The sequence below is a fragment of the Zalophus californianus genome, chromosome 4, assembly GCF_009762305.2.
Source record: "Zalophus californianus isolate mZalCal1 chromosome 4, mZalCal1.pri.v2, whole genome shotgun sequence".
NCBI lineage: Eukaryota > Metazoa > Chordata > Mammalia > Carnivora > Otariidae > Zalophus > Zalophus californianus.
Genome location: NC_045598.1, coordinates 244,790 through 312,688, shown reverse-complemented (window position 1 = coordinate 312,688; position 67,899 = coordinate 244,790). Strand labels below are relative to the sequence as shown.

General features: G+C 58.9%; 2 protein-coding genes and 1 long non-coding RNA gene across 6 annotated transcripts; 2 read left to right on the top strand and 1 right to left on the bottom strand.

Moving 5' to 3' along the window:
* The first annotated feature begins 935 nt into the window (after positions 1-935).
* Positions 936-4,151, top strand: TNFRSF18 (TNF receptor superfamily member 18). Its single transcript, XM_027622008.1, has 5 exons — positions 936-1,167; positions 2,024-2,143; positions 3,148-3,235; positions 3,403-3,602; positions 3,672-4,151. Exons 1-5 carry the CDS (start codon positions 951-953, stop codon positions 3,794-3,796), a joined length of 750 nt encoding a protein of 249 aa, XP_027477809.1. The 5' UTR covers positions 936-950; the 3' UTR covers positions 3,797-4,151.
* A 5,679-nt stretch (positions 4,152-9,830) lies between these two features.
* TTLL10 (tubulin tyrosine ligase like 10) lies at positions 9,831-67,189 on the bottom strand. Of its 4 annotated transcripts, XM_027583697.2 has the most exons (13): positions 24,839-26,057; positions 23,228-23,629; positions 22,460-22,540; positions 22,248-22,383; positions 22,002-22,120; positions 21,687-21,816; positions 20,238-20,323; positions 19,744-19,915; positions 18,672-18,843; positions 17,849-17,989; positions 11,140-11,256; positions 10,719-10,812; positions 9,831-10,337 (listed from the first exon to the last, which is right to left on the bottom strand). In XM_027583697.2, the coding sequence occupies exons 2-13, from the start codon at positions 23,550-23,552 to the stop codon at positions 9,889-9,891; spliced, it is 2,022 nt and encodes a 673-aa protein (XP_027439498.1). In that variant the 5' UTR covers positions 23,553-23,629; positions 24,839-26,057; the 3' UTR covers positions 9,831-9,888. The 4 variants fall into 4 exon arrangements, with proteins under 4 accessions (XP_027439498.1, XP_027439517.1, XP_027439507.1 ...); XM_027583716.1 differs by lacking the exons at positions 23,228-23,629; positions 24,839-26,057 and adding an exon at positions 67,171-67,189 and having other exon boundaries at positions 9,889-10,337; XM_027583706.1 differs by lacking the exons at positions 23,228-23,629; positions 24,839-26,057 and adding an exon at positions 22,763-22,839 and having other exon boundaries at positions 9,889-10,337.
* Positions 20,153-27,479, top strand: LOC113916780. The gene is made up of 3 exons (XR_003518027.1): positions 20,153-20,286; positions 26,113-26,261; positions 27,120-27,479. It is a non-coding gene; the product is annotated as an uncharacterized LOC113916780 (long non-coding RNA).
* Positions 67,190-67,899: the final 710 nt, after the last annotated feature.

The following is a 67,899-nucleotide window of genomic DNA, read 5'->3' as shown; positions in this document are numbered from 1 at the left end:
GGGCCCTGGGGTCTGTAGGTCTCATAGAGGACGAGGGAGCTGGAGGAGATCTTTAAAAGCCCATGGGGCCCTCCTGAGGAAGCTGGAGCAGGGGTAGGGGACCCAGCCAGACACTGAGGGGGCACAGCGAGGGAGCAGCCCTCGGCCAGACTGTCCTTGTGGGGGTCCCTGCAGCAGCCCCCCTGTGGGCACTACCCACCTCAGGGTGCTGTCTGCCACTTAGCATCCAGCACCCCCCGCAGGCAACCCTCCCTCAGACCTGACAGGTTACAGATTCCTCTTCCCTTCCCAGTCCTGCCTGAGTAGTTGGGAATGTAGGCTGTGTTCAGTGTCCCTCTCCCCTCCATACACACACATTTGGGGGCATATTTAGTTTCTGGGTAGGAATCCCCGGAGCAAAGTTCAGGAACACTTAGGCACCCCCGAGGCCGCCTCCCCCCACCCCCCGCCCCCGCACACCAGTCTCCTGGAGGCCCCCGCCCCCACCCTGTGTGGTTGCACTCTGCAGCCTGCTAAGAGACCACCTCCGTGAGATACAGCGGGGCTCAGTTGACTTAAAAAAAAAAAAATTATTATTTAGAGCAGCCTTGGGTTCACATCAAACCTGAGGGGCAGCTGCAGAGATTTCCCACGTACCCCTGCCCCCAGGGGCCATTTGTGACGTCCGACACGCGGCGCGGACAAGTCGCGGTGTCGCGGGCTGCCTCGTCTACAAGAGGGTCGCGCGCGGCCGTGCATTCTGCGGTTTGGACAAAGTTCTAACGACCCGTCCTCACCACTGCAGTCACTCGCGGTAGTTTCGCTGCCCCCAGAGCCCCGGCGCTCCGCCTGCGGCGGGGCATTGTGGGCTGCCAGGTGCCACAGGGGGCCCGGCTGGGAACAACCTCTCCGGCCGCCCTGCACCTGGGCAGAGGCCCGCAGCCCGCGGGGCGGGGTCTGGGCGTGCCCGGATGGGGGCGGGGCGGGGCCCATCCCCTCAAATCTCGCGGCTGCGGCCCGCCGTGGGTGCCATGGAGGCGAGGGGCGCGCGCGTGGCCCTGTGCGGCGTCACGCTGCTCTGCGCCATGGGCCTGGGCCAGCGCCCCGCCGGGGGTCTGAGCTGCGGCCCCGACCGCCTTCTGCGGGGAACCGGGACGGACACGCGCTGCTGTCGCCTGTGCACCCCGGGTAAGGCGCGTGCGGGGAGCCTGTCTCGTGGGGCAGCAGCGCCGCGCCCTCTCCCTGTGCTCAGACTGACTCGACGGGGCGGCGGGCAGAACTTCTGGGTCCAGAGCCCACTGTCCCAGGGGAATGGGTGCGGGGGCGTGTGGCAGCGAGGAGCTCAGCTCAGGCCAGTGGCCCAAAGCGGGGTCAGGGGCTCGGGGAGTGCAGGATTTCCCCAAGGCGAGTGTTGGGTCCCAAGGTCGAGGAAGGCCGTCCAAGCTCTTACAGGAGTGGCTCGTGAGCCCTTGGCCCTCACTCAGACCAGCACAGGTTCGGCCCCAGCCCCTGCCTCCGACTTGCCTCTGTGGGTGAGGGCCAAGCGGCATGTGCCAGCTTGGGGACAAATACTGCAGGGAAAGCAGCTCAGAGCGTCACCCTGCTGGAGCCTGGGGGTTGAGAAGGGCGGTGTCTGAGGGTCCCAAGTCTCAGTGTGGCAGGCAGGGACAGAGGCAGGAGGAAAAGGGGAGAGGGAGTAGGTCCCCCAGGTGGCCCCCTTGTCCAGCAGGGACGTGTTCTGGTGACATGCCAAGTCACCACCACCCTGGTGGGAGCAGCTTCAGGGCAGTGGGGGACACAGCCAGGCCACATCGTGGAGGAGCTAGGTGCCTAGGAGGGAGGGAGACAGCTGGACCCCACCGGGGTCCTGGCTCCCAGACAGGCGCCCTCGGCCCCCTGGGGCTGCCTGAGGGTGGATGTATGGACTGCCCTTCCCTATATCACCCCATTCCCTCTGGAGGGCCACCGGGGCGGGGTGGGGGGAGTCCTGAGGAGGGAGGGGCTTGGCCCAGCTGCTGAGAGGGCTGGCTTTTCTCTTGCTCAGCTGAGGCTTGTCCTGAGGGGGACTGCACGTGTGTTGAGCCAGGGTACCACTGTGGAGACCCCCAGTGCAAGACCTGCAAGCACCACACTTGCCCGCCGGGCCAGGAGGTGCGGCCTCATGGTAAGTCACCGGCAACTGTGGCCTGAGCGGGTCCATGGGTTTGACCAGGGCTGAGCCAGAGCTCATGGGAGCGGATGCGTAGCCAGTGCCATGAGGGTGGAGGGAAGTGCTTGTGTGTGGAGGGTACATGTATGTTCTCTGGGCAGGCAGGCACTGGCGTCTCGGGTCCTGCAAGGCCCAGGTGGGTGGGGCCGTTTGCTGCTTATTGCCGTAGCTCAGACGTGGGTCTTAGCACCCGGGCAGCTTTGGGGAGTCCTTCCCTCTCTTAGCTTGGGTTCCTCTTTCCAGCTCGAGGGTGCTCCTCAGGGCTGGTTGTGGGGAGTAGTGGGGGTGTCCAGGGGCTGTCTAGCTCTCAGCTCCTGGCTCTGACGATGCCCCCAGTCTTCCACGTACCCTGAGCATCGGCATGGGGACAGTCCTGTCAAAGCTAGGCCTGCCCCCTGTTGCCCTGTCTGGGGGTCAACCTTTTCCTGGAGGGAGCAGCTCAAATCCTCTTGGGGCCTGTTTACCTGATGGGAGGGACACAGGGTAGCCAGAGGGGCGTTGGGAGGTTGGGTAGGACAGGGTCCAGGGTCAGCTGGGGTGCAAGCCTCACCTCCTCTCTCTGGGACCCTCACTGACCTGTTGCCCTCCAGGCCACTGGACCAAGCGTAAGGGCTGCCCTGATTCTTGCCTGGTTTCTACTTCCACCCCGTATGGGCTCCCTTACCCTCCAGCCTCCAGTGGACGGGCCCCTGCATTCCCCTCTGGCCATGTGCCACACAGCTCTCCTCTCCCAGATTCCCCAGGAACCTCCACTCAGCTCAGCATCCCTCCCCCACAGATGCCTGCCCTGGAATGGGGCACGCCTGGGCACTGATTCTGGCCAGACCCCAGTCTTGCAGGCATCAGAGACCTCTGTCCAATGGATAAGGTGTGTGGGAGTCATTCTGCTGTGGACCCAGGCTCCAGATGGATTCCTTCTCATCTACCCCAGCAAACCCCGGCTGTCTGTCTGTCTCCAGGGAATTTCAATTTCGGCTTTGAATGTGTCGACTGTGCCACAGGGACCTTCTCTGGAGGCCAGGAGGGTCGCTGCAAACCCTGGTCAGAGTGAGTCCTGGTGGGACCCTCAGGTGGCCGGCCAGTTCCTGAGGGAGGGGCCTCTCCTGTCCTTCCTGGTGCGGTGACCCCCACACAACTCAGAGGACAGCAGCCCTGCGCAGCGGGTGCTCGGGTGGCCGAGGGCTGACCGAAGGCTCTGTGTCTGTGTGTCTCAGCTGCTCCCAGTTTGGGTATACCATGTTCCCGGGGAACAAGACACACAATGCCGTATGTAGCCTGGGGCTGCCGCCCGCCGAGCCACACGGCCTGCTGACCATCGTCCTCCTCACCGTGGCCGCCTGCATCCTGGTCCTGAGCGCAGCCCAGCTTGGCCTACACATCTGGCAGCTGAGGAGGCAACCCGTGTGGCCCCCAGGTCAGTTGTGCCCCCCGGGGTGGGAGAGGTGAGCCCTCGGCCCGCCCACTGACTGAAGCCCCTCTGCAGAGACCCAGCTGCCCCTGGAGGCACGGCCGCCAGCCGAGGATGCCTGCAGCTGCCAGTTCCCCGAGGAGGAGCGGGGCGAGCAGCTGCTGGAGGACAAGGGCCAGCTGAGGGACCTGTGGGTGTGAGGCCTGGCTGTCCTCTGCCGCAGACCCAGAGCCAGACCCTCCAGGAAGCGTCCCAGGGCTGACCCTCAGGAGCAAGGGCTCTGCACCCTGCCGGGGGGACCCCAGCTCTGGGCCCGGCCCTGCTCCCCTCGATGGTGGAAGTGGGTGGGGGACGGTGACAGTGGCCAGTCCCCCAGACCATCCAGAAGAGGCAGCGGCTGTGGCCAGACCCCATGAGAGATAGAGCCACAGCTATGGCTGCTTCCCTCCCTCGCTGGCCCTGTTTGGGGGGGTGTCTGTGGGCCCCTGGCTCCCAGGACAGGAGGCTGTGCCCAGTGCGGGACTCAGCTGCAGGCAGTGTGCAATAAACACTTGTCCAGTGACCTGAGTGCACGTGTTCTGGGGTGGGAGAACAGGGAGACAAGCCCCCCCCCCCCCCCGCCAGTACCCCCAGTCTCCTTCCAGCCTAGGTGGGGCTGGGGGTGGGGCAGAAATCAGGGCCATTCCAGTCCTGGGCACAAGCGCTTAGCAGGGACCATGGGACTTGGAAGGCTTCCTGGAGGAAGGGCACCGTGATGGACACTTGTCCTGTGTGCCCTTTTGCAGCCCTGTCCGAACCCCCTGCCCTGGCAATCTGCTTGGCACTCTGGGACAGTTGCATTCTGTGTCCAGTCTCTGGACCCCTGCTGCTCTGGACTCAGGGTTCTGTGCTGGTCACACAGCCTGCTGGCTCCTGGGGGTGCCTGTCCTTGTGTCATTCTGGCCCCAAGTCCAGGGCGAGTCAGTTTCTACATGCAACTCTTCCTGGTCAGGAGGGCAGCCTCTGAGGGGCCTGCCTTTGGCCCCCACCCTCTCAGCAAGCCCTGCTGCTTGCCTCCGGCACCTCCCAAGTTCCCTCTCCCTCGGGGCATGGTTCTAGACTCCCGCCCGTTGGGGGTGAGCAGTATTCTCCCAGCCTCCTGGCAGGACTGGCACCTGGAGGCTTTGATGAGGACTCCTTGGCACAGCTGTCCAGGGTGTGGCAGGCAGGCCGGTGGAGGCTGGTCTCGACAGCAGGCCCGTCAGGTGCCAGCACATCTGGGCACGTGCCCACAGTTCCCGTGCTCCAGGTCCCCCACGGCCCCCTTCCTACCTGCATGCCGCCCTGGAGAGCCCCTTGGCTCATTGGCCCTCACCCCCACTCAGTCCCGATGGGCCGCAAGGAGGTGGTGGAGAGATTTGCTTGTGTGGCAAACAGGGGCATCACCCCCACCCCCTCCCCACCTCGGCTTGGTGCAGCCACTTCACCCCTAGAAGGAGGGGTGTTGACAGCTCCTTCATGATTTTCCTCGCGTGGGGAGGAAATCATTTTCCTCCTCCGTGCCTGCTGGACCCTAGGCTCCGGGCACTCCCACGGAGCCCAGATTCCGGGTGAGGATCCCGGTGAATTAGCTAATAAGTGAGAAAATACAGGTGGACTGGATGGATGTCAGGGGACAGTGGGAGATACCGTGCTGTGTTCCGGGAGAGCCCCCGGCCGACTTCTCTGGGACTTGCCACACCCCCGGCCCCTCTTCTGTCTCCAGGCCAGGTCTCCTGCCTGTCAACCCCTTGTCCCCCCTGCTTCAGGAAGCCAGCTCTCCTCCGGTCTTGCTCTTGTCACCTGGGTCACTTGACGGCCCCACGCCCATGGGATGCTCAGGGCTGTACTGGACCCTCCACAGGTGCTTCCTCAGGCTGCCCTGGGGCAAAGGGCTCCCCAACCCTCGCTCAGCTGTCCCGGGGGTGGTGGTGGGGGGTGGGGAAGTCAGGGTGTCTGCAGTCATGGATTTTCCTGAGAAACCACTCTGGCCTGCATACACCCAAGTCCTGAGGGACCTCTCTGTCGGCTGACTCAGCATGGAAACTCCCCATGGGGGGGCCCCCTGTGGGGTGACAGCGCCCCGACGTCAGCACGAGGGCGGCACAGAGCAGGGTGGGAGATTCCAAGGCCCAGGTGGAGGATGGGGTGGAGGCTGGATTCAGGCAGCAGCAAAAGAGGCTGGAGAGTGAGGCCTCGCTTGGTGGGCGGGGCAGGAGGGGTCTGGCCCTGAAGATCTCAGGGTTTGGGGAGGGCTCAGGGGAACCCTTGTTGATGCTGGATCGGCCCCCTTCTGTCTACCCCTCCCCCACTGCCCCTCGCAGAGATGCCCCCTGTCCTTCAGCCCAGCTCCCTGCTCCCCTCCCGCCTTGGAGCCCCCAGGACCCCATGGTTTGCAAGCTTGGCCTGGCCCTGAGGCACCCCAGCTCCCAAGACATAGAACAGGGAGGGAGCACGTGGAGGGCCTGGGCCTCTGTGATTTATAGGACAACTCTTCGGTGAAAAGAGTCTGTGCAGGGCCCTGGGGGCACAGGGGCTGGAGAGTCGGGTGGAGACCCCAGGGCATGGGCAGGCAGGGGCTACCACCAGGGGTTTTAGGGAGGTGAGGCCTGAGCAAATCCAAGTTCTGGGGGACAGAACTGTGGATGGGCAATGGAGGGGGGCAGTGTGGGGAAAGGTTAGGGGGCTAGTGCTGAGGTAAGGGGCTGTTGAGAGGCTCCTGTCCCCCTCCTACTCAGCCCAGCTTCCTGGGGTGGGGGCAGGCATGTGCCCACCGGCAGAGCCTGGCACACCACCTGTCCTCCTGGGTCACTGAGCCCTGAGAGAGACCCCATCGTGGGACTCTGCCCAGGCCAGCTCCAGACCCTGCACGGCTTCCCCTGAAAACCCCACCCCATAGGACTGGCTCGTCAGCTGTTCCGGAAAACCACAGCTCCTCCCGCCGAGGTACGAGTCCGTGGTGTCTGTTCAACCTCAGATAAGGGCCTGAAGGCCGCCCTTGGTTCCCAGAAGAGCTTCCGGCCACAGCAGCTCACCACCCAGGCCCCTCCCTTCCCCTTGCTGGAAAAGGTCCCTTTGACTGAGATCTGGACTCAGCCGGTGTGGGACTCCCTCGGGAGGGCAGAGGTGGGGACCCACCGGAGCTAGAACTGGACACTGGCCCCTCTCAGCCCCAGGCCTGGGGCACTGCAGGGAGCTGTCCTGAGGCGGGTGGTCTCCCGCTACCCCCAGGTGCTGGGATGTGCACCATGGATAGAACAGGTCCATGATGCCAGGCCCGGCCACGCAGGGGCTTTGACCAGGACGTGGGGCCATCACTCTCGGCCACCCTGCCCCCCACCTCGTGGTTTCCTGAGCATTCAGGAGCAAACCACTCTTCCTGCAGTGGGGCTCGACTCTGAGGTCAGAAAAGGACTGGCTCCTGGGGGCGCTCCCCTGTGTTTCAGTAAGAGGCTGTGCTGGGGTGGAGAGACAGCTGCCTCCGCCCCAACCTGGCTCATGTTTCCAGTAAGCTTCGGGAGCTGAGGCGCTTTCCAGAGATGCTGATTCTGGCCAGGGCTACTCCAGACCCCTTTCTCAGACACACACTCTCCACAGGAGACAGGCTTCAGGATGTATGTTGGGGGGGGGCATGTCCTTGGAGTCCTTAGGGCTCCGTGGGATCTTTGGCTGAAGCAGACCCATGGCTGCTGGGGGGGTGGTCAGCAGACCCTGCACTGTGTCTGCCAGGGGCGGAAGGAAGTCCCAGTGGGTGCCAGGGGGGAGGGCCTGTGCTGGGCGGTCCTCTAGGTGGAGGCTACAGGGATGGTGGGGGTCCCTGGGTGAGAGCAGAAGGCACTGCTTGAGTCCCCCACCCACCAGCAGGACCCCAGGACTCACCCCTGGAGGGGAGTGAGGGAGAGGGAGGGAGGGAAGGTGTGGGGGGGAGGTAGGGGTGTGAGGGAGGATGCGGTAGGGGAGAGAGAGACACCCAGCTTCCAGGAGCCCACATTCCCGTCCAGTTACAAGCTCTAGCCATAGTGCTGCCAGGCCGGTCCCAGGCACTCGGGAAGCCGTCCCTCCCCTGCTGCTGAGGCAGGCTCCCCGACCCCCTCTCCGGTGCCTGCTGCCCATCCTGCCATCTGAATACTGGGATCCACCTCGTACCTCCAGATGCTCAGGTGCCCCACAGCACCCCAAACTCCACCTCTGGCCTTCCTTTCCCTGGGGGTCCTTACAGTTCTGGCTGGCAAGGGCAGTGCAGGGCCAAATGCGAGGTGGGTGGGGCCGGGGGAGGTTCCAGATGGGGGGCAGGGGTGTGGCCATCACCTCTGGGGGTTTGGACGAACAGCAGTGGTTCTTGGGAAACTTCATTTGTTGACATATGGGCTCTCAAGGGAGTGCCAGGGACCCAAGAGCAGCAGACAGGCTTTGGGGGAGCCCCAGGAGGGCAGGGCAGCCCGTTCCACCAATGTACACTCCTCTTTACATTTTGCACTCACTCAGCAGGGAAAGCAAGCCTGTCACTGAGGCCTCAGGTCACTCTGTGAGCGCCATGTTGACACTGGCAGGGAAGGAGAGCTGGAATGCGCCAGCACCATCGGGTCACAAGAACCCCGACACTGTGTAGGGCAGTGGCCCAGTGGCCAGGGCTTGCAGGACGGATGGGATATCAGGAAGGGCGTGGGAGAAGCCTGTGAGCTGGGACGTGGGGTACAGACGCCCCAGGGGGGTATCAGGAAATGTGGGGTGGCCTGGATGCTTGCAGGGAACATAGCGCTGACCCCAAAGATGCAGTGTATTTTACAAAGACCTGGGGGCACTCAGCTTGCCCAGGAGGCCACTGCACTCCACCCCCATGGAGGCTGGTCTTTTCCCCTCCCTGGCCTTTTGAGCACAGAGCCAACAGACCCAGCTGCACAGCAGGCAATGGCTGAGCTTGGCCAGTCTCAAGGGTTGACCACCAGACATGCCGGGGAGGGGACTGAGGGTTCTTGGACCCCAGGCCTATGGTGATAAGCGTGTGCTTCTTGACTTTGGTCTAAGGACCCCGTATCCTTGGCCACAGCAGCAAGATGAGGGTGTGCAACAAAGTGCATTGGGGTGGCAGGGGTCGGGCGGCTGGTCTGTGGGTGACTGGTTGGGTCAGTCCCTGGCCCCAGGGGGCTTTTCTTGGCACCCCCGCCTGAGACACAGTGGTGCACAGTGCCCTCTAGTGGTATTGTGGCTTTTGCTTCCCTGGGAACAGAGCTGCATTCCCAGCACAGCGGTGGCTGGACAGCAGACCCCGGTGGACCCCAGGTCCCGCCTGCACTCCAATGTAGAACAGAGAGTGGGTTCCCGCCGGTCAGGAGGAGAGCATTTGTGACTTGGTGGTAACTATTTGCTGAGGTGAGGGCAGGGGGCGTGAGAGGGAACAAATGAGGTGTGCAAGCTGGCGGGGGGTGGGGTGGGTGGGATGGGGCGGTAGCTGGGGGGACATGGGAGAGGGGATTATGGCTGGCTCTGGACACTTAGTGGTAGCAGGGGGCCTGGACACATCAGAGGCCCTGAATCTCCCCGCGTCCTTAGGGCTGGGCCCACGAGCAATGGGAACACCTGAAACCATGCACGGGCTGGCCAGGGTAGGTCCAGTGCTGACTCAGCACCTCCTTTGGGGCTGTCCTGCCATGGCCATGTGCCCCTCACCCACGGCCTAGGTCCTCTGGGCTTCTGCAGTGCCGGGCCTGTGGGATCGTTAGGTGCCCCAGGGAAGCAGAGGGGAGTGCAGAGCCCAGGTGTTCTGAAGGCCCAGAAAGGGGCTGTGCCAGGGTTGAGTGTGAGCGAGTCCTCCTTTCTTTCCATGGGGATCCAGGCCCTTTCCTGGGGATCAGAGAGTCAGGCAGTAGGGGTCGAGTGGGTTGTGGGGCTGCAGGAGGGTCCTGGTCAATGAGAGACACAAGGTGATATGCAGGAGCCCAGGAACTGGTGGGCTTCCCCATGACAGAGGCAGCCCTATGAAGGCAGAGTAGGAGGCTGTGGGGAGCTCATCCCTTTCTAGTAGGACAGACTCCCCAGCTCCCTCCCCCAGCCCCCCCACCCCGGCCGCCAAGGACTGGTCCAGGCAATGGAGTAGGGGCTTGTGGGGCAGAGGGAAGGGCGTTGGGCCCAGGGAAGCCCGCATGGGAGCGTCTTGGGGAGCGAGCGTGGGGAAGCCTGGGACATCCAGGGGCTGCGGGCCACCTGATCCGCAGCAGAGACCGTTTGTAACAAAGTAGCCTTTATAGGTCCCGAGAGGGCGCTGGTGGCCCGCCCGCTAGGAGCCGCGATGACCCGCGTTCTTGCGCTCCTCGCGCTCCTCCTCTCCCAGCCCCGGGGAGGACTCTCGCGCCGGCTCCCCAGCGCCCGCTCGCGGCCGCTCGGCCCCGGGCTCCCGGCTCTGGGCGCCGTCGGGGCCAGGGCCGGGCGGTCGGGGCCGCCTCTGCGCCGAGGGTGGCCGCCCGTGCGCGCCCCCGGGGCTCCGGGGTAGCGCGGGCCTGCGCGCGCCCGGACCGTCGGCCGCGCTGAGCGGAGGTGGCGCGGAGCAGTCGGCCTCGCACGCAGGCCGGGGCGGGGGCAGCGGCGGGCGGAGGGCGCCGCGGGAGCCCCCAAAGCGCGGCCACAGGTCCGTCTCGCCGTTGTGCAGGAGCACAAAGCGGCGCTGTGACCGCAGAGGCAGCATCTTCTGGTTGCGCAAGCTCTTCTGAAAGGTCTCGATTGCCAGGTCTGGGGAGGCGTGGGAGGGGATGAATGGGGGCATTGGTTGGGGGGACATGGGAGGGGCAGGGACTCAGCCTCCCCAGCATCGTGGTTGCAGGGCTGGGGTGGAGGTTCTGAGGACAGAGGAGGAGGTGAGGGAGTGCTGAGGGGCGGGACTCAGTGAGGATGAGGTGTGGCCCGCACCAAGTCAGTGGGGAGGTTGAGCAGGGACACCTTTCTTCTGCAGGGCCTGAGCAGAGGGTGGGGTTTCCACGTAGGCCGTCTGGATGTTGGAGAACTAAGTTTGTGGGCGTCTGAATTTGGGGAGAGGGTGGGGTGGCACATCCCAGGCTGGGCAAGCAGTGGGGGGCCGGTCTGAGGGTTCTGGGGGCTGCACAAGGGCCTCACCCAGGGTCTCCATGACCACGCCTGGAATCACCTCCTTCAGGACTTCACAGTTGGTGTGCAGGGCAGGGTTGGAGTTCATCTCCAGCAGCCACACCTGGGCCCAACACTGGTTAGCACGGTCCCCACACATCACCCGGCCAACAGGAGGCTGAGGCCCTGGTCTCCATTAAGGCGAGTGATCCTGGGCAGTCCCTTCTTTTCTGTGGTCTCACTCCTCATATTCGCCCAATGGACTAAAGCTCTGAGGGTCTGGCCTTGGGGGGCGCTGCTCCAGCTGCAGGAGCTTGGCAGGGGGTGGGGGAGCCTGACGGTAGACTGCACCCCATGGGCTTGCCTGAGTGGTCAGGATATGCACACATGGCCCCTGTCTCCTTGCACCTGCCTACCAAACCCCACCTGCCCCAGGAAACCTCAACAGTACCTTGAAGTTCTCATCAATCAAGAAGTCACAGCCAATGAGGTCGAAGTAGCCCAGCTTGCAGTGGAGCTTGGACTTGACAGCCTGGAAGCAGTGGGCCATGATTTGCTGCATCTGCTTCTGTGAGTGGGACAGGGAGGGGGTGACTGCATGTTACCCCCTGATGACACCTCCCAGGCCTGAGCAGCCACAGCCACGCCCCTCACCTGGGCTCCGACCTGTGTGCTCACCTGCTCTCTCCTGTTCCCTCACCTGGGCTCCGACCTGTGTCCTCACCTGCATAGCTACACCTGCTCACACTTACACACTGAGTCACAGGCTTACAGCTAGAAACTCATTCACTCTTGTTTTATTCCTTCAGCAAACATGGGCACTTCTCCTTCATGGCAGGTACTGGGGTACAAGAGTGAAGAGAACTTTGAGCATCTCACTCATAGCAGGAGAGATAGAAAACAAATGTGACACGTAAATCACTGTATATTTTGGGCAGCATACCAGGCAATAAGGGCTGATGAAGGAAATGAAGCAGAGTTAGGGGTTGGAGGGTTCTAGGGTAGTTGTTGCAAAGAGGGGTATGGGGTGTTGGGCCTCATTGGGGAAATAGTGAGCAGACTGAAGACTGAATGGAAGGTCTGTGGGATAGGGCATGGGGAATTTGGGGGAACAGCACAGCTGTAAGTGCGAGCATGTCCAAGGTGTTGGGGGAATAGAGTAAGGCTGCTGTGGCTGGAGCAAGCTGGAGGGGCAGCAGGAAATGAGTCCAGAGTGGTGCCAGTCATGTCATGGGGGCATGGGAAGCACTTTGCCTTTCATGCTGATATCAGAGCTGTTGGAAGGTGGAGCACAGGAGGGGTATAACTAATTCATGCCTAATAGGGTCGACTGGCTGTATGCTGAGAGAAATGGAGGGGCTATGAGGAAGTTGTTGCAATAATTCAGGTGGCTTGGGCAGGTAGAGGTAGTGGGCTGGATTCTGAATATATTTTGAGATAGAGCTAACCTGATTGGTTTATGAATGGGTTATGAGCTAGGGAAAGAGTTATCTTTAAGTGTTTGGTCTGAGAATCTGGAAGGATGAAGCCCCCATCAACTGAGAAGAGGAGGAGAACCATGGAGTCTGAGATGTTTAAGAGCTTGCAGATGGGGTGTTGATAGGCCCTGGGATATAAGGTTCAAGTTCAGGAGAGAGGTCAGGGCCAGATGTTTAATTGTGGAGCCAGGAGACTTTTATTACCAATGGGTGCAGATAAAGAGCAGAGCCCTGGGCTTCCAGAGAGCAGTAGTTGGGACATGTGGGGCCAGAACAGGGGGCCAAGAGGGAATGGGCAAGGTCCTGGAAGCCATAAGGGAAGGACACCAGGGAATGAACAGTTGGTCCAAACTGGCTGACAGATCAGGGAAAAAGAGGACTGGGAACTGACCCCTGGGTTTGGCAACATGGAGGTCACTGGTGACCTCAATGAGTGTCTCAGTGGCAGAAGAAGCCTCACTGGAGTGGGTTCAAGAGTTCAGCAAAATGGCAGAGAAAGGACACCTGAAAATTAGTCACTCCATAAAAGCCACACACACACACACACACACACACACACACACAACCTGGCAAAAATAATCAGAATCAACTTTTTCAGAACTCTGGAAACTAACCAAAGGCTTTCAGCAACCTGAGCAGTGCTTATGAAAGAAAAATCTTGAATCTTGGTAAGAAGAGCAAGCTTTGTAGCATTTTAACTTGCCCTAGTTTTATCCCTACCTCCCAGCTCAGGGCTAGGCTTGAAAAAAATCTACATCCTCAGTACTGGAGATAGAATGGACTTAACTTGCAAAGAATTGCAGCTATTTGTTGTGATCTCTCTGCTGGCCCCCCAGAAGATATCACTTGAAAAGAACTAAAGGAAAATATGAGAATGATATCTTACCAAATGGAGAATATCAGTGAGCGAAGAGACAGATATTACAAAAGGAAACCACATAGAAATTCTGGATTTGAAAAGTATAGTAAATAAAAAATAAAATTCACTAGAGGAGCTTAACAGTTGTTTGAAGATAGGTCAATTAAGATTATCCAGTCTGGGGAACAGAAAAAGGGGAATGAAGAAAAATAAACAAAGCTACAGAGACATGTGAGACGCCATCAAGCACACCAACATAAATAATGGGAGTCCCAGAAGGAGAAGGGTGTAAGAGGCAGGAAGAATAGTTGAAGAAATAATGGTAGAAAGCTTGCCAAATTTGATTTAAAAAAAAAAAAAGTCTACACACCCAAGAAGATCAGTGAGCTCCAATTAGGATAAACTGAAAGAGATCCACCATACCATAAGCAAACTTTCAAAACACAAAGAGAGAATGTTGAAATCAAGAGACAAGTGATAAATCACAAGGGATCCTTGATAGGATTCACAGCCAACTTCTCATCAGAAACCATGGATTCCAGAAGACAGTGGGATGACATTCAAATGCTGAAAGGAAACACTGTCAACCAAGAATTCTATATCTGGCAAAACTATTCTTCAGAAATGAAGGAGAAATCAAGACATTCCCAGATTTTAAAAACCACGGGTTATCACTAATAGAACCGCCCTAGGATCCTTCAGGCTGAAATGAAAGGGCACTAGACAATAAGTTGAATTCATGTGAAGAAATAAAGAGCACTCATATGACTTTTAAATTTAAAAGTCATATAAATGAATTTTTTGGTAATTTCTTTTTGTCTTTTATTTAAAAAACAACTAAATAAAACAAAAATTATAAATCAATATTGATGGACACACAATGTATAGAGATGTAATTTGTGACAACAGCATAAGGGGAGGGAAAGAACTATATAGGAACAAGGGTTTTTGTGTGTGTGTTTTTTAATACTTTTGAAATTAACTTGGTATTAATCCAAACTAAATTGTTATAAATTAAGAGGTTAATGGAAATCCTCAGGGCAACAGCAAAGAAAATAATTCAAAAACATATAATAAAAGAAATGACACTAGATATGGTACACTAGGAAATATGTATTTAGTACAAAAGGAGGGAGTAATGAAAGAATTGAGAAGCAAAAAAGATATGACATGTAGAAAACAAATGGAAAAATAGAAGAGGTAAGTCCTACCTTCCAGTAATTATATCAAATGTAAATGGATTAAACTTTCCAATTAAACAACAGAGATTGGCAGAATGCATAAAAAAACAGAACCCTTGATATCCTATCTATAAAAGATTCACTTTAGATTCAAAGACACAAGTTGAAAGTGAAAGGATGGAAAGAGGTATATCATGCAAACAGTATCAAAAGCGAGCTGGAGTGGCTATACTGATATAGATTTTAAGACAAAATAAGAAAATAGATTTTAAGACAAAAATTGTTACTAGAGAAAGAAAAGGGCATTGTATAATAATAGATCCAGAAGATGTAATAATTGTAAACATACGTGCACCTAACAACAGAGCCTCAATATTCATGAAGCAAAAACAGAATTGAAAGGCAAAACAGACAATTCAATAATAATAGTTGGAGACTTCAATATCACACTTTCAGTGTTGGACAGAATATTTAGACCAAAGATCAACAAGGAAAGAGAAGACTCATACAACACTATAAATCAAGTAGATCTAACAGACATCCACAGAACATCCACAATAGCAGAATATATAGTTCTCTCAGGTGCACGTGGGACACTCTCCAGGATAGACAAAATGTTAGGACATAAAGCAAGTTTCAGTAATTATGAAAGAGTTCAAAACATGCAAAGTATGTTCTCTGACCACAATGGAATGAAATTAAAAATCAACAAGAGAAGGAAAATTGGAAAATTCACAAGTCTTTGGAAATTAAATAGCACACTCTTCAGCAACAAGTGAAATGAAAGTAGAACACACAAAATCTTATGCAACGCAGTAAAATCAGTGCTTAGGGGGAAATTTATGGCTGTAAACACCTGTAAAAAACAAGAAGAAAGATCTCAAATGGATAACCTAGCCTTTAACCTTAATAAACTAGAAAAAGAAGAGAAAATCCAAAGCAAGCAGAAGGAAGGAAAATAATGGCTATAAATGGAATAGAGAGTAGAAAATCAATAGAGAAAATAAATGAAACCAAAAGCTGGTTCATTGAAAAGATTGACAAAATGGACAAACTCTTAGCTAGATTGACCAAGAAAATGGAGAGAAGACTCAAGAAATCAAGAAAGACCTTACATAGAGAGAAAAAATCATAAAAAGGATTATAATTATTCATAGAACACTATGAACAGTTGTAGTCCAATCAAATTAGATGACTTGAAAGAAATGGACAAACTAACAGCTTGACCCAATAAGAAATAGAAAATCTGAATAACCTATAACAAGTAAAAGTTGAGTTAGTCATAAAAAAACCTTTCCACAAAGAAAAGCCCAGGATCGGGTGGCTTCACTGGTGAATTCTTCCAAACGTTTAAAGAATTAACACTAACTCTTCACAAGCTTTCCAAAAATAGAAGAGAAAGAAACACATCCCAAGCATGCAAGAGAGTGCTATAGACCAATACTGCTTATGTGTGCAGACACAAAAATACTCACTGAAGTACTAGCAAACTAACTTCAGCAGCATATTTAAAGGTTAATAAATCACGTCTGAGTGTGACTTATGCCAGAAATGCAGAGCGATTCTATGCATGAAAATCAGTCAAAATAATACAGCACATTCATAGAATGAAGGAAGCAATAACTATCAAAACAGTACACCGGCACACGCATCAGTGGAATATAATTGATAGGAATTCTAGAGAAACCCAGACATATCCGATCAATTGATTGCCAACAGTGTGCCAAGAACAGTCTCTTTGACAAGTGGTGCTGGGAAAGCTGGACATCCACACACAAAAGAATAAAGCTGAACCCCTCCCACCATATACAAAAATTAACTCAAAATGGAGCAATGACCTAGCTGTAAGAGCTAAAGCGATAAAACTTAGAAGAAAACACAGGTACAAATCTCTATGACTTTGGATTTGGCAATGGATTCTTAGATATGAATTAGATGAATTGGATTTCCTCAAAATTGAAAATGTTTGTGCAAGAAAAAGGACATTATCAAAAAGTGAAAGGACAACTCACAGAATGGGGGAAAATATGTGCAAATCACATATTTGATAAGGGTCTAGTATCCAGAATATGTAAAAAGCTCTTAAACAGACCTATAAGCTCTTAAACAGAATATGTAAAAAGCTCTTAAACAGACCTTATAAATAAGCATGTGAGAAGATACTCAGCATTATTCATCATTAGGGAAATGTAAATCAAAACCACAATGAGATACCACTTCACGCCCACTGGGTGACAAAAAAAAAAAAAAGGAAAGAAAGAAAGAAAAATAACAAGTATTTGTGAGGATATGGAGAAATTGGACCCTTCTACATTGCTGGTGAGAATGTGGAATATTGCAGCCCCTGTGGAAAACAATTCAGCAGTTCCTCAACAAGTTCAACATAAGTTACCACATGACCTCACAATGGCATTCCTAGCTATATACCCAAGAGAACTGAAAATATGTTCATGCAAAAACTTGCATGTGAGTATTCACAGCAGCATTACTCATAACAGACAAAAAGTGGGAATAACCCATGTCCATCAGGTGACAAATGTTTATCCAAAGAAATTGTATATCCCTACAATGAGACATTATTGAATCACAGAAAGGAATGACGTATGGCCACATGCAGGAAAGGCCACATATGGTATGATTCCGTTATTATGAAATGTCCAGAATAGGGCAATCGGTAGGGACAGGAGTGGTCACCAGGAGCCGGGGAGAGGTGATGGGGAGTGACTGATGATGGGTGTGGCTGTTTCTGTTTGAGGAACCAGGTGGTGATCATCGCACAACTTTGTGAATATACTAAAACCCCCTGAACTGTACACTTTAAAATGGTGAACTTCGTATCATATGAATTATCAAGAATGAGAGAGGGAGGGAGGGAGAGGGAAAGGGAAGAAGGGAGAGAGGGAGGGAGGGAGGGAGGGAGAGAGAGGGAGTGAGAGAGGGAGGGGAGGGGAGGGAGGGAGGGAGGGAGAGGGAGGGGAGAGGGGGAGGAGGGAAGGGGAGGAAGGGGAGGGAGGGGAGGAGGGAGAGGGAGGGAGAGGGAGGGGAGGGGGGAGGAGGGAAGGGGAGGGAAGGAGAGAGGGAGGAGGGAGAGAGGGAGGGGAGGGGAGGGAGGGGAGAGGGGGAGGGAGGGAGGGAGGGAGAGAGAGGGAGGGGAGGGGGAGGGAAGGGGAGGGAGGAGGGAGGGAGAGGGAGGGGAGGGGGGAGGAGGGAAGGGGAGGGAAGGACAGAGGGAGGAGGGAGAGAGGGAGGGGAGGGGAGGGAGGGAGAGGGAGGGGAGGGGGAGGAGGGAAGGGGAGGGAAGGAGAGAGGGAGGAGGGAGAGAGGGAGGGAGGGGAGGGAGGGGAGGGAGGGAGGGGAGGGAGGGGAGGGAGGGAGGGAGGGGAGGAGGGAGGGAGAGAGAGGGAGTGAGAGAGGGAGGGGAGGGGAGGGAAGGGGAGGGAGGGAGGGAGGGGTAACTGGAGACCCCCCCCGAGTGGCCAGCTGCCACACTCACCGCTCACACGCACACACGCTTGACACACACTTTAGTACAGGAATGGGGGAGCACCTCGTGCCCAGCACCCACCCCCCGCCCCCCACCATAAAGGGTCTTGACCCTTAGCCCCCTCCCCACAGGCTGGTGTTAGGGAGGGGCACACGGACCGTGAAGGCGGTGAAGACCCAGTCTCTGGGGAGCCCCTTGGTCTTCCTAAATTTGTCGTTGATGTGGCGGTTGAGGCGGTCCATGCTCCACACTGTGTCCTCCTTGAGCAGCACGTACAGGGGGCTCTTCTTCTGCATGAACTGGGGGGCAGTGCGGCATCTGGAGACCACCACTCCAGAACACCCAGAGGCTCTGCCCCTGCTGAGGGCCCCCACAGAGAGCCCCCACTCCCCCCGCCGCCACTACCCCAGCTACCCGGCAAGTCCGCAGAGGCCCTGCTCATCCCAGGACGCCCTGCAGTGACCCTGTCTGCTGAGACCCTCTCAACCATCAAGTGTCCCACAGATCCTCATGGAAGGCCAGCCCCCACAGAGATCCTTCTCATTAAGACCCTTTCAGAGACCTCTGCGCACAGGGTCTCTCCACTGAGGCCCTCACAGACCCCTCCCCGCTCATTTCCTACCTAACCACCTGGCCCTGGTCTCGCCCCCTACCAGGCTCCGCCTCCAAAAGGCCCAGCATCGACCCTCCATCCATCACCCACCGGGCTCCACCGGTCCCCTCCATGACCAGGCCCCCCTTGACCTCGCAGGGCCCGGCCCCGCCGTAATCGTGCCCCGTCGTTGGTCTGTCCCTGAACCCCTCTCCCCAGAGCGGGCCTGGCGTCCAGTGGCCTCTCACCATCAAAGAGAGTGGGCCACCTCCTGGCCTGGGCCACCTCTGGGCCTGAGCTTCAGCTTGTAGCTTAACTCCCCTCTGTGTTCCAAGCAATGATCTCGTCCCAAGGCTGCAGAGAGGCCCTCATCTGTGGGGTACCCTTACCTGGTTGGTCAGGTGGCCGCTGAGGTCGCTGGAATGGGGGTCATAAAGGCTGAGGGTGAGGCGGGCATAGCCATGGCCAAAGAAGACCATGTACGGCATGGCACAGGCAATGAGCAGGTAGGAGCGCACATCAAACTTCTTCCCATCCAGTAGCAGGGGGTTCTGGATGTACCTGGGGGCACATGGGGGCTGAGCACGTGGCCAGCGTAGTCTGTGTCCCCTGGCCCCCACCTGGGCCCAGACCAGGTCCTCAGCACCACTTGTCCCAGGGACCTGTGGGCTCTCTCTTCTGAAAGGACATTTCTGAGCCTGAACAGTTCAGGGAATTGGGAAGGAGGGCCTGGCCCCTAAATCTCAGCCCACTGCACATGTCTGGGGTGCCCCCCCAAGGGGCAGTTTTCACTAGGATCCCTGAGGGTGGGAGCAGATTGGGCCCCTGTGGGCAGGGAAGACTTCCTGGAGGAGGGCGGGCGGACACTGGGCCTTAGGGTGGACGGCCAGGAGGGGACATCCCAGGTGGAAGGAGCTGTAGGTCTAAAGACCCAGAGGGCCGAAGGGAGGGGCGGGGCCGCAGACAGCAGCTGTGGCAGAAGTCACCCTGGCACGTGGGGAGGTCAGAGGGACCTACTGGAGACCAGATTGCTCTCCTCCACCTCCCCGTGGGAGCTTGAGGGTCTGGACCCTGTCCAGAGGCAGAGGGAGCAAGGGAGGGGTGGTTAGCTCTGGCTTCAGGCCTGAAGGCCGGGGCTGGCAGAGAGGCTGGCCTTCCTGCAGGACAGGACAGAGGGGCAGGGCCCAGGCTGGGGAACAAGCTGACCAAGGCTTCCCTGGCCCTACCTCATGGCCAGGAGCCTGTGTGCGTGTGGGGGGGCGGGGCACCTCCTCTGCAACCCTGACAAGTTGTGACACCCCCACCTCTGCCGGGTACGCAGGGGCCCAGCTGAGGGCACCACAGCTTTCCACGACCAAGCACTCCTCTATGGGCCCTGTGACCCCTACCAGCTCTCCCGGGAACCAGCGGGGCCCACGGTCAGCCCCACCATGAACGACGCCCCGTGCCCATGCCCAACACCTCTGCACGACCCGCGCCTGAGGCGCCCTGAACGGCATCTTGCGGTAGATGGGATCGTCCTCGATGCTCTGGGTCTTGACTCGTAGGGCGGCGACTTCCTCCTGGTTCCTCAGCAGAAAGATGCCTTTGCCCTGGTTGGAGGCAGTGGGCTTGCAGATCCATATCTGATTTTCTGTAGGAAGAGCCACCGGAGCTTCTTGGCTGGTCCCGCCCCGCTCGGACCACGCCCAGTCATGGCCCGGCCACGCCCCGGAGTGACCACGCCCAGGGCCCAACGGTCCTCCCGGCCGTGGTCCCGCCCCCTGCCAGGATCCGCCTCTACAAGGCCCAGCCTTGGCCCTCCACCTACCGCCCGCCGGGCTCCACCGGTCCCCTGCATGACCACGCCCTCCCTTGACGTCGCAGAGCCCGGCCCCGCCCTAATCGTGCCCCGTCCTTGGTCTGTCCCTGAACCCGTCTCCCCAGAGCGGGCCTGGCGTCCAGTGGCCTCTCACCATCAAAGAGAGTGAAGAACGCCTCTCTCTCGTCCCTGATATCCAGACGGTAGGTCTCTGGGAAAAATTCTTCCATTTTCAGGACCCTGGGGGCGGAGGGAGGTGGAGAAGACACAGGGAGGGCTGTCCCCTCCCCCCAGGCTAGGCCAGCCAGCCTTTCTAGGGGACTGACCCGGGGGCAGCTGGAGCACAGTGTCCACTGGAAAGCTGGTTGCCTCTGTCCCCCAACCCCAGCTGTTCTTCTGCACGTTCTGTTCCCTTGCCAGGAGCACTCTTTTCTGGGTCCTTGCTCACCTGGCTTCTCTACAGGCTGCAGGCTGCCTCACCCACACCCTGGCCCCTCTCCCACCTCCCCACTGCACTCCAGCCCACACCGGCTCAGGCACTGTGAGCGGACAGTTCAGAGCTGTGTCCCCAGGCCAGGACAGTGTCCAGCATGCAGTGAGTGGTCTGCATGGGTCCCTGAACACCCCGGCCTAGTCCAAACCTCTTCCCCTGGCCTGGGGGTGCCCTTTAACCCCTTTTCATCGACCACCAGGCCATCCTTCAATTTAGGGCACAATGGATCTTTCCAGCTGGGCTGAATGCATCTACCTCTGTGGCCTGGGGCATCCTGGGCTGGTCCATGTGAGCTCCTCAAGAGCAGATGCTGTGTCCTTTCTAGATCTGTACCCCAGAGGGAGGGCCTGGCCTGAGTGGCCACCCAGTAGTGGGTGGAGAATGGATGGATGGGTGTTTGGAGAAGTGAATAGGGGGGGTTTGGATAGGTGGGTGGTTGGATAAATGGATTTTGGATGGAAGTAGGTGGATGGGCAGGTGGTCCAGTGGTTAGATAGATGCTTGGAGGGAGTGGGTTAGAGTTATTGAAATGTGTAGGGTGGAGGTGGACAGCTGGACATGTAGATGTAAAGGTGATGTCATGGATGGCCAGGTGAGGGGGTGTGCTGCCTGCCTGGTTGGGGGTGGATGGGGGTGGGTGGGGGGAGACAGATGGTGAACATTGGTTGGATGGACAGGCAGATGAGTAGATGGTTGGATGAATACGCAGAGTGGCTCAGGCACAGCTGTGCGGTGGGTGGGGCAAGGGGAGCAGAAGCGGAGTGGTGTGGGAGGGTCTGGGGAATGGGTGTGGGCGGTGGACCACAGTGGATGTATGTATAGATCACTGGGGGGTCCGTGGGGGTAGGCGGATGGGTTGGTTGGCAGGTGTTTGAGGATGCATGGATGGAGGCGAACAGACAGAATGGTGAGTGGATGGATGCCAGGGAGGGTGGTCAGGACCAGGGATGGACGCGATGGATGGGTGGGAGTGGGACCTAGAAGAGAGCAGTGAGGGGGTTCGTGGGATGGGGGGTGGGGTGTGTGGACGGTGTCCTGTTGCTCTGGAGGACACGCAGCTGTGCGGTGAGTTGGTGGTGGGGGCCTGGGGTGGGTGGGGGGCAGGCTTACTTGGCCTGGGCACAGGGTGATGTCTTGTGGATCTTGTTCACGACCCTTGAGTACTCCCTCAGGGCACTGAGCAGCCCGATCTTGGTGGTGAGGAGCTTGTTGTTGGGAATCTGGTACAACAGCTGCTCACCTGGCAGGGGCAGAGTCCTGGCTGGCATGTGGTGCTGCGGGGCCTGGGCTGCCCAGGCCGCCGCAGCCTCCCGCCTTGGCCCCCGCCCTCCAGAATGGAGGGCAGTGGCACCACTCGGCCCCTGGCTCTGGACCAGGAGGCTCTTGCAGGCTGCAGGCCAGAGCCCCTGGCCCCTCCCCTGCTACCTTCCCGGAAGCGGTAGTAGTTGTCTCTGCACTTGAGCTCACACCACTTCAGCTTACAGTCCTCACGCCGGCTGTCTTGGACGCGCTGCCAACCCTTGCCCCTGCAGTAGGAGCTGATTCTGCAGGGGCACAGGGGCAGTGGTGACCCTGGGGCCCTTGGAGACCGGGGAGCGGGTAGGCACGGGGGGGGGGGAGGGGATGCAGAGGCCACAGGCAGCAGGGCCGAGCCTGAGGCCCCCCACTCACATGGAGGCCCCATTGGTGCCTCCGACGTAGAAGTAGGGCCCCTGCCCGATGCTGTGGGGCTGTTTCTCCCCCTCCGGCAGGTGCCTCTCCAGGAGAGCGGCCCGAGGCCTGGCAATACCAGTGTCGTCCAGGAGGTCTGTGGGCGGGTGGGGGGTCAGAGGCTCTGGCCCGGCTGGAGGCTTTCCTGTCCCCAGGCCCTGCCCCAAGCCCACCTGCATCCGGTCCCAGCTGGCGTAGCGAGTGCAGGACCTGCTCCTCTTGGTTGCTCCCCATTGGTCTCTCATGGGCCCAGCCTGTGAACAGGGTGGGGTTTGAGGTGGGGGCTGGGGGAGGTGTGCGTCCTGACTCTGGCCGTCCTGCCCATTTCTGGCAGCCCCTGGGCGGCCCCCCCAGCCATCTGGGCCCGTCTCAGCCCAGGCTGAGTCCTGACCCGTGGGCCTGAACCTGTCTTGGGCAAGAGGGGAGAGTCATCACCATTTAGGGCCAGACTCAGAGTGGGCAAGGTCCCTGCTTACCTAGAGGGCAGGGGCTCCGTGCAGAGGAGGGCTATAGGGCGTGAGGCTGGAGCTGGGGGGGAGACAAGTGCAGGGATGTGCCCAGGAGAGTAGGGGTCACAATGTCTATCATGATGTCATGGGTGACCCACGTCAAGCAGGGGAGATGGATCCAGGCCTGTCCTGGACAGGGGCTGGGTTCTGGGGCCAGCAGGGGCAGTGCCCACAGTCAGGGTGGCACGCCCAGACTGCGGAGTGCCGCTGTGTCCCCTCTCTGTGCCTCTTCAGGCCCCGGCTCTGCTGTCCTCTGCCCTGCTCATCTGGCCCAAACCGTGCACCCAGTGCATGGCCTTCTCCTGGCCCCTCTCCTAGAGAATGGCCATGTGTGGTCCGCCCATGGGAATGCCTTCCTCGGGGATGGGACGCCTGCCCCAGGGAGGCACTGGCCTGGGGTGGGGGTGGAGCCAGTCCCAGGGCTGCATTCACCTGGCACCCAGGTGTGGCTCCACCGGACCCCTGCAATCCTGGACCGCTTGCCTCTCTTCCCACTGACATGGGTCCGAGTGTGTGGTCCCCGACGGTGGATGAAGTGGGCGCGGCTTCGGGCTGCAGGCGCGGGAACGCGAGGGCGGGGGCACCTCTGGGAAGACACCACCCCCACCCCTCTATGGGATCTTTGGGCAGCCCATGGTCCTAGCGCTGGGGAGGGGTGCCGCCTGGGATCCTGGACTTGGGCTTCTGCTTGCGGCTGGCTTCTGTCTCTGGTGACCGTAGGGCCTGGTGCCCTGTGCAGGCGAGGCCATCTGCGCATCCTGTCTATCGCAGACGAGGCTTTCCCTGCGGGGGCCGTCTGTCTGGCATTGCCATGCTTGGCCTCGATGGTGCTGGCTGTAAGGAGGGCCGCTGTCAGGTCTCTGGGACCTGGAGGGGCACCCTGGCCCCAAGCGGGTGCCTCCCCGAGTTGAGGGTGGCACTGCGACATGGGGCTTGGCAGTAAGGTGTCCGGCAGCATCCTCGCTGGCTCCGGGCCCTGCCCCGAGGACCATGTCTCCTTTTGAGCACCCTTTCCCATGTGGCCAACTTGGGAATATTTCAGGGATTTTAGCCATTCTTTGATGGGTCCTTCCCAATTAGGGGGCTGCTTGGGAGGTGAGGACTTTCTAAAGGATTAAAAAAAGATAAGCGGTGGAGAGGCCAGCACACTGTGGAGTTGGCAGGACAGAGAAAGGACAAACCAGGTGCCAGCAGATCACTCTCCAGAGAGGACAGTCACTTTGCAAGCAAACCAGCTGGTCACCCAAGAAATGCTTTAGTCCCCACTTAGGACAAAAAAGGAATAAACTCTGAATAGCTGTCAACATGATTATGGGAGCTGGGCTGGTAGCTGGGGTTGGGCTGAGGGTGGGCTGAGTGTGGACCACCCAGAGTCCCTTGCCCAAGCCCTGGCCCACCCGGAATGGGAGGGTTCCTTGGAGGAGGCTGAGTGTGGGGGCTGGGCCCGGCCCGGCATGGCTGTGGGGATACAAGCCTGCTGAAAACAGGGAGAGTGCATGCATGTGCGTGCCTGGGCTGGAAGACCCCGGTCCCCTCCCACTAGGCTCCCAGAACCCAGCAGCCAGTCCCAGAGTCCTGCTGGGGGTATAGACCCCCCACCAAGATACAAATGTTCAGTACCATCCCTCAGGACTCTTGAGTGGCCCCGAGGGCCCCCTGCCCCCAGGTGTGAGAGCTCCACCCACACAGATCCGCAGAGACATGGACACAGTCACACACATGTGCAGGGAGTGGGGGAGGGGGAGGGAGGAATGACACAGAATCCAAGGAAGCCAAGCCCTGGAAGGGGCTGGGCTGTGAATAGGAGCCTGGCCGCTCCCAAGAGAGAGGGTTGGCTGCAGGGTTGGCTGCGGTCAGAACAAAGGGACACAGAATACGAAAGGGCTGGTGGAAATTAAAAATGCAGTAGAAGTGTTGGAAGTTCAAGGAGATGGCGCAGGAAGAACACAAAGACGGCAGTGGGAAGGAAATTGAGTTAAGCTGGCATCTGCGGGGGACCTGGCGCTGGACTGGCAGAGGGGCCGAGGGGGGCATCCAGAGCACCTGGGGAAATTCCTGGGCAGTCCAGCTAATCCATCTGTGCCTCCCTTTCTTCGCCTGTAACGTGGGCTGGGCTGGGGCCGCCGGGAGGACAGAGGGCTTCTGACACATGGGACACACGTCAGTGTGGGCTCGTAGTGGCAGTGCTGAGGAGGGCGCGGTGGCATTTGGGCGCGACTGGGGAACGGCAGAGAAACAAGCACAGAACAGGGCGATGGTCAGCTCCAGAGGGAGTGGACTGTGTGTGGTGCCGGGGGTGGTGTGCAAGAGACGGGGCCCCCGTCCTCCAGCGCCCGAAGTGCACGGGTATGTAAGCACAGCGGCGTGCGGGGTGCTCCGCAGGACCGCAGGACCGAGAGCCGGAGCTGACGCCTCCCGCCGGCTTTCCTAACTCTGCGGGCACCCACTTCATCCCGGCTTTACTTTGAAGAAAGACCTGCATTGGTACCTGCTTTTGCTAACTGAAAAGTCTGAAGAGGATGTTTGCTTTTATGAAAAAAGGCAAAAAGGGAAAATGGCGCTTAGCTGTTTTGCAGTGAGCCCTTGCAGAGGCGGCAAGCAGCTGGGTGGGGCTGCCCAGCCCCTTCCTGGGGACCACCTCCGCACCCAGCATCCAGCCCCAGAGCCCTGACCTGTGTCTGTGGGCATCTGCGCTTTATCTCGATTTAGGTTGAGCATCTGTTAGCAAGATGTATCCTAACATCTCAGAAAAGCCTAAGGAAGGTTATTTTGGGGTCTGGGAATGCTAAGGTGTTTTTTTTTTTCATATAAATTAATGGAAATTGGCTCTTTGCTTTATGCCATCTCAGCTTATGAAAGCCTTCATAGGAGTGCCCTACTGATAGTGGGAAAACCTGTATTTATTACTTTCACAAAGAGAATTAAATAAGGCATGAGTTACCGTTTCTTGTCATTCAAGTTAACAAAGATCAAGAGAAAAAAAAAAAAAGGAGCCTGGGTATGCACGCAGGTGGTGAATGGCGGTGGCTGGCAGGAGGGTAACGGGTGGGGATGTGGCATAGGTGTCAGGCCTCTGGGCTCTGCGAGCCTTCGGCTCTAGTGCTTGCACTTTTCAGAGTTTCTCTGAAGGACGTAATTCTAAATACAGAGACAAAGCTTTATGCTCAAAGATGTTCACGGCACGCGTTTACCACAAGGGTCGCCGGCTGGGAGCCCCGGCCATGAAGGAGGGCCACCACACATTCCATAAGGGCCGCGGAAGCAGGGGAAAGCTCGACTTCAGAGTAAATTTTGAAATAAACTTTTTACCTGGTCAGGTAAAAAGACCGGCAGGAAACGGCACCCCAGGATGATGAAAGGAAGACCCTGGTGAACCTGAAGAAAATGTCCAAGAAAAGGAGGAGACGTCAGTGTCCCGCCATATGCGTCTTCTCCCAAAACACACTTTTGTCCTCATGCTAAGGAGGTGCTGACATTGTTGGATGGGCTGGGGGCTCCTGGCAGGGGGCGGGCTGTCTGGGACGATGCCCTTCGGGCGATGGGTCCGGGGAGACAGACCTCGTCCTGGGCAAATGGGCTCTTCCTGAGGAGCGGCCACCCCCAGAAGGCACACCCCTCTCGGCCTGGCCTGGGGGTCTATGACCCTCACGCTGTGGCGCTGGGGGTGTGGACCCTCCGCAGAGGGGGCTCATCTCAGCCAGGGTGCCCCTCTCCTGACCCTCCTTTGTCTCCCTTCTGCTCCTGGGCAGAGTCCTGACAGAACCCACAGGGGCCCTGGTGTCCAGGTGGGGAGGGGGGCACAGGACAGCGGCCATGGCCCTCACACCCAGCGAGGACTCGCGCTGGTGGCCCGCCTGTCCCTCCTACCTGCCCAGCAAGGTGGTGTGAGCCCTCTGCCAGGGGAAACAACAGTGGTGGCCTGGCAACTGTCTCTGGGCAACAGCAACCCAGTGGCCCAGAGGGAAGCAGGTAGATGGGGAGCTGGGCAGGAGGCCAGGCTCCATGGGGAGCTGGGCAGGGGGCCGTCGGTGGAGGTGGGGGGTGGGGCTGTGGCTGGAGCAGGGGCATCCTGCATCTTGTGCATAGTCCCCACCTGATCATCCCTGAGCCTTCTGAAGAAGCCCAAATCCATGCCAGAACCCCAGGACCTGACCCTGTAGCGGATTTTGTGTTTCCTAAGCGTTACCTGCTCTATTTCATCTCCCTTTACCACAGCCTTTCATGTGGTGTCTGCCTTCCAGTCCTGTGGCCTTGTTGCCCTCCAGAGTCTTGTGTGGGTCTCAAGGGTGTCTCTGCTTAGGGTGCCTTAACTTGCTTGTTGCAGGACTGGACGGTGGCCCCCAAATGAGTCCATGTCTGAAGCCCCAGAGCCAGCAGATGCGACCTTACTTGGAAAAAGGGTATTTGCAGATGTGATTAAGGATCCTCCTGGATTATCTGGGGGGCCCTAAATCCAGTGACCAGCGTCCTCACAAGAGGGAGCCAGAGAGAGGAGACCCGGGAGAAGCCACGTGAAGATGGGGGCAGAGACTGGGGTGGTGTGGTCACAAGCCCACCAGAGGCCGGAGGAGGCAGGAAGGACCCTCCCCTAGAGACTCTGGAGGGAGTGCCCCCCAACCCCCACCTTGACTTCTGACTTCTGGCCTCCTGGACTGTGAGAGAATACACTTCTGTTGTTTTCAAGCCCCCAGTTTGTGGTCATTTGTTACGGCGGCCCTCGGAGACTAACACACCCTTTAAACTGCTCCTTACTTTTGAGTGTCCTGTGGGTGACCCCACTCTGGGGAGGCCACCCTGACCCCACACAGAGGCTGATGCACTCCCAGGCTCCTCACTTGCCTGTACCAACACTGGGGGCTTCAGGGGTCAGTCTTGCTGGACTGTGGTCTCCGACTCTCTGCCCTGAGGTGGCCATGGGTCAGCCTGCAGGGCAGAGAGCCCCTCCAGCCAAGCCCTGGACTGAGTGATTGGGGCTGGTGACCCCCCGGGCCTGGGCTTGCCAGGGCAGCAGTGGGTGTGTGAGAGTGGGGCCCCTGGTCTTCTCCTTGGCCTGAGCACAGGACCCCCAGAGCTGTCTTCCCTTAGGAACCCATGCTCCCCTCCCCATATCACTTTTGGGGACCCAGACTCCTTGGAGGCTCCCAGGCTCCTGGGCCCAGCCCACCACTCTGGGTCCCTATGGGTTCTGGGGAGGCGGCCCCTGCCTGAGGTGACACAAGAGCTCAAACTCCAGAACCCTGCCTCATAACCCGTCAAACTGGATGGTGTGGGTGCCGCCCCAGCCTTTCCCACGATGGTAATGGCCTGGGGCTGGGTGTGTCACTGGGCAGCCTGGAGCGAGGGGGAGAATCATTGAGCTGCCATGGGGCAGGTGGTAGCTGAGGGCCTCTGAGCCGGGGGTGTGCTGGGGGTAGGAGGTGGTGGTCCAGCCCTCCCTCTAGGGCCCCAAGGGGAGTGGGGGAAAGGCCCAGCACCCCTCCTGCGGCCGAGGTTGTGGAGTTGGTGCTTTTGCTGGGACCGGGCTGTGCTGCCAGGATACTGGGCCAGGAGGTCCCGCTGCTTGACCTCATGCAGCCCCTGGACTCTGCCACCTCTGCTCGGCTCTTGCAGGTGTCTGCATGGTCCCCACTTGGTCCTCTGCTCCTAGAGGCCTTCCTGGGCCGCCCTAGCCCCCCTCCCCCCACCAACCACCACCTCTTGACTGCTCTGGCTTCTTCAACACTGGCAGCCCTCCTGGTTGGCATGTCCTGCCCCCAGCCTCGTCACCATCTGCTCCTCCCGCTCAGGGACGTTCCTCCTCTCCCCAGTGTCCAGGACTGTGCGAGTTTGCAAAAGGTGCTCAGGAGAGACTTGGTAATGGAAGGAGGGAAGGTGGGGAGGAGCTCCCCCAGAGCCCCCAGAGGTCCTCTCCTCCCTGACTCTGGCCGCAGAGCACTTGGGCCAGACGCAGACCCTAGGACCTACTTGGAATTCTCAGGGGAAGGAAGGGGATTTTGGGGGGCAGCCATGAGGCTGAGGTTGGGATCAGCATCCAGAAGTTTGGTTTGGGGATAGCTTTAGAGGACATCTGCATGGGGGTAGAGGAGAAGGGAGCAGGGAGGGAGCTGCAGGGTGGGGGCCTGAGGGCAGCTCAAGATTAAGGGCTGCTTGCCCTTAAACCCCCATGGTGATGGTCTGGCACCTGGAGGGCACTCCCCGACTGACTGCCTAAGCCCTGGAGATGGGCCTGTGGGGACGTGGTGGGGCCCTGATATGAGGCGCATGGAAAGGAAACAAAGGTGGCCTGCACCCTCCCCGTCTCACCCCCTCCCCTGAGCTGCTTGCTCTAGGCTGAGGAATGGGTCTTATCCATGACGAGCTCCTAGTGCTGCCTGGGTGGGGGAGAGAGCGGCCCAGGGAGGTTTCTGGGTGTGCTGCTGGGGCCCTGGGTTGGAGGTTTGGGGGTACAGGTGTGTAGGGGGGTGAGGGAATGAGGTCACTTCCCTGGAGAGGGTTCTAGGTGGGGCTCCGGGGCGGGGGTTACTGCAGCCCCTGGGCTTTCTTCTGGCTCTATGGCGGTGCCAACAGCCTGGTGTCTGCCTCACCTGCTTGCAGACCCTCAGTGCCCTGACGGCCCCGCCCAGCCGTGCACCTGGGATGAACAGAGGCCAGCTGCCAAGGTACCTCACACCCTTTGTTAGGCAGATAATCCATTATGGCCCCCCCCCCGGCCCCCGCCGTCGTGGGGGCTGGGGAGGTCCCTGCATGGACACCAGGGAGTACGCGAATGGGCTCACGGGACCACGGGCCTCGCCCTCCACCTGGTGTCCCTCCAGGGGCTCCTCCTGGCGGCGGTCAGGCCATGGATGAACGGCATTACCAGACAGTATTAGACAACAGAACCCAGATCTAACCGTGTCTGGTAAGACGCCCATCGGCAGGCAGTGGTGCAGGCGGCCTCGAGTCGGTGGCGCTTCTAGGACGGGAGGGCACTGCCCATCCTGCAGCACCCTGAGGAAGCAGGGAGACCCCCGTGAAACCCCCGACCCTCCTGAGTCTGCAGAGTGGCCCCTGTCACCTGGTGTCTGGCTGGAGCCTCCCAGGACCCGCGTTGCCCCAGGGCGGCTCTGAGGAGGGCTTTCCTGCAGACCCGAACCCCAGCAACCCCAGCACACAGCCTCCAGGTGTGTGTGTTTGTGGGTGTAGCGGGGGAGAGGGCGATCTGGTTTCCCTGCACTTGACCCTGAGTGTGCTCACCGTGGCACCCTCGCCAGTTTCCTGAATGGCTCTTGGCTGGTTAATGAATAACAGTGAGGCCAGTGACAGACCCCTTCCTCCCAAGAGGCCAGCTGGGACCCAGTGCAGGGTGGGGTTCCCGGGGCCCCAGAAGGGCCGCCCCTGTGCAAGTCAGCTGGGCAGGTCTGGAGACCGGCGTCCTGGCTTCAGATCAAAAAGATTAAACAAAGGGCCATCCTGGCCTCGCCGATTTCGGACAATGTTCCCATTCTTAACTGCAACACTGTGGGGGCTGATGGGGGGAGAGGGAGACTCTGTCCTCATTGGGAAACAGCACAGAATGTCTACTGCACTCTGCCTGTGGGTTTGGGCCGGGGCACCCAGACACACCCTTGTCCTTCCTGCATCCCTGGTTGACCAAGGGAGTGAGTTCCCCTTTGTAGAATAAGAGTCCTGGTGTGAGAAGAGAGGCCACTGCCCATGGCTGGCTCCACTTGGGCAGGGCCAGCTCCCAAGGGACAGGCCAGGGTGCCCTAGGACAGCCATAGTGGATGTCTGACCCTGGATGGTGAACAGGAGGGGCTGAGAAGGGTAGGTGGGGGCCGCCTGCTCCCAGCTCCGTACCAGCCAGAAATGCATCTCCTCATGTGGCTGCTGACCTGGGCCCAACATCCGTTTCAGCCCTCAGAGTCTAGCCACGGCAAACACACTGGAGCAAAGCAGGTGGGGCTGGGGTGTGTGCAGGGGGTGGTGTGTGGGCCAGGCCCCCAGGACGATGTCGATGTCCAGGACGGGACTGGTGGCCCTCTCCAGCCTAGTGCCCTAATCCTAATGGTTTCTCCCGGGGATCAGAGCACCCTGAGAACTCAGCTCGGAAGGGAGCCAGGGGCCCCGAGCCTGGCCTTGGTGGGACAGCAGAGGGGTGCCCATCTGCCGGTGGGGGCCCCCCGATGGGTTGGGCTGCAGAGCTGAGACAGGCCGTCTGCCCATCTCTAAGCCAGCCCTGGGCCTTGGCCCATCTTTGGAGTCCAGGAGCTCAGGACGGCGTGTCCTCGGGTTGCTTCCTGGCCGGCAGGCGGTGGGTCACCTTTGAACATCGTTACCAGACAGTGTTAGAGTTAAGCCGAGAAATCCAGCACTGTCCGGTAAGATGCCCACAGAGGCCCAGGTGCACCTTGGCCCGAGGACAGGGACAGACACCTGGTGCACAGCCCTGGGCAGGCAGGTTCCAGTGGAAGCGGCTGAGGATCCCTGGGTTGGGAGGCCTGAATGCTCCTCCCTGCTTTCTGCAGAGCGAGGAGACCTGGGGCTGGAGAGCCAGGACCAAGACCCGAGAGGCTGCCAGTCTGCAGGGTGGCCCGTGCACAGGCTGGGCCTGACCACCCCAGGCTGGGCCTTTGCCCTCCAGAGCCCTTTGTTGTCGCCTGCTCAGCCCACACCTGCCAGGTGTGGTGGCAGCCGCGGCTCGGGTGCTGTGGGCAGGGCCCAGATACCTGAGCATCCTAGTCCAGGGTCAGTCTGGGGAGGGGGGTGCTCAGTGCAGCTGCAGGACAGCTTTCATTCTGGGGGAGCCAAGGACAGGTGCTCAGATACATCTGGGCCTGGCGGGAGGGCATGGGCTGACTCTGTGGCCACCCCGCGTGGCCCGGGTGGGGGGGGGCGGCCTCGTTGGTCGCTGGGGGCCGGGGCGGGGTGGGGGAGGGGAGGGCGGCCCCTTCGGTCGCTGCGCGCAGGGCCCCGCCGTCATCATTACCAGGCAGTATTAGAAACCTGACACCATCCAATGCTGCCCAGTAAGATGGCGATGGCCACCCCCAATTGGGTCTGGGGGCCGCCCAGCTGGGGACTCCATGGGGAGGCGAGCAGCAGGGCACTGGGGTGGGGGCTCAGGAGAGGCCACGGTGCCAGGCAGACCTCAGCTCTAGGGGCCCAGGCCGGGGAAGGCTGGACTGCAGCACCAGGATGCCCCCAAAGCCCGGGATGGGACCACAGGGTGACTTCCTGCCCAGCCAGCTCTGGCTGCCTCCATGGGGCCGTCAGCTCGGGGCCTGTGGTGCGCACCCAAGGAGGGCCGGCCTGTCTGGCCTGCAGGAGGCAAGGACAGGGTGGGATCCTCCCTCGGGGGGAACCAGGGAAAGGCCTGGACGTCGGGCCCTGCCCCCTCAGGGTCCGGGTGAGTGTGAGTGTGAGTGTGTCTACGACCAGAAGGGCTGCTGAGGCCGGACAATGAGCCTCTGTCTCCGGGACGCCGCCCCAATGGCTGTCCCCAGCCCAGCTCCCTCCTGCCCTTGTCAAGGGCATGGAAGGGTGTTGGGACAAGGGTGGAGTGGGATGTGGCTCTGGAGGCAGGACAGCACTGCGGGCCCTCCTCAGTCCCCACCAAGCAGGGGGGGTTCCCCAAGACCCAGTCCTCTACCTGGCTCACCAGCCGGCTCACAGAGGGGTCTGTCTGCCCGCCCCCCGGCTCCGCGGCCCTGGGGTGCTGGCCGCTCTTGGCCGTGAGGTCCGAGGCTGAGCCGGCGCTGGGCCTGGAGGAGGGTGTAAGAGGGTAGCCCTGCCCAGCCTGTACCCGGCAGTCTGTCCTGCCCCCGAGTGCAGACCACAGGATGACAGCCAGCCCCCCACCCCCCTGACTCCCCCACGCCTGCACAGGCCAAGCCAGTCCTTGGAGTTCGCAGTGGGGTCAAGGAAGTAGGTGACTCTGTGCCCACACCTGGGGCCCTGCATGGAGCTGGGAGATGCCAGCCCCCCGCCCTGGGGAGACTGAGCTGTCCCACCCTCCCTCTCCTCTCTTCTCTGCCTGTCACACGTGACACCGGCACCTGGAGAGTGGGCCAGAGCAGCCCCTCCAATTTTCCGGCGCCTTCTACCCACAGAGGATGCAGGGAGGGGGTGTGGGCCCCATGCTGACTCCCCCAGGCCAGCCGGCTGACCACAACAAAGACTGTGTCCACTTGCCTGGCCAAGGCCGGGTTCACCCGGTTCTTGAGCTTTGTCCTCAGGAACGGCCAACATTTCTCAGAGGACCTGATCCTAACTTAGGCCCAGCGTTGGGGGGGCAGGGGGGATGCCTGTCCACCACCCAGGAAGGAGGTGTCACAGGAGCCTGGACCCTCCAGGTGACTGTGTGCAGGCTCAGAGGGTGGATCCCACAGTCAGGCTCCGGCCCTGTGCCCCCATCACCACCTCCCGCCCCTCCTGGGTCCGTAGCTCACCTCTCAAGGTCTGCCCCATGAGCCCTGTAAAACCAGTGTGCTTTAGGAATGCAGTCCTACCTTTCTCCAAGCTAAGTGAAGCCGTCTCAACTTTACTTTCAGGGCTGAGTTAAATTTCAGCTCTGCTCTCAGCTGCCAGGCCACAGGGGGTGGGGGCTGGGTGCCCAGCGTCCCTCCCTTGTAGCCAGCCCACCGTGCACAGACTAGCCTCCCCCTGTGTGGCTTCTGGAGCTGGAGCCTGCTGTCCCTAGTGTCCTTGGCCACTCAGGGCCAGTCCTACTTCAGGAGCCCCAGAGGCCCCGGAGACCCCACAGGCCCAGAGCTGGCCTGGCCGAGAGCCAGGTGAATAGGCACCCCCCCCCCCCCCCAGCTCTCTGCTGCCCACCAGCTCACCAGCCCTTACCTTCTCACCTAGGAGGTGAAGAGGTGTGCGGACAGACACACAGGCAGACACGCGGACAGAGCCTGGGCAGGCAGGTGGGCAGCTGAATGCTCCCTCCTAAGTTCCAGGACAGAATCCCACTCTTCCTGAACTCAGAACCCGGCCTTGGCCTCTGAGTGCAGCTCAGCATGGGGTCAAGAGCCCCACCACCCTGCGCCCGGGGCAGGGAGGAGGAGTGGCAGGTTTTAGGGGCTGATACGAAGAGTGAAAACAACCCCCTGTTTCAGAGTGCCTAAATGGTGCTTTCTCGGTCTGTTGTTGGCAGGGAGGGAGGCCAGCCTTACGGTCCCAGATGCGGGGCCTGGTTAATCATCACCATCCCAAGCAGGCTTAGCTTGGGAAAAATCAAGGAATGAATCAAGAGGCCCAGAGCAGCACCTCCAGGCTCCTCTTGGCAGAGCAAATGCCCCACCTGCCCTCGGCGGGTCCCACCTGCACAGGCACAGGGTGGGGTGGGGAACGCGATCCCGGTGTGAAAGACTAACTTGCCGGTTAACCTGCCTGACGGGCCTTAATCAATGTTGAGGGCCGCACAGGGAACAAAGCGCTGAAACCCAAGCCCTGTGCGTGGTGCTGGAGCAGCCTGGGCCCTGAGGTGCGGGGAGGGGCGCGGCGGAGGCGCTGGCTGTCTACACGCAGGGCACTTCCCCGGCCGCCGCGGGGCCGCCATTTCCCCCAACACGGCGGGCATGGATTCCGGGCCCTTGTTAGGGGCGCGCCCGCCCACGCTCGCTCACCCGACCCAGAGACCCAACCAGACTCCTCAGGAGGTGGGTGACTTTCGGTAGGCCGTTTACCTTCTCTCCAAGTCACCAGAGACATTCTTTCGCACTGGTTTTGCAAAGACGGTATTTGCAAATTACCAAAATGTCGGAAAATTAACAGTGGGCCCTGTCCCTGTTGTACAGTTGTTTTGCACTTTCATTAAGTGAAATGCTTTGCGCTTACTTGGCCAGTTTGACATGCTGCCGATTGCTCTGACTTGTAAGCATTTCATCTGGGCTACCAGAAAAAAACCAAACCAAACCAAACCAGCCTAAAAAGGCCTAAAATGCTCCTGCTGGCTGAATGAAAACATCGGACTCCTGTGCCCTGAAACTTTTGTGCCTCCCAAACTGTAAGACTGAAAAACCCAGTGATGCGGGCTGCGAGAGCTGCTCGCGGGTAGCCATGTGGCAAGTTCAAAGCAGGGTGTGCATGGCCGCGGTGGCGCGGGCCGCACTTTGCCAAGAACGCAGTGTCTGTGTGCTGTGATCACTGCTCCTTCAGAACAGCCTGGAATCTGACCGCGAGCAATGGTGTCGGCGAGGGGCCGGCCTACAATTCTCCAAGGTGGTTCCGGCTTTGTTGGCGCCTCGGACACAGGCGGGTGAGAAAGAGCCTGAATCCAGGCCAGATGGCCTCTGACCCCAAGCTCCCACCGTGACCAGTGCGGCCTCTGGCAGAGCCGAGCCCTTCCCTTCAAGAGCAAACTCCGGAAACCCACCACCAGAACTGCGGGCGTTCTTGAGCCCCGGCCTCCAGGTCCTTCCCCACACCCAGCTCTGAGGGAACAAGGTACCTCAGGAACCGTCACATCAGTGGCCGATGGGGGAGCTTTCCAGAAGGTCCTGTCACCAGGTGGAAGGCGGGAACCCTCATGGTTGGTGACCCTGGGCTGCCCTCTGGGTGGGCTGGAAGACACCCGCTGCCCCGTTGCTTCTGCCTGGTGGACCCTCAGCGGCCCCTGCTAGCCCAAGATGGCTCTGCATCCAACACCCAGCACGCTCGGCCTGAGGGGCCCACCTCCTCCGAGGGGAAGGACCACCTTCCCCGCGTCTGAGCTCATCTGCCACCATCACTCTGTCCTCTCTGGGTCAGCCCCTCGAGGGACTCTCCCCACACAGCGGCCTCTTCATGCTCCTCCAGCTCCTGTGCTTACCTGCCCAGACAGGTTCCGCGCCCGGAGGAGGCGGGTGGGAGGCCGCTCCCGACCCCAGCCTGGCGGCCAGACCGACATGTCCAGCACTGTCCCTGCACCCAGGACCTCCCGGGCCTCAGAATAGACATCAGAGAAGCTTTGGCACCAGTCGCCCCAAATACCTGTCAGCCCGTGGTGAACAGCCTGGGTGCCCGGGTTTGGCTTCTGCCCAACCTGCCCCCAACCAAGATCCAAACTTGGAGCAGCTTGGAGACCAGCGAGGACTGCCTGCCTCCTGGAAGAGACCAGCTTCCTGCCTCCCTCAGCTGAGGCTCCTCACAAAGGAAGAACTGAAGTCCACACGTGTGCAGGTGGACAGGGGGCCTGGTCTTCCAGGGAAGTTCTGAGAGCGCCAGAGAACAATGGAGGCTGTGGCGGGTCCTTCTGCAGCTGTGAAGAGCAGGGCAGGGAAGAGACGGTGGCCCTGGGCTCGCCTTACATGTAGGGCCTCACCCCGCCCCATGCAGGTGCCTGCTCACTGCCGACCAATCTCTGCTCTTGGCCGCCAACAGGTGTGTCCCCCGGGCTCCCATAGGCCAGGAGGGAGGCAGCGACGTGACGCAGTGGCAGGCGGGCGGCAGGCCCCGCACACATTCCTGCCCCCGCCTCGCCCAGCTCGCCCGCCTCGCCCGCCCGCTGCTGCCGGGGCCCAGCTCGAACAAAAACCAGGGAGGAAAGTCTCTGCAGGAGCTGCAGTGGAGTGTGCAAGCCCGCAGCAGGGAGACTCCGGGCTGCACCACCTTGCGGGCAGGGAGGGGTCGGCAAGGTCACACCCCGAGCTCTCGTCTCTGCCCCCGGGGTGGCCCCAGCAGTGGCCCCCTACCCCCTGGGGCTGAGGTTCCCATTGACAGAGGTCCCCAGTCTGGACCTGCCCCTCTCAGCTCTTGGCAGCAGTGGAGGGGTCCCCTCTGCCTGAATCTCTCAGAATCCCTGCCTTGTGTGCCCCCCAGCCACACCCCTAGGGCAGCAGGCCGCAGAACAAGGCGGGCGTGGGTCACATTGACCCACACGCTGGGGGAGACAGGCTGCTGGGAAGAAGGGCCCTCCTGCAGGGTAGGGGGCTGGTCTGGGGGCTGAGGCCATGGCACCCCCTGGAACGCCCCCATTTTGGAGCCCCTGGGCTAAGGGACGCAAGACTGCACACTGGGGTTTGGAAGGGTCTGGGGGCCATGGCCACAGGGTGGGGAGGAACAGGGCCTCAGGCCAGTTTGGGGAAGTGACTCGGGGACACTCCCAGTGGACGGTCCTGTAATGAAACACAGCCACGCTGGTAATTAGCGCCACCAGCAGAGATCCCAAAGGGCCCAACTGTTTTCCACTGTAAACTCCCAGTGACAAAGGGCCTGTGCCCCCGGGGCTGCCAGCTCTCCGGCTTGCTCCACCCCAGGAACCCGGCTTTGTGGAGCCTCATCTTTTCATCCAGGGCCTGGTCTTTAGACCCAAGGCTGTCCTCTAGGGGTGGACTGGACGTGGCCAGAAGAGTCAGTGGCTGCCTTGGAGGGCTCCCCGAGGGCTGAACCACTCCAGGGGGCACTGTCCCTCTGATGCCGCCCTGTCGGCCTCCTCTCCCCACCACACAGGGGGTCCCAGAGGACGGCACAGTACCCCCATCCCCTGCCCAGGAGTCCCCATGGGCCCGATCACTGGGGTCCTGGTGGAGGACCCTGAAACCCTTTGGGTGGGGCTCTGAGTCCACTCCCCAGCCCAGCTCAGCCTGGCCTCCCGCCCCAAAGGGCTGTGCTGGGGGAGGGCTCCTCCCTCACCTCCCGAGGGGGCGGCCAGAAGTTGGTCTGGTTCCCCCGGCCCCCGGAGGGCATCTGGAATCCAGTCCTTGGAACATCAGTGACCCCTGACCCTCCAACCTTCCCACCTCCAGCCCCTAGGGCGGTGCTGACGAGGGTGACCCACCAGGCTCACCCTTTCTCAGGATTGTCAGGACCACCCCCCCAGGCTCACTCAAGGTGTCTGTGTTTGTGTGGGGGTGGGGTCAGGACGCACCTGGCCAGTGGCACCCGTGTTCTGGGGAGACAGAGGCGTTGCTCACTAACAAAGCCAGAGGGGTTTGCCGCTGGATGGGAGTGGAAGGAAGGGCTGCTCGCCGCCAACCCCCGTCTCAGGCTCAGACCCCGTCCTCCGCACGCTGCGCCATTCACTCCGTCACAGAGCAGCTTGGTGCCGCTGTGCGTCAGAACCGGGCGGCTCTGCCCGAAATGTTGGGTTGGGCTCGCGGGTGTGGTGTCGCCAGATTTCAGAAGCTCCTGGGAGGACGAGGGGTGTCTGCAGGAGGCCGTGGCCAGTGTTCACTGAGCCCCGAGTGCCGGGGTGTGGTGAGGATCAGGTGGGTCCCCACTCAGTTTTGATGTCTGGGACCACCAGGGAAGGTGCCTGGGCTGGGGTCGGGGACAGGGACCGTCACCTGCTGGGGAAGAGCACAGTTGGAGTGAGACAGAAGTGAGCCTCTGCCAAGTCGCAGGCCCAGGTGGCGGCTGCCTCCTGTCTTTCCGGCTACTGCAGCAGAGCCTGGCCTGGTCTGACTACTCTGATCCTGTTGTCGGCCGGGCGAGCGGGACACTGCACCTCCCGTCGCTTCTAATGCTCACACACACTCAGAAACACCGGGATCACAGTGAGCTCTGAGTCAAACGACCACACAGTTTTCTGCAGGAGGTTGAACGAGGAGCAGGACGGTGCTGTGACCGGCCCTCGCTTGCAAGAGACTTCCGGGCATGCTCCTCTCCCACCATGGACAGGGTCCGTCCTGAGAGGCTGCCGCCACTGGACTAAGAGGGGTGGCTGAGCAATGCTCCTAGCCCGGGAGCGGGAAGGCCAAGAAGCGGCTGAGCGGAGCTGCAGGGGGTGGAGGCGCCGCAGGCCTTGAGCTGCTCGGCTGCACGGCCAGGGGGCCCCCGGCTAAGAAAAGCTACGTTGACTATGTCCGCTGGCTCATCACTGTGGAGAGGAAGGTCCTGCTCTGGTCTCTGACCCTGCACTGACCGCTCGCTGTTTTCCTTGCACCGTTCTGCTTGAGTCCCAAAGAGCGTAAAAGTGACCCAAAGTCGGACTGTGGAACCCGAACTGTCTGCCCCCTTGTGCTGCAGACAAATGGTCAGTTGGTACGTTCCCTTTGCTCTAATGGTTGTCACGGGCAGCCGCTGCCCACACGGCTGGGCCCCATGGACCCTCAGGTGCTTCTGAGCTCTGCCAACAAATGGCTTCAAGACCCTGTGCTCGGGGCTCTCACTCCCAGCCGAGCAGCCCTGGGCGGCCACCCGCTCTTTTCCTGCAGCAAGATCCCAGCTCCTGCCCGTGCAGAGGTGCTGGGAAGGCCGACCTGGGACCCTTGCCCACACAGGTCTCTCTGGGGGGGCAGCACGCCCCACCCCTCAAGGACATATGTGGACAGCAGGGCAGTGGGGCTGGGCCTGGAGCCTTCGGTCTCCTGCAAGGGGAGAGCCATGGGTGCCGGGCCAGCTGGTGCCAGCCAGGTGTCCAAGCCCCGAATAAGCGGCCTGGGGCCACCCCACACAGAACATCAGGCCTGTGTCATCCTGGCCCCGAGGGAGGCAGCTGCATGGGGTGCCAGGACCACTGGAGAAACTGGTGGCCGCTGGACACCTGCTGGGTGCAGACGTTGCCATGGCAGTGTGAATGGGGTGGGACGGGAGAGACAGCCTCTCCAGGGACAGGGAGGTCTGACCTGGGAGGGTGATAAAGGCCACCCCCATGCTTGGGGACACAAGCCGGTGGCAGAGCTGGGCTGAGGGGGCCCAGCCTCCAGCCCCCTAGCCCTGGCGGCTGCCAGGGACTGCCTGGGTGGGGCAGGCAGGACAAAGGACCATTGTGCTGTGATTCCTGGCTACTTCCTGCATGGCGGGCAGCCACAAATGGCCTCAGGGTCTCCGCACCCCTAGGGCCCAGCTTTGGCCTGGAAACTAGGCTGTTGGGGAGGTCCCGCCTCAGTGCTGGGGGACCGCCATCCCCCCAGGCCTCTCCTGGGGCGGGGGAGGGCCCTGGAGCCTCCAGAGCCTTGGAGTCAGGGTGCAGGGGGGCTCTCCGAGCACTTAGTGAGCTCTGGGCTCTGAGGGGACCCAAGCGCCGAGACGCCCGCACAGATCCCTCTATTTCCGGTTGGGACAGCCTCTTGCTCCTGTGCACATGCTGGGTGTCTTCCTGCAGCTCCAGGCTCCTCTGTGTGACTCACCTTCTGGCCGCAGCAGAGCAAACACCTGGGACTCTGGGGGCTGCCTGCCAGCTCACATAGGCTCCCCCTGGGCAGCTGTCCCTGGGGTCAGTGCCCCTCATGGGAGGAGAGGGGGCAAACGCTGGGGTGTTGGCTGATGGGGGAGGGGCCCCCCTCAGCACTGCCCTAGGACATGTGGAGAAACTGGGAAGGAGGTCAAGTCACAGACCCAGCAGAGTTGGACCTTAGTGTTTGGGGCTCAGCCTTGGAGGTTCTGCCACTGGGCACCAGCTCTGCCTCCTCAGTGCCCACCAGGGCGTCTTTCCCAGCTCCCTCACCTCCCCCTTCCCACTCGGAGCTGTCTGATGTGGCAGAGCCCCCCCCCCCCCCCCGCCGCCCCCAGCACAGGGACCACTGTGCTCCAGCAAGGATGGATGCACCCGCCCAGCAGCCTAGCTTCCTGCCCCTGACCAGGGGCTCGCTCCCGCTGTGCTGACTGACAGGGAAGCAGAGCCTGGTACAAGCAGGTGGTCCCGCCCTAATTAGACGCTACACAGAGGGGGCCCTTCTTCACCCACCTTTTGATCTATTTCCACCCCTTCAAGCCCTGGCTCTTCTTAGCTGATGCAAGGGCCCAGGGACCCGAGGCCACCAGAGTGCTAGAGGACAAGGCTACAGCCAGAAAGCTCCTCTCTCACCCTGAGGTGTCTTTCCCGCCCTGTCTAGCCAAGCTGGAGGCCTGGTGATCACAGGAGCCCTCACACATGCCCACAGATGGGGTCCACACCGGGGACCCCTCTCCGAATCTCCTGAATAAGTCCTCGCCACCCCTTCCCTCCCGTCCTGCTCTGGACCACCATCTCAGGCCCCATTGTCTAGGCAGGGCCTGGCAGTGACACCCACAGGCTCCCCCAACTCTGATGCATACTCCTGCAGTCTGACTCAGTCTTGACCTTGACCCCTTCTGCCTGAGACCCTGAAGCCCCTGTGTTGTCCCTGTGTCCATCTTCTGGAAGGCCACACCTTGGTCATGGCATCTGGATAGCATCAGAGGTCTGAAAAACCTGTGTGCATTTTTCCGACACATGGCCTTCTGCTTATCACGAACCCAACCCAATCTTCTACAACCATTGTCACTGAGGTCCCCGGAGGCCTCTGGGGTGTCAGATCCATTGGTCAGCCCTCAGACCTCTTTGGCCCAGCCTGTCAGCTGCTGGTCACTGTGTGTTCTCAGAGCCTCTGCTCCACGAGGCCACTAGAGTGCAAGACCCTCTGGGTCAGGGTGCTAGTGCCATGGGAGGGGAGTGGATGCAGGTGGGGACCAGGGGCCTGAGGACAGAGCCCTTGACATCCCAACATCTGGAGGCTGGGGAGGACTCAACATTCTTTCCCAGTGTCCCGTGGTTTTAGCTCAGACACCCTCCTGTTTCTGATTGGGCAGGTGGAATTTGAGTGGGAGTTTTTCAGGTGGAGAGTCCATGCTGGCTGTTGGAAGTCAACTGAGAACCTGGGCAGGAGGTACACCTGGTGGCTCCTGCTGATGGTGGGAATGGAGGCCACAGTCAGGGTCCACTGCGCTGGAGGAGTCCCAGGATTCCTGGTTGGGAAGCGAATGACAGACCCACAGTGGAGACAGAGGAGCAAGAAGGGGTGTGAGGAGCCCCAGAACCAAGGGAGAGAGAGCCCCATGAAGGAGAATGTGGCCAGCAGCGGGCTACCTCTTGGCAATAGCGGAAAGCGGAGGCTGTCAGGCCCAACCACTCACTGAAAACAATCAAAATGCTAAGCTATCTTATTACAGCTTTGGTGAGCCATGGAATTGGTAAGGCCATCTCAAGATGCAACCAAAGGAAAATTGTCCCCTGGAGAGGCAAATGTGCACAAAGGCTACTGTTCTGTGGGGTCAGATGTGAGTTTTTGTTCTGATGGCCTTGAGGAGCTGGGGGACAGAAATGAAAGCTCAGGGTCCCCACTAAGTGAGGGTGTGGGTCTAACAGGACACCCTCCCCACAGAGAGCTGGGAACTTTCCACTCCCAGGGTTTCCACTGAAGAGGAGGTGTAAGTACAGCCCAGTTCAAGTGCTGGGATCTTTCTCAAGTCAAGGTGGTCCTAGAGTAGGCAGGGCCCTGGTGCCCAGCAGAAGAAAAACAAATTGGGAAGGCACCTTCACCCTAGACATCAAGTGACTCCTACAAATAATTTTTCAAGTACAATGACTGGCACAGTGTCAAAGATAATCTGGCAGGCAAGGATATAAGATACCATGAGCAAGAACCAGGAGAAACAACAGAGATCAGAAAGACTTGCAATGACCTCAGATTTTGAAATTATCAGACACAGACCAAAAAAATTACTATGTTGAAACAGAAAAAGAAGACAAGTTTAGTATCTGCAGGCAGCTGGAACTTATAAAAATTATATAGTCAATTTAAAAAACAAATGAACATTTAGAAATGAAAACCTACAATAATTACAATTTAAAATTCAATGGATAGGCTTAACATCAGGTTAAAGATATAGCTAAAGAGAAGAGACGCCTGGCTCAGTCAGGGGAGCATGTGACTCTTGGTCTTGGGGTTCTGAGTTCAAGCCCCACATGTGGCATAGAGATTACTTAAAAATAAAATCTTAAAAAATCTTTTTTGGGGGTGCCTGGGTGGCTCAGTCGGTTAAGTGGCCGCCTTCGGCTCTGGTCATGGTCCCAGGGGCCTGGGATCGAGCCCCGCGTCGGGCTCCCTGCTCAGCAGGAACCTGCTTCTCCTCTCCCTCTGCATTCTGCTCTGCCTACTTGTGCTCTTTCTCTCTCTGTGTCAAATAAATAACTAAAATAAAAAAAAAGAAGAAATCCAGAATGGATGCTAGAAATGGAAAAAAAAAGACCCACAAAATACAGAAGGGAGGGTAAGATATACAGGTATGTATAAAACATACAGAATTGGAAGTGGAGAGAATGGAAGACATTAATATTTGAAAGGGTACTGTCTTGGGGCACCTGGGTGGCTCAGTCGGTTAAGCATCTGCCTTTGGCTCAGGTCATGATCCCAGGGTCCTGGGATCGAGCCCCACGTCCGGCTCCCTGCTCGGTGGAGAGCCTGCTTCTCCCTCTCCCTCTGCCTACTTGTGCTCTCTCTCTATCAAATAAATAAATAAAATCTTAAAAAAAAAAAAGAAAGGGTACTGTCTGAAAATTTTCTAGAACTGTTGAAGGTCATCAAAGTATGGTTTTAAGAAGCCCAGTGAATCTCCACTAGGAAAAATAAACAGAAACCCACACCTTGTCATTGAAGTGAAGCCTCCAGAAAACCAAGGACAAACTGTTCAAAGCAGCCAGAGAAAAGCAGACAGGTCAACAGTGGGGGTGACCGCTGACGTCTGGATCGCGATGATGGGAACAGATGAGAGCAGAACCAGAGTCCAGAGGAGCCACCAACCAGAGTGTCTTTCCTCGGAGCAAGGTGGAGGATATAGCAAGACGGAGAAAAGCCCAGAGGGAAGGCCCGGGAGAACCGGCCGCCCGCAGCCTTCCATAAAGGAACCGCAGAGCACACACGTCAGCCGAGGGAGAGTGATTCCAGGTAGAAGGGTTGAGTGTAAAATGTAGGTCAGCCTGAATTAATTTTCATGCCACACAACAACGATAATAACAATAAGCAATAGGACTCAAAGATAATTGAAGTTAAAAAAAATGAAATTAAAAAAGTCCCGCTGGTGGAAAACCCCTAGTTGGGTAGACCGGGGTCCCCGTGACAACAGGCACTCCTGACATGACACAGTGAGGGCACTGAGCCTCTGCAGTGCTCCCCAAAATGCACACCCTGTTCTATCCACGAGAAAAGCGTCGGAGCAACCCAAACCAAGGCAGATTCCACAAAACACCTCATCAGCACTCCTTAGAACTGTCAAGGTCAACAAAAATAAGGGAAAGACTGTCACAACCCGAAGGGACCTAAGGAGATGTGACAACTAAATGTCATGTGAGATCCTGAATCAGATCCCGGGACAGAAACAGGATATTTCAGAAAAACGAAGGACATTTGAATCAGGTGTGGGCTCGAGATAACAGTAACACACAGACACTGGTTCGTTGCGGCAGACGCTTCACGCCAGGGTAGAACGTTAACAACGGGGGGAAGCTGGGGCTGGGGTCTACAGGAACTTGGCACTATCTCTGCAACCTCTCTGGATATCTGAGAATTCTGGAAATAGAAAGTTTATTTAAATATATTTTGAAGAGTCTTGCTAGTGACCTTGGCAGATGTCCCGTTTGTGGCAGGAGACAGAGGCAGTTGCTCAGGTGAGGTGTCAGGGGAAGCTGAGGGAGTAGATACAGGGGCACGAGTGTTGCCAAAAACGAGCCGTGGGCCCTCAGCCAGGACAGTGCTCAGGACAGGTCTGGGGGCCTCTGGGTCTGAGGCCACCTCTAGCCTTGGCTGGGGCCACGAGGGAGGGCTGTGGCCAAGGTCGCTCCACTCCCCACCTGCCTGGGGTCAGCCTGGGTTTGGTGTGTGGGGCTCCATCCAGGGGCCCTAAACCTCTGGTCCGCCTTGACCTGAACATTCCTGGGACTCCGACCTGACCCCCAGACTATCACGGTCACTTCCACATGTTGCCTTTTGGGGCCACCACTTGGCAGCCCTGATAGCTGGATGCTGCTCAGGGCCAGTAGGTCCTGCCTCTGAGGGATTGAGGCCCAGAAGATGGACCCACACCTTGGATAGCCAAGGCCAGCTGTGTGAGAGGCAAACCCCAGGAGCAGGCCCTGGAGGGGACTGACCGGGGGTCCCAGGTGTCAGGCTGATGACACAGTCTCCTTCACCTTCCTGTGCACGGGCATCTCCGGAGGCCGCCGTCAGAAAGCAGATTATGATGGAGCCCACCGGCAGGGACCCGACCTGGTGCTGCCGGCCGGGTCCTCAAGCACATCCTGAGCTGTGAGGTTCTGGACAAGGGCACCTCCAGACCAAACCCTTGAGACTAAACCAAGAACCCATCCAGTAATGTGCTAGGATCCTTGTTGCTGTGGGCACTGGGTAGGCACTCCCAGTCACCATTCCAGGGGACTCAGCAGGTGCTCAGATGTGTCGCGCCTGCCAGAACCAGAACTTCGGGGAGGGAGCCACGCAGCCATGGGAACGGAGATGCGGGCCCAGCAGGTGCTCTGCCCTCTCCACCACCCTGCCCTCCTCACCTCCTCTCTTCCAGCCTCCAGAGGGAGCTCTGGAGACACAGGGCCTGATGGGGGCAGGTGTTCCTGGGGGCCCCGGAGGAGTCTGAGTGCCCTGCACCCCCAGAGGACCTGAGGACTGACCACAGGCCTGGGGCCTTGGTGCGGACCCCCTGGAGGGGAGGCAAGGAGGGTCTGCATCCTGTACCCCTCATAGCCCCTCAGGTCAGGACCCCTCAAAGCCCCCTTGCTGGAGAAGGCTGGGGAGAGGTGATGGTAGGGGGAAGGCCAGCTCAGCCCTGCCACACCCTGACCTCAGCCAACCTGCCCCTTGCCCTGCGGACCCCTGGCCTCCATCTGCTTGGCCCTCGTTTCGAAGCGGCCGAGGCCCTGGCATGGAGGGCGTCCCAGGCTGAGGAGGCCCCCCCAGGCCCCCACCCTAGAGCTGTATCTCCCAGTCATAACTGACAGGTGTCTTCGAGGAAGACAACAGGGCCCAGGAGAGAACGGGGTGCCCGCGTCAACGCAGAATAAATGTGGAGGAGTGACTGACAGGCAACCTTGGGCCCTGGCCTCCCCTGTGGGCTGCAGAGGGGGATGGGCCGGCTGCTTGCCCTTGACCATGCCCCCCACTAACTGCGAGGCACTGCCGACCTGGCAGGACATCTGCCTCCACCAGGGGTTCTTGAGGTGGCGGGTGCCCCGGGACCCTCAGGTCGCGTTCAGCAGGCCCTGGGCATGGAGGGCCCCACGTGGAGCCAGTCTGAGGGGCCGGCAGATCCTATGTGGCGCTTCCTTCCAGCTTTTCTGGCCCTGGTGGCAAAGGTGAGGCCAGAGCCTGGGGGCGGTTGGGGGTGCTCAGTGGGGCTCCCTGGGGCCCTGAATCCTGGCTCCTCCCGTGTCCTTGGGCCCACAGTGCTGCCTAAGCCGGGCCCTGGGGGTGGGGTTGCACCTTCCTGTCAGCCGTGGCTTCTGGCCTGCCCTGCTAGGACTGAGCAGCTCCGGACTGGGGCCGGGGCTCCTGCCCTTAACTTGCTGGGAATCTGAGCCCCTCCTGTCCCGGAGGGCACTGGTGGTGCCAGGGGGTCCTCCTGTTCTCTCCTGCCCTGCAGGGCCCATGCCAGGCTGGGCCTGGCCTAGGGTCTGGTGCCCTTAGGTGGGGCCGGACCCAGTGATCCAGTGGCCTGTCAGGAAGAAACTAAGAGCTCAAAGGCGCGAGGGGACCATCGCCTAGATGTGGAACGTGACCTGGGCATCTGTGTTCGCCGCACAGATGGGGTGTGGCCAGAGGCCCGAGGTCACACACTTGCCCAGGGAGACAGGTGGCTTGGCCTCAGCCATCCCACCCTTGGCCAAAGTGGGAGGTTTATGAATGTCATGTTGCCCCTGAGAGCCCGCCCTCTGTGGGTATCAGCCCCCCACCCAGCACTCAAGAAAGGAGGCCTGGTCTAAGGGGCCCCCATCTTCCAAATGCAAAGGGAGCCTTAGACTTGGGAACCAACTGGGCTAGGGAGCCCCAGGACTCCGCTGACACCCCCCGTCTGTGCGGGAACCCTCTGGAAAAGGGCCTGTGGCCCTTGCGCTCAGAGCAGACCCACTGAGATCCTCATTTCTCGGCCACACGGCTGGGTCCTAGAGCAGCAGTGGGAGCCTCCAGCGGATACTTGGTCCCCTGGGGGGTCTCAGACCAGACCCGCCAGGCCTCTGCCTCGTTCAGGAGGAGCACCGGATGCCCTCGTAGCCCTCACGGCCTCAAGGCCACTATAGCGCCCAAACCAACCCCTTTAGGATTCTGGATTCCCAGGCCCCTCCCAGCCTGACCCCCATGTGGCAACTGGGGCCCCCCCAAGCCCCCGAGCCCCCTCCTTCCTGGAGCTCCCCTCCTCACCTGTCACCTGCATCTCTAGATGCCTCTAACCCACGCTCCTCAAAGCCACTGGTCCTAATTCTTCAACTGTGCCAGTGGCTGCGGCCCTCGGCCCCGGTTCCCAACCCCTCTCCACTCCGGCTTCCGGGCCCTCCCGGAGCAGGGTTCCTACCACCTCCCCTCACCCCGAAGGCCACTCCCCTGCACGGGCCTCCTGCAGCTGGGGGGGCCCAGCCCTTGTTTTGCCTTCAGTCTTTCCTTCGTGATATTTTTTTCCTTTTTATTTTGAAATAATTTCAAACTTACAGAAAGATTTCAAGTACAATACTGTCTGAGTCGCCTCGGGCTGCTGTGACAAATCCCCGCCAGCTGGGCAGCTTACTTGTCTGTTTCTCACGGTTCCCAGGGCTGTGAGGTCCCAGATCAAGGAGCCGTGGTGTCCGGCCAGGGCCCTTCCTGGTTTGCTGATGGCACCTTGTCTCAGTGTCCACATGGTGTGTGTGAGCAGAAAGGGAAGGTCCCTCTGTCCCTCTCCTTACAAGGACGCTAATCCCACCGCGGGCCCACCCTCATGGCGTCCCTCGGCTGAGCCGACCTCCTCCTGCTACCAACACGTTGAGGGGTGAGGGCTCCCACCCGTGGATTTGAGTGCACGACCCACCCCACGGAGTCTGGGAAATCCTGCCGCCCGCCCCACGCCCCCTGGGCTGGTCTCACACCCTGTTGACCAGTTGTCCAGTGTTATCCTCCCAAAGGATCTGACCCAGGACCACACGTTGCCCTGAGCTGTGGGGTCCCCTAGTCTCTGCAGGTCCAGAACATTCCTCGGCCTGTCCCTGACTGCTGAGACCCCTTTGAAGGTTCCAGGCCTGTCCTTCTGCACAAAGCCCCCCCACGTAGGTGCTGGAGACCCCAGCCTGTCTCACGCTTAGCAGTGGCTCTGGTTCTGCTCACTGGTGTCGTGAATTGCAATTTTCTCGTTCACGGTTCTTCTCCTGAAAGGAAAAGCAGTTACCTGTCCTCCCCCCCACATTCACACTCCGTTCCCTGGGTACCCCCTGTCACCATCGTTTGATGGTGGGGGGGCAGGGGGGCTGCCAGGCTGGCTCCCCTCCATCCCACACTTCGAGCATCAGAAGGTGGTCACCTTCCTCACTGATATGAGGAATTCTTAATCTCAGGAAACAAACTGAGTGTTACTGGAGTGGTTGGGGGTGGGAGGGATGGGGTGGCTGGATGATAGAGTTTGGGTAGGGTATGTGCTACGGTGAGCACTGTGAATTGTGCAAGACTGTTGAATCACAGATCTGTACTTCTGAAACAAATAACGCAACATATTTTAAGAAAAAAGAAAAAGAAGAAGATAGCAGGAGAGGAAGAATGAAGGGGAGTAAGTCAGAGTGGGAGACGAACCATGAGAGATGATGGACTCTGAACAACAAACTGAGGGTTCTAGAGGGGAGGGGGGTGGGGGGATGGGTTAGCCTGGTGATGGGTATTAAAGAGGGCACATTCTGCGTGGAGCACTGGGTGTTATGCACAAACAATGAATCATGGAACACTGCATCAAAAACTAATGATGTAATATATGGTGATTAACATAACAATAAAAAAATTAAAAAAAAAAAGAAGGTGGTCACCTTGCGCGGCCCTAACGCGGGTTTCTCCAAGCAGCTGGGTGCCTCTCAGTGGACAGTGAGCCCTGAGGGCTGCCCATCTCCCCACTGTCTCCTCCCTACAGCCAGCATTCAGTTCTCAGCCATTGCCCTTGACCTTCTGACACCAGGGGTCAGCCGGTCCACCCCGGAGCAGCTCCCTCATTTGCTTCCTCTCCTGTCCCTGGGCACTTCTCCTGACCTTTGAACCTGGTCGGGCCTCAGTCTGTCTCCCTCCCCCACACTCTCTCCGGCCCCCAGACTGAACACTCTGCGTGCCAACAGCTCCCAGACGCACTACCCACCTGCCATCCCATGTCCAATAGACTAGGGGCCCTCTGTCCTTCCGGGGCACTCTGTCCAGCCCCAGCCCTCAGGAGAGCTGGCTGTACCTTTACAGTGCATCTAAACCTGGAGGTCCTTCTGGCCTGTGTCACTGCCCGCTCTAGCCACCACTGTCTGTCCTGGGTCAGTGCTGTGACCCCGACTGGCCGCTGCAACTGACCTCAAAGGCTGTAGGCTCAGCTCCACTTGCAGCAAGTAGAGACACAGTGTCCCCTGCTCCCTGGCAGGCAGTCCCCACTCAGAGCCCGCCACGGCCTGGCCTGCATCACACTGCTCCATTCCCCCGGCCACCCTCCCTGCCTCTTTCTGGGGGTTCCTCATGGGCGTCTCACCGTTTTGGCTTCTTTGCTCACATATTACCTCAGTGAGGCCCACAGCACCCGCTACCAGGGGGCCTGGCCCACACTCTACCCAGCACTCACTTGCCAGTTGTGTGTGTAGGTCTTACTACCAGAAGCTGGAGTCTTTGTGTTGCTCAGGACTAGCCAGGAGATGAGGTGCAGCCCCACATGGATGGCACCATGGGCCTTTGCAGAATGAATGAATGAATGAATGAATGGTGCCAGCTCCATTTGGATCTCGAGGTGCACTTCAGGGGTACTCACAACCGGGAAGGCGGAATGCCCATGGCCCAGGCCAGCACTTGGGGATCAGAGGACAAAGGGAAGTTCTTGGGTTCAGGATGCAACTGAATCTGCTTTTGGGCCCCTCCCGGGCCCCAGGCACCAGGGAAGTTATTGGGACCTTTCCCCATGTGGAGGCAAAATGACAGCAAAACGTACATGGTCAGCTTGTGACCAGCGCTGGCTCTGTTTAAAAGTGGCCTTGAGGGGCACCTGGGTGGCTCAGTCGTTAAGCGTCTGTCTTCGGCTCAGGTCATGATCCCAGGGTCCTGGGATCGAACCCTGTGTCGGGCTCCTTGCTTGGTGGGAAGTCTGCTTCTCCCTCTCCCGCTCCCCCTGCTTGCGTTCCCTCTCTCACTGTCTCTCTCTGTCAGATAAATAAATAAAATCTTAAAAAAAATAAAATAAAAAATAAAAGTGGCCTTGGAGCTGACCCTGGCGCTGGCCTCCCTCCTTTCCTGCAGGCTGGGGTGGCCTCCATGCGAGAAGCGGGAGCAGGAGGCCCGGCCCAGGACCCCACGCGCCTGCAGGAAGCACCCTTGGAAGGAGTCTGAAGCTCCTTGCTCCCGGGCCTCTACAAGCAGGGGCAACTTTGTGTTTGGGGAGCCTGGGGAGACCCCGCTCTGACTCCTGCCGCCCAACCCTGCCCCCAGGGGCCACAGGACCACAGCAGATTTGCATTCCAAATCACCAGCTGCAGCTGGCGTTAGCATCTCATTTGAGTGAAAATTCTCAGATTCAGGGGAGAGGGTGGGGCTCCAGAGCTAAACTGAGGACGAGGGGGCCTTTGCAGGCTGTGGGGAACTTGCCCACCAGCCCTCAGACAGCGCTGGGGCGACGGTGGGCTCCAGGGGATGTCCCGCTCCCTCCCACCCTCGATGCTCTCAGCGGGGTCCCGGGCCAGCCGGGCCCTGCCAGGACGGATGTCTGGGGCATCTTCGTCCTCAGGCCAGACCCCCACCCGTCCTGGTCTAGCTCAGCTGCGATGGTTAGGCTGCTTTCTGGGCCTCCCCGACCCCTGAACTGCCTTCGCCAGCACGGTCACAGTCATGATGGGGAGAGCCCGCTGTCTGCAGCCCCCGAGCCCCCTTGGCCTCCCTGAGCCCCAGCGGTGGTCCGGGGACAGTGGCGGCCCCAGCACAGCGCCTGGCAGGGTTAGGGAACGCTGCTGGTGCTCGGTCCTCTCCCACCCAGCGTCCTCAGCGGCTCCCGGTGCCCGTAGGAGACAGCGAAGCCCCACGTGGCCATTCGGCCCCCCTGACTGCCCCGTCTGGGGCAAATCTTTTTTTAAGATTTTATTTATTTATCGACCTGACCTTCACTCCCAGCCTTGCCCCCACCCCAGCCATAGCCTTCCTGGTGGCTTCCCTGGCTGGAGACATGCTGCCTCTCTTCTGGAAGGTTCTCCTTCTCCCTTACTGGCTAGCCCCCGGGATTTGGGGCACCCCACCTCCCAGCAGGCTGTAGGCCCCATGAGCCCCCCCCTCGGTGTCCCCAGCGGCGGCAGGAAGTGAGGGCTCAGGAAATCCGGGTCGGAAGAGGGAGAGGGAGAAGGTCAGGTAGGGTCAGCAAAGAGGTCAGATGAGGTCAGTGAGAAGGTCAGCAAGGTCAAGTGGGGTCGGCAAGAAGGTCAAATGAAGTCTGCAAAAGGTCAGCCAGAAAGTCAGGTGGGGCCAACGAGGTCTGATGAGGTAAGGGAGAAGGTCGGGGGGGGGGGGTCAGTCATGAGGTCAAGTGACATAAGGGAGAAGGTCAGGCAGGGTCAGTGAGGAGGTCACCTGGGTTGTGGGCCCCTCCCCCACCCTTTCTCTGGGGTCCCACTTGAGGACGCCCCACCCTGGGTGGCCCCTTGGTTGTTTCTCTCCTGTTCTCCCTGCAGGGGCCTGTTGTGTGGGGCCTCCTCCCAGCGTCCAGCTGGGGAGGGACTTGTCCCGTGTCCGAGTCAGATTCGGATACGACCACAGGGGGCTCAGGGGCTGGTCAAGAGGGTGTGGGGTGACCTCTCAGGAGGAGACTAGGGGTGCTGTGGGGGAGGCCCCCTAACTTTCTGGGCGCCCTAGCCAGCTCTCCCCGCAGATGCCTATGTGCAAGCAAGCAGAAACAAGGGTGTCATGGCCTCAGGTTTTCTGCTTCGAGGTGAATAGGGACGCAGTTCCTTGGCCTTCAGAAGAGGACACACAGAGGTGCCAGCTCAGGGGTCAGGGAGAGTGAGGGGACAGAGGCCCTGGGCCCCCCGCTCCCATGGTGGGTGGGCACGGGGTCAGGTAAGGCCACATGGGTCTTGGCTCCTGCTACGGGATTACTCTGAGGCCTCCAGGGAGTCAGTGGCCTGTTTGGGAAATTGTTCTGGAACCAGTCTCTGGTTTGGCCTTGTCCTCGATCAAGTCTGAGCAGACTGCCTTGCAGACCATGAAGACAGAACCACCGGGACACCCCATATTTATTAGGTCAGACAGCATCAGGGGAGGAGGGGTGGTTGTGGCAATCCCGAGGGGGGCCAGAGCCCAACCTGCATGGCCAGCTCCAGCCTGGTGCGGGGAGGCTGGGCATCCAGGGCGGGGCACACCCCACTTGTAAGGTGCTGCTGGAGCCCCCAAGGGGCCACTGGTCTGATGCAACCAGGGGCCCCAGGAAAGGCAGGCCTCAGCTGGGCTGTTGCCACGGCAGGGAGGGAGCTCTGCCGTCCTGCACCACTGGGCACCCCAGCCCCCAGGGAGGGGCCTACCCTTGGTTCCCGCTGGCAGAGCCCTGACCCCGCCTGGGGGCCCTGGCATGGCGAGGCTCTTTCTGCATCTCCAGGTCCTTGGGGCCCGGCTGAGCTGCCTGGGCCATGGACCAGCCGCCCTCACTGGGCCCCCTCCGACGGAGAAAGCAAGCTAACGAGGCCGCTGGGCCCAGCTCACCCCCTCCACCTCGGTAATTGGTCTCCAAAGGCAGAAAAGTGTCACGGAGACGCCTGAGGCTGCCACCAGGGATAGGGCTCAAGAAAATTACCACCCTCTTTTTCCACTCGCCGGAGTCTGATTGTGCTCTGGGGCCGCCCACCCGGCACCAAGCAGCTTTGTTTTTCAGACGCACACAGGCGGGGAGACTGGCTTCCCTGTTTCCCAGGGGCACAATTGCCTCCCCAGCTGAGCCTTCCAGACCTTGCTCGAGCAGAAACGGTGGGGGCAGCCGCCGCAGGGCTGAGAGGGCCCAGTGGACCCAAGCAACACCTGGATCCTAGTCTGGTGGGATTTGGTTTGATGGGGGGCGGTGTTTACCAAGGGAGTATTTTTTAATTGAGGTGAAATTCACATAACATAAAACTAAGCATTTTAAAGTGAACAGCTCAGTGGCATTTGGTGTCCTCACCGTGTTGTGCAACCACCGTCTGCGTCTGGTTCCAGAACATTTTGTCCCCTGAAATGTTACCCACTAGGTAACCCCCTGACCCCAGGAACCACCAATGTGCCCCCGTGTCCATGCGCTCGCCGGTCTGCACCCTTCTACCAGTGACCCCCCACAACGGCTGAGTTTGCTGTCTCCTACCCCCCAGGCAGCTGACCAGCGCCCACCCTTTGCGGTGGACAGCAGGAAATGTGGCGTCCGCTCAGACAGTTTGCTCACAGTGTAGGCCCAACACCGGTGGGCAGCAGAGGGAAACCCAGCGGGCTGGGGCCAGGGCCGCACGCAGGGCCCCCTGAGAGCCAGGGGCGGCAGCAGCCGCTCCTCCACCTGGCTGGGAGGGGTGCTGGGCTACCAGAGGGGGTGATGAAGCGCCATGGAGCTGGCAGGGTGGGGGGGGGGCAGCGGAAACCTGGGGCAGGGCAGGTTTGGGGAGGAAACACGGAGGATGCGGCTCTGGGCAGGTAACTGCGACAGGAGGGCCACCCAAACCAAGCCCTGGGGCGTCAGTGACCCGAGGACCAGTTCCCATGGGAAAGAGATGAGAAGAGCATCGATGCCCTTTGACAAGCTCGCTTGGCGCATATGAAGAGCACCAAACTCCTGGGTCCCCAAAACGTGAGGATGGCAGTTGCGAAGGAGTCTGTGAGCTGTTTGCCCAAGGTGCTGAGACGTCGCCCCTGATGAGAAGGGTCAGGGCTTTGCTGAACTTCCTGCCGTGTCGTGTGAGACTTTGCTTAGAACTGTGGGTAGGACTGCTGTCACAGGGCCGGTGGCTCCGCTGGGTCTGGATTGGGCCTTTCCAAGATACTCAGAAACTCTATCCTAGGAATCCAGCAGCCCTGGCTGGGCCCGGTGTCTGGGGTGCAGTCGCCCGGAAGGAGGGGCCCTGGGGACTGGCCTGGGCCTGCATGTTAGTGGGGGGAAGAGGAGGTGGACATGGCGCTGGTGGAAAGGTGGGGGGAGCCCAGGGGTCTTGGCAGCACCAGAGCACGGCATGAGGGGGGGGCCATGTGGAGGCCAGACCTGTGGGAGAAGGTCGCTGTGACCTTGGCTGCAGGAGGGAGGAGCCGAGCTGTGGGTTCTGGAGGTGCTGAGTGGGGAGGTAGTGAAGGCTTTGTTCATAGGGTTGCAGAGAAACAGGCAGGAACTGGAGACTGTGGCCAAGGAGGGTTTGTTTAAAGATGAGGGGTGGCACCTCAGGGAACCAAGGGGGCTGACACAGTGGGGACAAAGGTGGACACTGGGCGGGTGGGGCTCCGAGGAGGGCCCTGAGCAGGTCCAGTGGGGCTCCTCCTGGCCAGGAGCACAGCCTTCGTCCTGAGGGAGGGCTCCGGCCTGACCACAGTTTGGGAGGAGGCCACCAGACTGGGCGTTTCTGGAAGCCCTGCCCGCAGCGAGCTGAGAAGGTCGCGGGAGAGAGGGGGCAGGCCGGGCCCCAGGAGCCAGGGGTGAACCCCGGCAGAAGCTGCCAAGGGCGGGGAGGAGTGGGGTTCACAAGCCACACAGCATCTCGCTGGGTCCAGCCCCAGGGGCTGCCAGGTGCGTGCGCTGCCAAGGCCAGGGAGGGACAGTACAGGCTGACCCTGAGGGGCAGCGAGCTGGGAGGGCTGGGGGCCCTGCAGGCTGCAGCCCTGGAGGCCAGACCTGGGGACCGTTCATGGAGGCTGGGGTCCAAGGGCCCAGCAGAGAGACCTCTGTGGGTACAGCAAGCAGAGGGAGGGTGTCGGAAGGCCCGCTAGGGTAGACCGTTGGCCCAGGGGAGTGGGGCAGGAATGGGTGCAGTGAGCGCTGTTTGAGAAGCAGGGCTGTGTGGATGGGGTTGGAGGGAGTAGGAAGTGGGTAGAAGACGTCGATGGGTGGGCCCCTGGGCGGGGGCACGTGCCAACGCTCAGCTCACCCGGAGTCCAGGACACCTGGGGGCCTTTGAGGAGAGGGAATGGGGGCAGTCTGAGGGAGAAGCTTGGGGCTGCGTTGATGACAGTGATTGGCCAATGTCCCGCCTAGCCGGATGGGGCAGGTGGCCTGGGCGGCCCCTGGAGTCCTCACTGGCAGTGGACCCTGCCCCCATCCTGGGTCTAGATGCAGTCTGGGGGGCAACACAGACCCCTTTCTGGTGCCCACACCGGTACCATAGGTGGGACCACCTCTCCTCCCCCATGCTATGGGCCTCTGGTCTAACTGAGGCTTGGGACATGACCCTATATAGTGCCTTGGGGACCCCTGCATCACACCAGGGTGTGTGGGCCTCCGCGGCCCCACCCATTTCTGCCAGTAACCCATAGCACCCCCAGAACTGGGTGGGGGCTAGGCCAGGGTCCCAGGGATGTGGGAGCCTCCTGAAGACCCTCCATCCCATTTGATTGTCTACTGGCCTTGACTGATGGGTATCCTGGCCTGTCAGGGGCTGTTCCTGGGGCCAGGTGTAAGGAGACTAGGCAGACCGTCTCCCAGGGCTTCTGTCTGTGGGGGTGAGGGCTGATGCTAAACTAACCTGTCAGCGGTGACTGGGCTGCAAAGCTGGGTGAGGCAGGGTGCCCCCTGGCCTGTGCTGGGGACAGAGTATGGCCACGTAGCCACTTAGGCTTCTGGAACTAGCCAAGCAAAGTGCAGATGTGTCTTACTGTGGCCACAGTAAAATGCTGCCCCAAGTAGTGATTACCGTGAAAGCTGGAGACGATGTGTACAAAATTCAATTATGAGCAGCTCTCAAGTAGTCGGCAGGGCAGAGGCCCTCAGGGAACATGGACGCCGTGGACGAGTACAGTGGCTAACTTTAGGAGAACATTGTGCCCTAGTGGGGCAATAAAGCCATATAGGTTCTAATTCATAACACGAGGCAGAATGATGGCAACTGTCACCGTGCAAGTTGTCCACCGTTGGCTGGGCCAAGCACAACATGACACGGAACGGGCTTCAAGGACAGCATTCGATTTTCAGCTAATGAATACCATCTGGGCTCAGGGCTTTCAAGGAAAACGTCTGTCTGGGGATTTTCCACGCCTTGAACCTGCCTCGGCCACATGAGGAGGCCAAAGGCACCCATGGCAACCATGTCCAGCCAACCTGGGAGCTCGGGGTGAAGTAGAAGGCACTAGGGGACCCAGGAGATGGTCCGGATGCCTGGAATGCTCAGAGGGGTTTCTCTCACCCTCACTTTGGCTTAAGCCCTAAGGCTGCTGCCTGAGAGATGGGGGCACGTGTCAGAGGGTTCCCCATGCTCAGCACCCTGGCTGCTTTGCTGCCCTCAGCAGGCCCTGGGCGGCTCCCTGAGCATCTTAGGCCGAGGATCAGACCTACCCCATGAAGGCGGTTCTCGACCTGATGCACAGGGACCCCTGCCCCACAGGCACTCCTGGTTCACATCCTGGACAGCTCCCCAAGCCCCAGCCCCACTGCTCCCCATGGGGACACACATCACTCTTGGGGGTGTGCCTCCAGGCTGGGATCTCCGGGCAGCACACCTATCTTGTTAAGTGGGGTCCCTGCCCCCGGTGAACCAGCAGGTCTGGGCCCATCCATGGCCCAGGAGGATCCCTGCCCCTTGTCCAAGAGGTGAGACCCTAGAGTTTACTTGCCCACCCCAGGGCATCACCCCAGGACACTGCCTCCTGTCCCAACAGCTCCCCCACATGGCTGCACCCCGCCAAGGGACTTCTCCCCTCAGATCTCGCCCTAGAGACTCCCAGAGCCTCACTCACGTGTCCCCCCAGCTCTGCCTGGATATTAGAGGCGCTGGGATCACACCAGGGGCACCCCAGGTCTTGTTTCAAGGATGGAGCAGTGGAGAGGGCATCTTCTACTCCATGTCACTCTGCTGCCCGACTCTGGCTGCCTTTCCTTCTCGCTGTCACATAGGGGGTCTTCCCTCCTTGGGGGTCTGATGGGGGTCCTCCATCTCAGGATAGTCTAGCACCCCATGAGGAGGGAAACCTGGCAGAAGGAAGGAGCCTGCACCCCTCCCAACCAAGCACATTGCCCCTAGACGTGTCCCGCACCCCCATCATCAAACATCCACGGCAGAGGTCCTCTCCATCCCTTTGGGTGTCAGGTCACCTGTCCTGCTCTCCAAGGGCCTGGCTCCCATCCACGGATGCTGCCCCCAGACCGCCCTGCGGGATCAGCCTCTTCCTACGTCCGGGCTCCAGGCTCTGGTCAGGCCCCAGGGGTTTGTGTGGCAGGCATATGCACACATGTGTGAGTGAACATCCCTGGGTCCCGTGGCCGGACTCAGGGAGCATCTGCAAGGGGCTTGTCTGGGGCCACAGGGACCTGACCAGATGGTCAGGGCTGGGAGATAGGGTATGGGTAGGGGCCTCATGAGGAGAGGCTCGCACATGGGTGTGCAACACGTGGGTAGAAATGCAGGTAGGCATGTGTAGGCAGGTAGACAGGTGTGTAAGGACAGGTGTGTGACCCAGGCATGCATGCGCCCGGGGGGGACATACACGCGCACACTCAGTGTCCCTGGGCCTCTCCCCCTCCTTGGGATGTTGCTGGTAACAGGGAAGGCATTTGGGGTGCAGTTGTGCTCTGACCCCTCGGAGGAGCAGAGGAGAGCCGGTTCCCACTGGGGGAGCCTCTGTGCTTCTGTCTGTGTTCTTGTCCTCAGGGACCCCCAGAGGAGACCAGGTTGGACCCTGGGCCTTGGGCAGGGGGTCTGGGGCGGCTGGGAGGGGCATGGCCCCCTTGGCTTCAGGAACTCCCTCACCCAGGAGCTGATGGGCGCCGCCCTCAGGGCCCTCCCACGGGGCAGTCATGAGATGCTTCCTGGAGGGGGCTCTGCAGGGCCAGAGTGGACCAGAGAGCTGACCCGAACCCAGCCGAAGCCTTATCTCCACTGCGCGCCCACAGACTGACTTGGCGTTTGGTTTGTTAACTTCCTGCCCCCTCTGTCATCTTGTTTGTCGGGTGGCTCGTCTTCTGTCCTGCTCTGTGTGCTGTGTAAGAAGCCAAGCTGAATCATGTGGTGAAATGTCATTGAGTTTGCAATCCCGAACCCGCTCTACGGTTGTGATTAACTTTGCTTTACGATTGAATAAAGCTGGCATTTGGAAAGACACAACTTGTGTGCGCGCCTTCGCTGTGTGCCCGCGACACCTAGGCGGGAGGCCCCTCCGTCCTCCGAATGTCCAGGGGCCACCACGTTCTGCCCCTCCCCTCAAAAGACACAGGCCTGGCCCCACTGTCCGGATGTTGGGGACTAGCATGTGTCTGTTTGACACAAAGGGCATTAAAAAATGCTGCCAACCAGCACCTGTCATTTTACCAAGCAAACAAGGCTCTAGCACCAGTCAGCAGAGAGCACACAATCTGGGGTGAAGGACACTCCTTGAAATTGCACACGTCTAAACTCAGCTTTCTGGAAAATTCATTGCATTGCACAGACCAGCAAAGTCAGGGCCATCCCCCCTGGTGGGGAGGGAGCTGACTCAGTTCTGACGGGGGCCCTCCTGCGTGCTCCCTGTGGCCTGGGCTCCGTGCTTGGAGCAGCTTCCTGCTCCGCCAACTGCTCAGGGCGTGGGGCTCGCTCCCCTCCCTGTGTCTCGCTCCCCTCCCTGTGTCTCGCGGATCCCTCCCACTGCCGGCCCAGAGTACGAGGTTGCTGAATGTCCAGAGTGTGATGGAAGCTCAGGGAAGCGGTCAGACCCCGGGGTCAGGGAGAGGAAGGGCCGCACCCTGTTCCTGGAGAAGGTGGAAAGCAGGAAGGCGCTCCTGGCATCCAGCCCGGTGCAGCCTGTGTGGGTGAGATCAGTCTGGCCTGGCCAGCCAGTGAGGTTGGCGGCAGGTCAAGACCGCTCCAGTCCTGATGGGGCCCAAGAAAGCAAAGCCTGTAGTCTACAGCTTTTTCTCTGTGGGTCTGATACAGTCTGCTTCGCCCCCTCCCAGTGCCCCCTAGACGACAAGCGGGAGACAGGAAGGCCACAGGGGCAGATGTGTCTGGAAATGAATTGAATGGGACGAGGGGTGGATCACCCAGGATGGGGCCAGAGAACGCTCTCTAATGCTGGCCACCAGCTCCAGGCGCACACTCCTGTGTGTGCGTGCGTGGGTGCACGTCTGTGCGGGTAATGTGGGATTGGGAGTGTGTGACTGTGTGTACGTGTTACCGAACACAGGTGTGACCAGCATGTGTGTGCATGTACAAGCATGTAGGGCCCAGACGAGGAAGGAGTCGGAGGGGCCCCAGGAAAGCAGGGGAGTGCAGGTGGTCCAGGCTCCTGACCCTCTGGGGCTGGGCTGTGCCTGAGAGGCCAGGGAGACCCCAGCCCTCCTTCCCACTAATGCTTCTGGGAAAAAAGCCTCTGTTAGCTCCTGTGACAAAATACCCTGAACCCTTCCCCCAAGGTCACAGGGATTTGAACATAGGCCCAGAGGCTGTGCCACACCCCTGAAGTGGGCCAGGTGGGGGTTGGTGCAGTCCTCTCTCCAAGGAGCCCCTCCCTCTGTAGGTCCCCAAAGCCCCCAGGGGGAATGCTCCTGCACTCAGGCTCAGGGCGACCCGTGCACCCAAGGCCCCAGAAGGACCCACAGCAACAGACACTGCAGGGGGCTGGGGAGCAGAGGACCACAGGCCCCAGGTCCTGTGATGCATGGGTGTCCCCTCCTACCCAACATAGGGCTGTGGTCCTGTAATGCACCCCCCCAACCCCGACCCAATATAGGGTGCAGAAGGGAAGCAAGGAGGCCGAGGGAGAGCTCATGGAAGGCACCGGTCCTTTTTCTGGGAAACCAACTCCAAGGACTGATTTGGTGATAGTGACAGATAGATGTGCTGTGACAAGTAAGCTTGCCTGCCCTGTTCCAGGCTCCCCTTCAGTCCACAGACCGGCCTGTGCGGCTGGGGAGGGGGCCACCCAGAGGTGGGGCAGGCAGCTGGGGCAACCCTGAGCCTCTTAGACCCCACACGCACGTCCTCCCGCGCGGCTTTGCGGGCTCCGCCGGGGGTGGGGACGTGGCTGGATCCCTTCCCTTCCCCTCCGCCCTCCTGCGCACAGACCCGAGGAGGGGGCGCGCAGAGTCCCCGCGTGGAGGATCCGCCCCTCAGAGCCGGCCCAGGCCGGGCGGGCCTCACGCCTTTGTCTCCCGCACCTGGTGGGGCTCGGGTTTCCTTATGCAAAGCTAAGCTTCCCACCCATCGGCACCCTCCCACCCTCCTAGGACAAGCACGGTCCCCAGGGTGAGGCCACCACAAAGCGCCCTGCCCGCATTGTTAGCTGGGAAACCAAAGAAGAGGCGGGGCGCAGGGGTCGCGGACAGGTGCGCGGACTCCAGAGGCCCCGGTGCGAGCGCGCTTGCAGACGGAGTGGGCTGGGGCTGCCTCGGTCCTCTCCTCCTCTCGACTGGACCCAGCTGGTCAGCAGGAGTGAGGTCCGCTATCCCCACAAAGGTGCCTGTGGCCAAGTACCCAGGGCAAACGGACCCCCCCTGGCAGGCAGCCTCTGGCCCTCTCTTATCCCCACAGGTCTGCTACCCCGCCCCCAGATTCCAGAGCAGACCCGCGGGGAAAGGGTTAAGCCCGCCTGGGTGGCACCTTTGTTTGCAAGAGATCTGCACCTGCTCTTGAATTAACCCAGACAAATGAAGGTGAGATTGCACGAGTCCCACCAGAAAAAGGATCCGCCCTCCTGTCTGTCTCACAAGGCCTTGCCTGGGCAGAGACACCTCACCAAGGGGACCAGAGCCCGCCCCCACCCCCTTCCAGCCTGCAGCAGAAGGCAGGTGTCTGCTCACATCGGAGAAGTTTAAAGTTCTGTATTTGGATTCCACTGGCAAGCAAGGAAGCAAGCAGCCTCAGCACTGTGCCCCACACCCTCCCCTTGGGAGCTGCTGTCCAGGCCTGTACCCCAAAAGCTGAGACCCCCCCCCAGGCTCTGTGCCCCCTTTGCTGTCTGGGAGCGATCAGAGCTACCTCTCAGGGTGAAAGCCCTCCAAGCATCAGCCACACACCAGAGACTGTCTGGGGCTCGGGCATTTCTTCTGACACCCCACAGGCCGTCAGCAGCCCTTCTCCCCTGCGGCCTTTCCAGGGCAGACACCTCTGACCCCACCCATTCTGCCACAGGGTGGCCGCAGCTGCCCACCACCTGCCAGCCCAGCCTGCCCACCTGCTGTGGACCCATGGCACCTTCCCCAGGGCAAGGGGGGCCCCACAGTTCTCCACTCACCGCCCCCCAAACGCTTGTGTCCTACAAGCGTCTGCTCAGCCCAGAGCCCTCCAGGGCTGCCTCCTCCACCCCCACCATTCCTGGCCCATGTGTTTCTCACCAGCCGCCCACCCCCCACCTCCCGAGGGCACAGAGGGCCTGGGAATAAATGACTCTCTTGGCCTCAGAGGGTGTGTGTGGACACAAAGCTACGGATCTGGACACATTCCCTGAGTCCCCTCTACAGGCACCCCTGAGCTTAGAAGGGGGGCATGGCAGGCCCCTCAGCCCAGGCTTGGGCACGCACCATTACCCCGTGGCCACAGACTACAATAACCCTGAGGCCCTCCTTTCTGACCTGGGGACACGTCCCACACAGGACCACATGCGGAGGACATACGATGCATTCAGGAAACACTCCCACTGGTAGATTATTCACATCTCTTCCCAGCTCAGTGTTCACTGGCTGGACCCTGGCAGCTTGAGATCTGTGGTGGGTGTTTACACCGTGGAAGGGGACAAATGCCACAACCAGGTGCCCCCCCCCCCCCCCCCCCACCGCGGGCCATCTGTTAAACATTTACTAGCTCACCATGGCCTGGGACCATCCCGTTCCCTGGGGATGGAGGTGGAAGACCCTCTAGTCCCTGCCCAGGAAGGTGTGGAGGGGGTGTAAGGGTACCCGTGACCCAAAAGCCCCTGCGCAGCCCGGGCCCATCAGCAGGGCAGCTGTAGCAGTGGACAGTGGCCTTGGGGCCTGGTTTTCCACAGGGCCCCGGGGGATGGTCAGAGGCTATAGGCAACACACCTGCCTTGGAAGGTGGGGTCACGGGGTAGGGCTCTCCCAGGCATTCAGCACATTGGACGTTAAAACCGTCTGGACCACAGGTATGTTGGTCTGGGCTCAGGTTGGCGCGGCCCCCTGGGGGAGCTGCTGGAGGGGAGTGTGATTATGGTCAGGCAGCCCGCTCACCCCCTCCACAGCACTCCCTTCTGGCCTGGAGGGAACCTGGTTAAAACACACACACACACACACACACACACACACACACACACACACACACACACACCCAGAGGGGACATTAGTGAGGCTTGGGTTTGAGCCAGTGTCAGCGTCAGCCACGGACCAGGCGCCCCAGCCTCCCTGTGTCCTCTTCTCCGGGCCTGGGGGTCATTTGACCCCTCCTCAACAGAACCTGTCATCCCCAAGTCCTTCTCGTGGGGCCAGTCTCTGTGGGGCTTCACCCTGCCGCCAAATCCCATACTCTGCCCCTGAATGCTGTTTCTTGGGGGCCAGCACAAATGTGGGCCTCTGACACCGATACCTTCTCCAGGGTGTTCTGTGTGACCACATTCTGGGCACCTGTTTGCAGGATGCTGGAAAGAGTTGGCACCCATCTTGTGGGGGACCCAGGAAGCCCTGCAGACACCACCCGCCCCCAAGACCATGAGAAGTCCTCAGAGATGCGCGGGGTGCGATGACAGCTCCAGGGCCCCAGTGTTGCAGGCCTGCTTGTGTAGGGACCTTCCCTCCCCCAAGGCCGCCTCACCTGCTGGGGTGCCGCACAGTGACATCCTGGGAGGCAGGCAGAGCCCGTCTCAGATGCTGTTATCGGTGCTAACAGGATGTGAGGAATGGGTTTATGAAGGGAAGGGACTGATCTGTTCTGGTTTTCAGAGTCGGATGGGGAGGTAGGGAGAGAGCAGAAGACCTCAGAAGGGTCTGCGCAGGGAGAGGGCAAGCCTGCTCTCGGGATTTCCCAGTGAGCTGATGTTCAATTGTGCTATTACATTAGGCGTCTGTTTCTTAGGGGAGAGAGAAAACATCAGTGTCTTCCCAACCACTAGCTTTTCATAGGCACCAAGTAAGGGAACTCACAACAAAGATGTGCAAATTAATGAAGCTGTTCTTTTTCGGGGGAAACCACAGAATCTACATTCCAGGACACTTCCCTTTCCCCAGACCAATGACCCACTGGGTCAAACTCCAAAAAACTGCGCTTGTCCAAACAGACGCAGGAATCCCCGGCCTAGCCTTTTGAGCCATTTCATGGATATACAGACATTGTGAGTGTCCCCCAGTTTTCTGCTGCTGACCCTGGCACAGACCTGACAGTTAGAGGGAAAGCCCATTGTTCTGTCCCTGGGGGGACCCAAGAGGCAGGTTTCCGCAGGAACAGCTAAAGCCCACCCAGGGCTACTCAAGCAGGGCAGGGAGTGAGACATTCAAGTGCAAGGCCAGTCGTCCCCTGGCTGCCTTCCCACCGCTGCCTGGGAGCAGAGACTCTGAATCAAATGCAGAAGTTCGCTGCCAGGTGTGGCCAGCCTGACACCGGGGTCTACCGAGGCCCTGGGCTCGGGGGCAGGACACCGTGTGTTGCCTGTTCCCAGCCTTTCTCTCTCACGGCCTTGCTAAGCAGTACAGCGGATGGCATCACGCTCACGGTCACCCCCTTTGGGAAGGGCATACCAGGAACCAAAGACAGGAGACCCAGGCTCACCACCAGGGACACTGCAGACAGACCAGGGCACCCACCAGCGCACCATGGACAGACGACACACACTCAACATGCCCAGCCAGCCCTTGTGGAGTGCTCTCTCTGCCTCCCATCATAGGTTTTGGGATGCCTCAGGATGCCTCCTTGCAGGCACCTTACAGATGCTCCTGAACTACTGATGTGAACAGACCACCTGCCCCGAAGGCCAGCGAGCCTGCGTTCCCCCACAACACGAGAGCTTGCTTTCCTCGCGTCCACCTCTATAGCTATTGCTGCCTTGACTCTTCAGTTTTGCAAGTGTGTCCCCCTCACCTCTGATGAGCCCAGGGGCCTACCCAGGCCCCCTTCCAGCAGGTGCACAGCCCCCACTGCCCAGGGCTCTCAGCTGTCTCCTGGGGGTGGTTACCCTCAAAATGATAACAGATACTCAGCAGGGTAGCTTGGCCTGCTCCCCAAGGCCAGAAGCTCCTTCCTTACCCAGTCTTGCTTCCCTGCTCCCTGAGGTACCCCTCCCCCAGTTACCCCTCTTACACAGGGTCCCCTGCCCTAGGCTCTGCTTCCAGAAAATGGACCTGTGTCTGAATTTTGCCTCCCTGACAAATAGTGAATCTGAACTTTTCTCAAGTCTGATTGCTCATGGATTTGCTCATTGGCTCACCGGGCCATAGCCCATACCCATCCTTCCACAGGGTTTCTTGTGTTTTTCTTGACAATTTATGAGTTCTTAACTCTGATTCAACTCTGATTTAAATTTGATACAGTAAGTGTGACTATAAGGAAATATGGGGAAAAATATATTTACTGTGTTTCTCCAGAGTCTGTATGAGAGGAAAGCTTAAAAAAATCATTAATATCCTCAAAGAGATAAGAGAAAATATTGTGACCACAGTAAAAGATCCGAGTGCTGTAGAAACAAATATTCAGAGAACCAAAATGAATTCTTGGAAATTAATATTACAGAATAAGTGAAAAGCTCAGTAAGGGAGTTGGAACACAGAATTAAAGCATTTCCTTGAAAGTAAAGCCAGAAGATCAGGAAAAGGACTTAGGAAAGGTCATTAGAGGCCAGTCTGAGGTCCAGGATCCCAGTATTTACCACAGAAAGAGGGAACAGAGAAAACAGAGGGAAGAAAGAATTTAAAATTAATAATTCAAGAAAATTTCTTGGAACCGAAGGACAGGAATTCCCAGACCAAAAGAGTCACAGGCACTTAGCGAAAGGGCCTGGAAATGAACCCATACAAGGGTCATTTTCCTGAACTGTCAGAACACTGAGGACAAAAAGAAGCCCCTAAACACTTCCAGCAAGGAAAAAAAAAGTGGTTTTCATACCACAGATCAGGAGTTAAACCAGCACCACATTTACCCACAGCAGCATCAGAAACTGGGAGACACTGGGATAATGTACTCACAGTTTGGAGGAGAAATGGAGTTCTGTACACAACCAGACTATCATGTAAGTGGCAGTGGATGAAAGGTATGTTTTTTTTTAAATTTATTTATTTGACACACACAGAGAGAGAGACAGCGAGAGAGGGAACACAAGCAGGGGGAGTCGGAGAGGGAGAAGCAGGCTTCCCGCCGAGCGGGGAGCCCGATGCGGGGCTCGATCCCAGGACCCTGGGATCACGACATGAGCCGAAGGCAGACGCTTAACTGACTGAGCCACCCAGGCGCCCCTGGATTAAAGGTATTTTAAAGTCATGTGTCTGCCATGTATCCTTTTTCAGAAAGCTACTGAAGGACACACTCCACCAGAACAAGGACTAATTAAGAAAGAGGAAGACATGAGATCCAGGAAAATCCAACTCAGGGGAGAAGCAAAGGGAATCTTCAGGATGAAGACAAGGGAGATTTTGAAATTCCAGCCCTTGCCACAAACACAGGAGGACTGACCAGTACTGGAACAGGGCATTAGCTCCTAGAGGTACCCCCTCAGAAATACCCCCATGTGTTTGAATTTAAGCCACTGGCAAGAATCTGAGGATGAATTAGTAATGAGTTCTGAGAAAACTCAGCAAGCACGAAAAAAGAAAGGCGATTATTAACTCCAGGGAAAACAACACGTGTGTGGGTTGCAACAATAACTATGGCATGCCATTGGCCTGGCATGAATACAAATCTAACCCCTGAATACAGAGCTAACTAAAATTATAACATAACTCTGTTGAAAATATAGGGGATGCAAGTGTGTGTGGGAATGGGGAGAGGTGGAAGAAGCAAATGCTGTCTTCCATAGAATTAATTCAGTAGTATTAATACCTAGAACTGAAACACCAAGAAGCTGTTGTTTAATCACGTTGTTACACAGATGCAGGTAAATAGCACAAGAATTGTCTGGAATATGGAAGAGATTGTCTTCTGGGATGGCGTAGGGGGTGGCTGGGAGCTGTGTTTGTCCAAGCCTTATAGGAATGTCTAACTCATACTACATACAAATATAACTTTGATCAAAAATAAAATAAAAATTCAGTTGGTATACCCTCCCCTCCCTGGTGAAGCCTGGGAATCGCTTCAGTAATGTTTGAATGACCTGTAATTAAAGCTAGCTAAAACTTGGCTGTGAAATTATCTGCTATCCTACCATAACTGTCACACTCTCCACCTCCTCTTTTGATAGACAGCAGGGACAACATCCATTTCCCATGATGAGGTCACACATAGTCTAGCGCCCTAACCCTGAGTCCACCTTCCTGGGCAGGCATGGTCTCCACCACATTCTGACCATTTTGCCACGTGACCACTCAAGGCCTAGCCCCGCTATGGAGCTGTCCTGTGTTTCAGGCCATGTCTTGTTTTTTTGTGTGCCCACATTACCACGACACCCTGGGCCCCAAATCTCGGCAGGGTTCAATTTCAGCTTTGATGGAGGAAGCTGGCCCTACTCCAGCCAGTCACGAACTCCATAGCTTTAGGGTAGGGCACGGTATACATGTGTCTTGTGAAATGGAATAAATTTGGTTTCCTTGCGAGTGCTTTCCCGGCTATCGCCATGTTTAGGAAATGTGAAGGGTCTCAGTCTTCCTCCCTCCCTCCTTGGGCCCTCAGGGTTCTGGCGGTCATCTTCAGAGATGGCTGGGTCATAAGTGAACAATTTAGGGACTTACAATCATCCTTCCCCAGAGGACACTCAAAAACCCACACCTATCACAGAGGTCCGAGACCCCCATTCTGCCAGGGAGCCCGTGGGTCACTGTGTGGCCTTTTCATGCAGCCGGTTGGAAATCCTGCTGAATTTCCAACAGGTTACTGTGCTGTGGGATCTCAGGCTGCCTGCCTGGCTGGCACAGGCCCACCGGCCCCCTCCAGCTTCCCCAGGTATTTTCCAACACTCCCAAACGTGTGTCTTGGGCACAATCCCTTCCCATCCCCCAACAAATAGCAGAAACACCGCCAGCTTTCTGTAAGACCCCTTCAGCTGAAGCAGCCCCTTCCAAAGGCCCCCACTCTCTCCCACGGGTTCATGGACTGGGGACCTCCCCATGGTCCCCAGGGCCTCAGTGCCGCTGGCCACACCAGGACATCCCAGAGACCATGGGCTGGACCACAGCTCGGAAAGAAAAACTACAGAGCTGGTGGGGTCTTTCAGGCCAGCGCCGATCAGAAGTGGTGAGGTCACCACAGACCCCACGAGACAAACTTCTCCTGGGTGCTTTCCCGGAAGCCCCAGTCCTACCTGGTCCCTGGGAGGACAGCAGCGTGGCTGTACGGCGTCAGCAGGCGAGGCTCCCCGGGGCTGCCTTATCGTGGCCTGGCTGGGCGGAATGCGGTGGAAACCTTTGCCTGGTACAAGCGGCCTCTGCAACACAGCCCAGGAATTTTGCGTTGAATAATTTTTAACTTCTGCTCTGAGAGAAAACCAGGGTTGTATATAGTGTCTGTCTACATAGGAATGCCAGGCGGCTTTCACTTAAAAATAAATACCTCAATAATCACAAGGAAACCTGCTTTGGGGAAAAAGAGAGAAAAGAACAGAAAAAAGAAGAGAAAAAGAAAGCAGTCATGGGGGCTTAGGGACCTCGCTGGCCATCAAGCTGGGCTACAGGCCAGGTCTTACTGCCCCTACCGGAATGGAGTGGACGGCGGGCATCTCAGGTGGGGGACTGACTCCCAGGGTGTGGGCAGAAACCCTTCCTGACACTTCTCTGGGTACAAAGCCGGCTTGGTGACCACTCCCCCACCCGCCAGCCCCCCACCTCCCTTGCCCTATAACCCTACGCCCACGACTTCAATTTCTCTTAACAGCCTCGTATTTCAGAAACCTCTGCGACCCGCAGACCCTGCCTTCCATGCTCCTGGCGGTTAGGTCTGTACTCATCCGAGGCTTGGACCTGTAATCCTGTGGCTGGACGAGACAGAGGCCACACAGAACTCTTGGGGGTCTATGGACGATGGGAGAGGGGAC

Excerpts from the sequence above, each read along its gene's own strand:
- TNFRSF18 (XM_027622008.1), top strand. The coding sequence starts at position 951 with ATGGGGGCGGGGCGGGGCCCATCCCCTCAAATCTCGCGGCTGCGGCCC. Across the intron at positions 2,144-3,147 it reads CCAGGAGGTGCGGCCTCATG|GGAATTTCAATTTCGGCTTT; the intron begins GTAAGTCACCGG and ends GTCTGTCTCCAG. Across the intron at positions 3,603-3,671 it reads GCAACCCGTGTGGCCCCCAG|AGACCCAGCTGCCCCTGGAG; the intron begins GTCAGTTGTGCC and ends GCCCCTCTGCAG.
- TTLL10 (XM_027583697.2), bottom strand. The coding sequence starts at position 23,552 with ATGCGCAGATGGCCTCGCCTGCACAGGGCACCAGGCCCTACGGTCACC. Across the intron at positions 22,541-23,227 it reads GAGCCACACCTGGGTGCCAG|GCTGGGCCCATGAGAGACCA; the intron begins GTGAATGCAGCC and ends CCCTGTTCACAG. Across the intron at positions 11,257-17,848 it reads GGGTCTTCACCGCCTTCACG|AAGCAGATGCAGCAAATCAT; the intron begins GTCCGTGTGCCC and ends TCCCACTCACAG.